This window comes from Impatiens glandulifera, chromosome 3 (genome assembly GCF_907164915.1).
Source record: "Impatiens glandulifera chromosome 3, dImpGla2.1, whole genome shotgun sequence".
Classification (NCBI taxonomy): domain Eukaryota; kingdom Viridiplantae; phylum Streptophyta; class Magnoliopsida; order Ericales; family Balsaminaceae; genus Impatiens; species Impatiens glandulifera.
In genome coordinates, this window is record NC_061864.1 from 62,801,857 (window position 1) to 62,873,945 (window position 72,089).

General features: G+C 27.5%; 3 protein-coding genes and 2 non-coding genes across 5 annotated transcripts; all 5 read left to right on the top strand.

Annotated features, from left to right (window-relative positions):
- The first annotated feature begins 21,089 nt into the window (after nucleotides 1-21,089).
- Nucleotides 21,090-22,488, top strand: LOC124932278 (zinc-finger homeodomain protein 5). The gene has a single exon (XM_047472892.1). The coding sequence runs from the start codon at nucleotides 21,438-21,440 to the stop codon at nucleotides 22,197-22,199; it is 762 nt and encodes a 253-aa protein (XP_047328848.1). The 5' UTR covers nucleotides 21,090-21,437; the 3' UTR covers nucleotides 22,200-22,488.
- A 3,221-nt stretch (nucleotides 22,489-25,709) lies between these two features.
- Nucleotides 25,710-25,782, top strand: TRNAA-AGC. Its single transcript has one exon. It is a non-coding gene; the product is annotated as a tRNA-Ala (tRNA).
- Nucleotides 25,783-35,530: 9,748 nt separating this feature from the next.
- Nucleotides 35,531-35,603, top strand: TRNAA-AGC. The gene has a single exon. It is a non-coding gene; the product is annotated as a tRNA-Ala (tRNA).
- A 6,772-nt stretch (nucleotides 35,604-42,375) lies between these two features.
- On the top strand, nucleotides 42,376-42,806 carry LOC124930594 (U-box domain-containing protein 5-like). Its single transcript, XM_047470926.1, has 2 exons — nucleotides 42,376-42,612; nucleotides 42,693-42,806. The coding sequence occupies exons 1-2, from the start codon at nucleotides 42,391-42,393 to the stop codon at nucleotides 42,804-42,806; spliced, it is 336 nt and encodes a 111-aa protein (XP_047326882.1). The 5' UTR covers nucleotides 42,376-42,390.
- A 26,064-nt stretch (nucleotides 42,807-68,870) lies between these two features.
- Nucleotides 68,871-71,633, top strand: LOC124929433 (uncharacterized sugar kinase slr0537). Its single transcript, XM_047469793.1, has 7 exons — nucleotides 68,871-69,115; nucleotides 69,247-69,588; nucleotides 69,676-69,714; nucleotides 69,796-69,903; nucleotides 70,288-70,385; nucleotides 70,507-70,618; nucleotides 71,234-71,633. The coding sequence occupies exons 1-7, from the start codon at nucleotides 68,933-68,935 to the stop codon at nucleotides 71,489-71,491; spliced, it is 1,140 nt and encodes a 379-aa protein (XP_047325749.1). The 5' UTR covers nucleotides 68,871-68,932; the 3' UTR covers nucleotides 71,492-71,633.
- Nucleotides 71,634-72,089: the final 456 nt, after the last annotated feature.

Consider the following 72,089-nt stretch of genomic DNA (forward strand, 5'->3'; position numbering starts at 1 on the left):
TTTGATCTATAAATTTATCTCTGTATTGATCCACAATTTATTCCTACTTAATTATGTTCACATAAATATTTGAATTGTTATGAACGCAAATCACAATGACCTTCGTTCACCATTAATAATATAAATTGACTTATATATTCGTATCAATTAATTTGTTATTTTCACTTTTTAATTTAAATCTATCGAGTTTATTTGTAAACAAAATACCAAACTTTTGAAAATAAATTGATATAATAACACCTCAAAGTTCACACCAATATGGATATGTAGGAACTACTTTTTTAGTATAAAAAATATTATTAATTGAATGTGGTCTCAATTTTGCATAATTTTTTTTATATAACGATTTAAAATAAAATGAACATTTTAACTATTAAATAAATTATGATTATTGAATTTCATTTATAATTTTGTAAATAAACTTTTGAATGCGAATTTATCTATATATTGACCCACAAATTTTCTCTACAACATATTTATATTTATAGCAATAACAACCACATTATTATTATTATTATTATTATTATTATTATTATTATTATTATTGCAAAACAGGACAAAATCTCCATTCATATATTATTCAGACCAGCTCCATGTGACAAGATCTGCCTCCACATATTTTATCATATATATTCATATATTCTCTCTATTCTCTCTCTATATATTTATATTAAGTTCTTATTTATCTTTTAACTATTTTTTCAAAAAATTATTTAAAAAGAAACCCTGTTTATATTAAAAAATATTATTTAGAGCTTGTTGGGTACCGGTTTATATTTCAACTTTTCAATTTATATCTATAAGTTGATAGGTAAATGGGTAAATAGTGAGGATCATCTGGACTTCAGTCCACCCTCAAAAACAAAAATAGGTAAAAATATGACATTAACTTCTATTCTTTTATTTTTTAAAATTTAATTAATTATTTGCTTTTCTATATTTTTGTAGAAAAACAAAACTCACATTAATACATTAGTTTTATCTATAATTTTCTTTTTATTTTATTAAATCGAACCTAATTTTTTTCAATCTTACTCCCATCCGTCCATGTTTTCAAATATATTATTTTTCTTTTGTATGGACTTTCATGGTTCTAACACGATTGTTAATCGGTTCCGGTTAAATCCGGTTTTACCCTTTTTTTTACAAATCGGTTAACCGACCAGTATTGATATCGATTTTATCGGTTTTGATTTTACTAGTTTCGGTCGGTTAACCGGTTTAATCGAGAATCGATAATTAATTTTTTTAAATTACGTATTAAATTAATTAAATAATTTTTGTAAATCCTTATTTGTGCCGTTCAATTATGTTATTCTCCATATTTTTTTTCTATGTTATGATATATTATATTATAATAATTATTATTATTATATATTATACCTAAAAAAAAACTAATATAAATTATAAAATATAAATATATAATTAAATTATTATCGGTTAAACCGGTAGAAAAATAATTTGACCGTAAACCAAACTGTTTAATCGCTAAAAATCGATTAATCCCTACCATTAGAACCAGTTAACCGATAAACCGTAAAATGAAACCGGTAAGTTATCTGTTTAGTTGAATTTTCGGTTTTACGATTTTTTTCACGTCCCTAGATGTATTTTAGAAATTGTGCATATATATATTTTGAATTCGAATTCATTGGTCCAATTGCATAAAGATTTTTTTTTCATTATTGTGCAATCTAGTTTGTTGTTTTCATTTGTTGAATTTTTGTTTTTCCCATTTATTTTGAATTCCATCAAAGTTCTTCTTGTCCAATACAACTTATTTAAGATAATCATTGCATGTGATTTCCAAAGTAATGCAAGTATTTTATTTCATCAACATGGATATTATTTATTTCTTTATACAAATACTTCATATATTTTATCTTTATTAACAAAAACAAAAACATTCATCTTATATTTATTATGGTCTACATAATAATGAACCGGGCGGTTGAACTTGGGACCCTCTTAAGAAGCAGATGAAGCACGTGAGACAACAAACAGTCAGTCAAAATGTATGTGAATTAATAATACAACAAAAGTACAAAAATAGAAATAGAATAATAAATAACTAGTTTTGGGTTTTAGTTAAATCACAAATAATTTATTAATTTCTAAACAAATAAAATAAAATATATACTCTCATTTATTTATTTATTTTTGGTGAGTCTAAGAATATGTTATGTATCTAGATTTGAATCTAGAATATTAATTTATCCTCTATTAAGTTTAATTTTTAAACGTTTTTATATCAAGACATAAATAATAAAATGTTTTCAAATCTAGAAGGCTTATTTATGCACTTGAATGGAAAATCTAATTTTTTTTTCAATGTGTAGTAAACCCAAATCAGATGTCGCACTTGCATACAAACTTGATGAGAGGAAATGAAAATATATCTAAATGCCGCCAACTATTAGGAACCAAATAATTCGTCAAAATTGACCGGTCATTATTAAACCGAAGCTAAACCGATTTCAAGTCGATCTACTCGTTGGGCGGACTCTTATATGAATGATTCCAAAACAATTATTTTATTTCATATTGTATTAAGGATGTGTTTGGTAACACTGCTAGGATTCAGGTGTCGAAATTCAACTTGCTTGAAAGTTGAAACTTAAAACGATGTGTAAAAACATAAAAAAAAAGAAAAAAGCATAAGAAGACACATATTTATAATGGTTAACTTAAAAGAGCTACGTTCGTTTCCGATGTCATCAAATTTCACCGTTAAAAAATAAGAATACATAATTTTTATCTCACACGGTTTATTTCTATCTTATCATATAAAATTCTTAACCAACAATATATCTATATTTATAGAGTAAATATTAAAATAATAAAATATAAATAACTCTTATTTCATGTCCAAACTCAATAACACAAACTCAATAAACTCTAATTAAATTCGGTAGAGTTTGTTATAATCGTAACTCTACAACTCAATAAACACTCTAACTTGAATCGGAAGATTTAATTTCAATTCATATTTGTGGGACCATCTAAAATTAAGAATTATAATTGAAATTACAATTTTTAATATTTATTCTTTCTTCAATTTTATCTAATTGAAACTTAGACAAAAAATAAAATAAAATAATTATTACTTGAATTACTCATTAGCAGAATATTTTAATAATATAAATAATATTTATTTAAATTGTTTTTATTATATATTTTTTTAAATAAAAATTATAATTAAATTACTAATTTATAAATTTTTTCAAATATAAAAATTGAATAGTAAACAATTTTATATAATAGAATTGGAATTTTGGATTACCAATAAAAGTACTGACACTTTCTACATTTTAATAAATTAAATCTCACATTTTTTAAAATTTCCTTAATAATATTTTTGAAAAAATTATACAAAATTTTAAATTAATCAACCAACCGAAGTTACCGAACAGTAATAGATAATCTTCTAATCAAGTATTTTCAGCCTTGTCATAGATAATGCTATTTTGGTGGGCCTTGTTCAACATGGGTTTGAGAGAAGGAGCTAAAGTTGGCCCAAGTTAAGGGAAGAATAAATTTTTATAATTAAACTTAAATCCACATGTATTATGTTATTTTATTTATTGAGCCCATTTAAAAATGTTTATTTTGTTGTACACAATCTCATTCAATTGAAAACTCACAAACTTAAAACTAAAGATATATTTTGGTTTGATATAAGATTTTTTTCTCAATTATTATCCCTATCATGAGAGATAAATTAGTCATAATCAAACATCTATATCCATTAGTGATAATGGTATTTATACTTATTAAATTATTTTGCCTTCAAATGCACTAATGTAAATGTCATAGCTGAAATTTAAGTCAATAAATAATGTTTAACAAAATTTTATTAAGAATATTTTATTTCAATTGGAAAAATTACAAATATGATTTATTCTTGAGATACACTCAATTATATTTATTTTTATATTCATATTTATGTACTCCAAATTTCAACCAAATATAAATATCATAAATAATAGGTTAATTTCAGTTAAATTATTATTATTTTTAATTAAAATGGGTTCATATATTAAAAATAATAAGAATCGTTTAAACACAACGACAAAACATGACATGTAATAAAAAATACAATCACGCAATTCAATAGGTTATCGAACTCGTATGTCCTCGAGGAGTACTATAACTCTCCGACCAATTCCATCGAATTTTCTAAATGAATCTTAGAAAGCGTCGTAACAATAACATTTCTGTCCAATCGCTACATAGACACAATACAATGTCTCACTCTCAGAGGTGCCCCTTGAGTTTATTTGCTTTTGGTTTAATATGGTATCGATAGCAATAACTGTTTTTCCTGTTTGTCGGTCCCCGATTATAAGTTCTCGTTGACCACGGCCTATAGGAACCAGGCTATCTACCGCTTTTAAACCTGTTTGCATAGGCTCGTGCACAGATTTACGTTCAATAATACCAGGGGCTTTCACTTTAACACGTCTTCGCTCGTGATCGCTTAGAGCCCCTTTTCCATCAATTGGTACTCCCAAGACCGATCGATTAAACCAATTCTTGTAGAGTTTCCCGGGCCGGGGAAGTATTGAATGAAAGTCATTCATGTGTGCTGATTCCTTTATGGTTGACTTAACAATTGGGATACTGCTTTCACCGTACTTTTAATACATCCTTCAAAAAACTATGCGTCTTAAGAGTAAATAGAAAGATTTGTATTCATAGGTCCTCAACCCTATGATCCAACGATTTTGAAGGAATGAGGGCCCCTCTTCTTCCCTCTCCCAGTCTGTCTCTTCCACTTTCTGAGAAAAGCCGGGATATTCGAGATCTACATTCTCTCCGGAAGAATCACCTCGCATGGACAGACAACCCCCTGGTTACATCAAATAATACACATCAGACGAGCATTATAATTAAAAATTTAACGACTTCTCTTCAACCAAATAGTGCACTAGAAAATAATTGGGATGATAACCCAAATATGTATGGTTGTCATATCAGCATCATCAATTCAAACTTCCTAACAACTATTTAAAGACTCAGACATCACCTAGTGAATCCATCATAATAATACTCCATAAAAGACTCTAGATACTAATCATCATTCGACAATGCACAAGTAATTGAGTGACCGATTCAACCTTCTCGTGACACTTACGACAATGAGTTATCATAATACAATATTTTTCATGCACATATCATTTGTAAGAATTTTATCGTGAATAACGCCACATCAAAAGAACGAGATATTGGAATGAATTTTAAACTCCCAAAACTTCTCTCAATAAAATCTATATGCAATTATCTTAACGAACAAATTGTAGTAATGTCCCACATGAAAAATTGCTTGATGTTTGTAAACCGAAGGAAGAAGGTGGAATTTGAATTAAAGATTGTGTTACTTAGAATAAAACTCTAACCTATTGTCATTTTTGGACACTGGAGAAAAAACAAGACTCGGTATGGGTCATATGGGTTCATTCGAGGTTCATTAGAAAGAAAATCAGTATCTGGACGTGTAAGATCAAGATGGAAATGACATGGTTCCTTAAAAAGATTCTGAAGCTCAAAGATAGTGCTGATAAGATGATCAAACTTCAGATTGGGAATGAGAACGGAACTTTATTTTTGCATAATCTCTGGTTTGAGGTTCACCCTATTATTCATAATAATTTCTTTTTTCTTATTCGAATAAGACGAAAATGTCAATTGACTACTGTCCAACAAGTCAAAAACGAGGAATGAAGGGAATTCCAGAAGGTACGAGGATACTCAATAATCTTTCTATCACTTTAATAATTGTGAGGATTCTCGAGTAGCCTTTTTTGTATGGGAAATGAGAAGACCATTGACCATCTTTGGGGACTACATTTGCTTCCTTGTTTAGAGGTAAGTTCTCCACATCAACGAGTCTCCTTAGCCTCCTAAAAGAATGGAATGATATCAAGGAAATGATAATCATCAATACAAATGATAATGACTTTAGTTCAAATGTATTTAAGTGCTTCTTTGCAAACAATGTTTATCATATTTGGATGAAGAGGAATGCAAGAGCATTTTTAAAGGTTCGAAATGAGCGAGTTTGTTTAGAATAAAATTATTTTTGATGAAATCTCACTCATTCGAACGTGGAAGCGAATTCCCACTTGTGAAAACAATTGGTTGATTTGTCAAAGATGAAATGACATATGAGAAAGTCAACCTTACTTCTAATTTTAAGGCGCTCTAAGCTTCATTATTCGTGTCATTCATTTTTGTTCTCATTCTAGTTGTTTTTATATTTTCTCTTTTTGGTTCATTCATTTTTAACAAAAGTTTGTTCTGCCTGAATCTTAAATTTTGTAATCATTTACTATTTTCGGGTCTTTGTATTTAATGAAAGAAAACTATTCATATTTTGTCAACGCATAACGTCTTGTTAAAAAAACTTTATTTCATTTAATATTTTTTTTCCTATCTTCTCAGCTTGTTTTGATTCAAATTTCCTAAATAATTTTGGTTAATTAAAAAGTAATGATCATGGATGATTTTAAGGAGAATCATGAATGATATTAATATATAATAATAAAATAAAATTAATATTTTAAAATTGATGTTATTTTCATATATTGATTAATGAATTAAGGAACGTGATAATAAGAGAACGAGTGAAATGATATTTAATTAGGTGATAATTATTTTTTTTTTTGGAAAATATAGGTGATAATTGTTTAAATAACCTAATTTATTTATATTTTTCATTTTTTTAAAACCCAATTTAGAATGAGATGACAATTTTGTTTCACACCATATAATATATTTTTTACATGAAAGGAAGATAATACATCAAGTAATGAACAAAATACCTACATGACATTAATAATTTTATAGGAAGAATTAACAAAATATCTGAAATTCAAAACTATATTTATCCAATTAAAAATTTTATTCCACTCAAATCCAAATACTAGCAAAAATAAAAATGAAATAAGTTAGTTATGAACAATTCTTTTATTTTTTTTTTATAAATAAATTCTAATTGAGTGATCTTTCAAAAACATATTTATATTCATGAGATATTTATTAAAAAATTAAAAAATATAAATATTTTTTTCTAGGACCGACAATTTTTGACCCGACACGAAAACACAATTCGAACACGAAAAAATCAGATTATGGTCATGTATTTTTGGGTTCGGTCGAAATTAAGTCGATTTGTTTAACTTGATTAATAAACGGTTCAAAATCGGACCAATCTTAAATGACTCAAAATAAAATCGTCAATCCACTTACAGTTTTGTTTTCTAAAGTTTTGTGTTTGTCTTTTCATATTCACTTACTCATTTTTGGTGTAAGAGATTGTGATTTAGCTTATTTTTACGTTCATATGTTATTTTAATATGAAATAAAGAGATTATAATTAATTAACCCAAACTCGACCAGTTGATACCCATAATTTTTTCGAAAAATTATAACTAAACTAAGTCTTAGATTCAAAAATAAAATAAAAAATAAAAAATATGTAAATTATCTGAAAGTTAACGTGTGGAATAGCAAGTGGAGCAGAGGGCTCTCACTATCACAAGGTGGCATGCTCAGGTTTAGACAAAAGACATACTGTGGAACTACTATTTTACTTTATGCAGGCATGCTTATTTTATCAATATATATCGTTTTAGGCTTTAGGTTATGATTTTATTTTTTTAATCTATATTAATTTTAGTACATATACTATAGAGTTCTAATTATTATTATTATTTTTACTTTGAGAATAAGATGTTGCTTAGTGGTTAATATACATAATTTTTATTTTTTAATTTTGAAAGATAACACAATTTTAATATTCTGTTAATAGACATAATTATATATTAATGTTAAGACAAATTTAAATTTTGTAAAATCAAAGTAAATCATCACTTAAATTACACCAATTGAACATCTTGAAGTTTAAAATTTTATTAATAGGTTGGAATATTTTGAATATCATTGAAATTGAACTTGATTGACTAATATATGATATATTTCTTGATTTAATGAGGCGTTTGATTCTAAAAAAATGTGGCCACAGGGGTTAAACACATATAACCCGCAAACACATTTAACTAGACGCATAACTTACCGTTTGACAGTTGACATGCTCGAACTCAGGACTTCTCAAAGAGACGGGGATATCCACATTTTTTGTTTTATTCTATAAGTTTTGAGTACGAGTAATTCAATGAGATTCGACTATTAATATATAACCATATATATTTCATATTTTAGAAAAACCAAACTGAATATAAGAAATAACATGAAATTGATACAATAACTATTTCAGAACATGCTGGACACATAAAAGGTCCATAATTAAAATGCAGCAATTGGAAGCTCTATAATTAATTGTTAATTATAGAAAACTGGTGTATAAGATTTCTAAAGGGTCACATTGAATTTAAAGTGTCACATGGGAAGGGCTTATATTTGAAGTATTGTTGAACACGTCTCCTACTATTTATTTTGTCGATATTCATGTTAACATAAATACAAGTTTTACAGGAATTTTTTGGTATGTTTGGCTTAAAGGATTACTCAATGGTGGGGAGTCCTCATTTATGAAATATGGGATTGGCATGTGAAGGCATATTGAGAAACAAAGTTTTGGAGGAATTGAATGAACACTTTATGCTCAAAATCAAGTTATTTGCTAATTAATAGTAATACTCTATAGATGAAATTCTTGGTGTTCTGATGGTTTTGGGTTTGATAAATAAGAATAATTCATTCGAAGAGTTGGGACGTGGTCCTCGATTATTTTTTCTTGTTCATTGACAAAGATTTGTGTGCCAGAAATTTGTACTTGAAGAATATTTTTCTTCTTATTGGTGACTTGTCCAAAGTTGTTTCTTTTAACTTTGGGTTGGATTTGAGTTTGTTTGACTTTTATCTTGCGAAGGTTTGGGATTTGATTGTATTTTGTGAAGGTTTTGTTTTGTGCTCTAAAATGGTTACACATGCATGGTTGCTTCATTACATATTTACATGGTTTGAAATTGGTTTATGATTCTTGATTATGATAAGAGTTGTGTTTTGAATTTGATGCTTCCCTTGTTTTGCTTAAATAAAATTCATTAAACAAACTCTACACTATCATAGAACTGTATAACAAATTGATTGGTTTTCTCTATTATATCTTAGATATTTTTTTTATCCATTTGGGTTTATATATATAAATGTATTTTGTTCTAAAAAAGATTTGTTTAGAACTGTTAAAATTATAATTTTAAATACTAAATGTTTGTTGGGTAATTATGAAAATAGAATTAAAATTGAAATTGAGATTGAGTGTTGTAATTTTAACTTTTAAGTATAGAATATTTAAGATTAATAATTGAAATTAAAATTAAAATTTTAATAGAATTCAAATTAATATATTTTTATATTTCTCAATACTACTCTTTTTAGTTTGGAACTATAATTCATATATTATTTTTTATATGTTTTCAAAATAAAATATCTTATTATTTTATCACTTACACCATTAATGTGTTAAACCGATATATATTTTTTAATTTAATAAATTAATGACGAACCAATATTTTATTTTTTTAAATCAAGGAAATTAATATTTCGAATTGATATTTTATTTTAATTTAGAAAAATAACATTTGGAATAAATATTTTTTTTTCTTAATGAAAATCGAACTCTAAAATAACTCTTACACTTAGTTATATTTTAATAAATTGTGTCAAATTAATATCTTATTAATATAGATAATATATATTTAAAGTTTACATTCTTTTTCAAACATAAAAATTAAATTATAATTTAATATCAATTATTAGAATTTAAATTACCATTCTAATACGAATTACAATAGTCCAAATACATACCTAACTAAATTTATGAATTCTAAACCAACTCTCCTTCAAATTTTAAAAAACATATCAATGATCAATAAGTTGTTAACTCTATAACTTTAAGAATTATTCCCCCACTAATGTTCATATTTACATTTACAAAACACATATTTTACATCAATAAGAGATTAAAGATTACTCCTTCAATTTTTATTTTAAACGTTTTAAGTTAGAGCAAAAATTATTCTAACTTTCAACCTTTAAAAAAAATTGAGTTGGACTTAAAAAATAAAAGATAAAAGATATAGATAAAATGAGTTAATAAATATGGGTTTTGCAGAAGTAAAAAATAAATTAAATTATTTTTTTTTTGTATGAAATTAGAAGATCATGTCAAACTTTTATTGAAAAAAATTAAAATTTGTGATGACTTAAAGCTATCTGAACCCTTAATAGATTTGTCCTGAATTTTATTTATTTATAAGAATAATTAAAAATAATAATTAATATTTTTAATTTTATAAGACTTAATTTTATTATAATTATATTACTCTCATTTTTATTATACACATGTCATTTATAATAAAAAAATGTTAAATATATTATTTATTTTTTAAAATGTCACTAAAATTAAAATATATAAAAATACAGTACAGTTAATTATTGGGTTAGATATTAAATATCAATGTTAATTTTTTTTTATCATTTCAAGTATCATGTACTTTCTATAAATTAAGTGGTGCTCTTCTTAACACTTTTTTTTTTTAATTTTAACACCTTTGAACTTTTAAATTTATGAAATCTCAAAATATATATATATATATATATATATATATATATATATATATAATAATAATAATAATAATAAAGCTTAAAGTTAACCGACACCATATTCATGAAATCGGATTTGCTGTCCCAAGATAATGTCCCATTAAATAAAATAAACAAGAGATTTTTTTGTATTTTATAATCATAAAATGGTTTAGCCTAGCTTTTAGGGTAAAAATTTAAGTATATCTTCTAGTCATGAATTCCAACCTCACCAAAACTTAATTTTTTATCATTTTTTTAGCGATCAAAATTCGCGTTTTTTTTAGGCTGGGGCAGTCCAAAAGTCAGGGCCGACTCTAGTTATCAGAATGCATAAATTATATAAGTTTTTAGTGTTTGATTGAAAATATAAAATATGTATAAATTATATAGGTTTTATTATTAGAAGGTATAAATTATATAAGTTTTTAGCGCTTGTTTTTTTTTTATTATTTTGCTTACATGAAAGATAAATACGTAAAAATGTTTTTACATAAATATGTTAAGTGGTTTTACATAAATATTTATATATATATATATATATAATATATATAATTATATAAAATATAAAATAATTTAAATATTTTTTAAAATATCTTACAAATAAATTTTAAAATATTTTATTTTACAAATTTATTTAAATATATTACATAAATTTTTGAACATGTTGTTATATATATATATATATATATATATATATATATATATATATATATATATAATATTTAATTATATAAAATATAAATAATTAAAATAAATTCATTTAAATATCTTACAAATAAATTTTAAAATATTTTGTTTTACAAATTTATTTAAATATCTTACACAATTATTTTTTTATTGTGCTTATATATATAATATTTAATATATAATTATATAAATTATAAAATAATTCTTATAAATTAATTTAAATATATCACAAATAACTTTATAAATATATTATTATATATATTTATATAATATACAATTATATACATAGTAAAATAATTAATATATTTTATTTTATATTGTTTTTGTAGGTTTTGGTTTTACATGAATGAGTAAGTTGATTTATATGCAAATTAAAGGCATTAGTGAGTAGTGGAGTGAAGTGAAGCAAAGTTCATCGAATAGCGCTTCCTGATATGAGATACTTCTTTCCTTCTTTTGTGATGTGCTTCTCAAACTTGATTTTACATGAATCAAGTGGACCCATAATTATATCCGGGTTCGGGTCTCTCTTCATTTCAACACAAAATTTAATTTTAATAAAATAACAATGTTGCATTATGATTGGTCTGAAATAGGGAATAGAGAATTCGGTAGCAAAAGATCTAATCTGATTTTTCTTAAGTGATTCAAAGTACAAAATATATATATATATATACATATATATATATTGTGTGAGTTATATATTTATTAACATGTATTAAGTAATTCATCTATTTAATTATGTTTATTCTTAATTTATTATTTGAGCTGCATATTGAAGTTATGGTAGGGAAGTGAATTGCAGATAAGAAATATATATTCTTCTTCTTGTTCAGTTGTATTTTTATTAACATGTGTTAAGTGAATTCATTTATGTTAATTTTTCCTTTACTTAAGTTATTTTTTTAATCACATCTTCAAACTATTCATATATTATGTTGTTAACAATATGACAATGTAATTCTATCAATTGAACATGGTAAAATATATGAAAACAACATTTAAAAAATTATATATATAATTAAATAATCACAAATAGTACAATTTTAAAATTATTTTAAAAAATTAAATGGTGGAGTGATAAATATATGGTGCAAATTTAGGGAATTATGTGTACATAAATTTGTAAGAATGTGAGAGACTTGTCAATAAAGATGAATTGAAACTATGGAGTCCAAATAATTGAAAAGATTCAAATATTAGAATACATATAAGTATTGAACTAATATTATGTTTTGTTTAAAAAGGAGCACTTTTTTCATTTAAACAATTTTAATTGAATGATAATTATATTTAAATAATTTTTCTATTGTATTAAAGATAATATTTAAAATCAATTATAAGTGATCGTGGAAATCTTTAGAAATATTATAAGAAAAAGATAATTTTTGTGTAGGTTTACATGAAAATTAACTTTATATTTATAGGAGTAATATTAATCGCAAAAAATACTTATAATCATTATCGTAGAAGAAGACAATAAACATAGGAATATGTGATTATTAATTTTGACGATACACATTCCAACACTTCCCCTCAAGCTTGATTGTAGATGATCAACAAGTCAAGCTTGTGACATAAGTCACAGAAGATAGGTCTAAAAATCAGTTTAGTTAAGATGCTAGTTACTTGACTTTGAGACGAAATGTATTGCATAAAGATAGTATGATCTTCCAGTTTTTCACTAATAAAGAGACGATCGATCTCAATATGTTTTGTTCTATCATGATGAACTAGGTCTCTTGACATTGTCAAAGTATAGTTTGATTGTCACAGAACATGCGGATGGGCCATGTGAGTTTAACTTGAGATTTTCGAATAATCTTTTAATCCACAACACTTCACACACTCTATGAGTTAATGAGCGCAATTCAACATCACCACTATTGCGATCCACAACAAGTTATAGATTGTTTCTTACTGCGCCAAGTAACAAAGTTGCCCCAAACGTAGGTACACATACCTGAAGTTGATCTCATGTCTGAAATCGATCCTACCCAATCAACATCGATGAATACTGTTATATCTTGACTAGAGTTTTTCTAGAAAAATAAACAAGTTCTTAGAGCAGTTTTGAGATAGAGAAAAATTCTCATGACTGCCTCCATGTAAGTGATTGATGGGTTGTTCATAAATTGACTTACTATGCTCACTATGAATCCTATGTTAGACCGCGTATGTGTAAGATATATGAGCTTCTTATCTAGACACTGATTTTCCATTTATCTACTAGTGCATCGGAGGTTCGAACACTCAATTTCACATTTTGATCAATTGGAACATCCGCTAGTTTGCAACCAAGTATTCTAATTTCTTTGAGTAAGTTTAGGGTATACTTCCTTGGGTTACTGAGATTCAGTGTTGGAGCGTTCCAGAACCCCTTGGTCATTGACCTCAAACTCAGATGATAAGGGTATCTTGAAATTCTGAATTTCATCAATTTCATTACCAGTGAACATTATGTCATCCACATAAACACTCAATATAATACATTTCCCGTCCTTAGAATATTTTGTGAATATAGTGTGATTTGTATAGTTTGGTAAGAAACCATGAAATGTAAAAAAAAATGCAAGAACTTTCCAATCCAGGTATGTGGGGATTGCTTAAATCAGTACAAAGACTTTTTAAGTTTAAAAACTTTATCGGTGTTGGTTTCTTAACCGAATCCATGTGGTACATCCATGTACACTTCTTTCTCAAGGTCTCCATTCAGAAATGCATTCTTTAAGTCTAGTTGATGTAGTGGATACTCGAGATTTGTTACAAGAGATAAGAGTATGCACAATATTAATTTTAGCAACATGTGCGGAAGTCTCTCCATAATCAACTCCATAGGCATGTGTATATCCTTTAGCCACTAAACATGCCTTGAATCTCTTCACTAACCCATCGATGTTATATTTAACACTAAACAACCATCTGCACCCCACTATTTTCTTCCTTTGAGGAAGTTTCACCATCTCCCATGTTTCATTTTCCTCGAGAGCTTGGATCTTATTACATGTAGCTACCTTCAAATCCGGGCTTGTAAGAGACTCACTAATACTTTGAAGAATTTATATATGGTATGTTTGGTAATGAAGGTTCAATAAGAGTTGAAGAGCTTTCCATAATACACATAATATTTCATGTGACACCGTCTGCAATATCTATATAACTTTCTCAACGCAGTAGGAACATTTAGGTTAGTAATTTTAGAAGCAGTATTGGGAGAGTGTAGGATGTTACCTACATCAATCGAGTTAGGACCAAAACTAGAGGGTTCTTCCTACATGTGTGAGCTAGAGGCGATGTTTTCTAATGGTGTAGGAGTTGGTGTCTAGGTGGTGAGACCGGGTGACTCTATATTGGGTTGGTTTTTCCGTGTAAATATCAACACCCATTGTTTGGTTCCATGGTTGGCATTCTTGTATTGGCTCCCCCTGAATGACAACTAAGTAGAATGAAGATGTCTCATAAAATTTTACATCCTTGAAAACGAAGACCATTTGAAGCTAGGGAGAGTAACATGTATATCCCTCTTATTAGTTGAGTACCCTAGTATATATTTTGGGTCTAGTTTACTTTGGTCATAGAGGTGGACAATATATGTACGACTAAAGATTCACATTTTTAAATTAGAGACGAGGTGTGTAGTAGGGAACTTGAGTTGTAAGACTTGACATGGGGTTTGGAATGAGAGAACTCGAGATGGAATTCGGTTGATGAGATATGTGATAGTGAGGACAGTTTACTCCTAAAACTGTTTAGGAACGTTGGAGGCGAATATTATGGACCTAGCAACCTCAAGTAAATGTCTATTTTCCTTTTAGCGATGTCATTTTGTTGAGGTGTTTTCACACAAGAACTAGTATGAATAATACCATGAGAGTTAAAATAATCACCAAGTTGGTTGTTAAAAAACTCTCATGCATCATCTAAATAAAATACTTGAATGCTGACTTGAAATTGATTATTTACATTGTGTGAAAACACTTACAAATTTGGTTAGTTTCTGATTTTTTCCTCATTAGGAAAACCCTACTTAAGCGTGGGTGGTCATCAACAAACAACAAGAATCATTTAACACCATTGATATTTGACACCCTAGATGCTCCCTATATTTCACTATGGATTATGGAAAAAAGATGAGATGTCTTGTAAGGTTTTGAAGAATAATGACTATGAGTATGTTTATATATTTAACAAATATCACACTTAAACGAGCTAACATTTTTATTCTCAAACAATTCGGTAAACATCTATCTAATATATAAAACGTTTGGATGACCTAATTAATAGTGTTGTTACATGATTTCACTATCATTATTTGAATGGAAACAATAAGTCTTGCTCGGAGAGGCAGTAGAGAACAAGGTGGGAAAGAGGGAGGTTATTTTTGGCTGAAAAAGGTAAAGACCCCTCGTGGATCTCAACACATCCAATTGTCCTCCTCGATCCTAGGTCCTGAAAACAACAAAATTTAGCATTGAACACAGTTAGGCAATTCATATCCGCATTAATTTTCCACACAGAAAATAGGTTACAAGAGAGTTATGGGATATACAAAACGAATGTGAGCTTTAAGTCCACTAAAAGAATAATAGTCCATGTGCCTATTATAGTCTCTTGTGAACCATCTGTTATGGTGACTGAGATTTTATGTGCATACAAAGCATATGTGGAGAAGAGGGTGTGATTACCAGTCATGTAGTTTGAGGCACATGAGTCGACAATCCATGAATGAGACAGATACGTATCGACATGAAGAATTTGTAAAATATTTATCATGGTCGAGGAGGTCTGAGATGAGAGTGAATTCTTTGTCTCTTGTTGAATAGGTTATAGAGGATGTACATCTATTCCTTGGTAAAGAGAGTAGGATCAAACATTGTGACAACATTCCCTTGATGATCTTAAGTGGATCAAGATTGGGCAGGATTTCAATCAGTAGGCTTACCATGAATCACCCAACATGTATATTTGGTTTGGCCAAGCTTTTTGCAGTAATCACAAAAGGGTCACTACTTCTTGTTTCTATTGTCCTTGGAGACTTTGAAAGCAGTTGTTGACGGATTCTCAATCATGGCAGAGGCAAGGGTTAAACCCTCAGTTGCTATTGCAAATGCATTGTCATTGAGCATAATCTTCCTTCAACTCTCTTCATGATGCACCATCGAGAAGGCTTCCTAGAGTTTGGAAAGTGGTTTAGTGATAAGAATCCAACCATGAATCTCATCTAGTTTTTGTTGAGTCCCGACAACAGTTTGAAGATCCATTTAGTCTCCACGATTTGAGTGTAAAAGGCTTGGTCTTCTACACACCTCTAGTTGTGCATATCATAAAGGTCAATTTTATGCCACATACGAGAAACAATGTTGTAATAGTGAGTATCCGAGGCACCCCTTGTTCGAGATCATGGATCAATCTTTCTATCTCAAATAACTCTGATTTATTACTAGAATTAGAGTATGTGAGATGTGCCTCTTCCCAAATATTGGCAGTAGTGTGGCATAACAGAAAGTTGGCACCAACTTATGTTATCATAGAGTTAATAAGCCATGACCGCACTATGTTGTCGTTGGTTTTCCAGGACCAGTATGAAGTGTCCTCCACTTCAAGCTCTTTGGCAGCTCCGATGAGGTGATCATCCTTCTCTTTCCCATAAACAAACATGAACACAGACTGAGACCATTGCATATAGTTGTGACCATCAATTTTGTAGTTCATGATCATTGAAAAGAATTGATCTGCATTGTTAGTTGTTAAAGGAGATGCCAGAGTGATGGCATTGGAGGAGTGTGAATGAGAGATTTCCATTGTTGAGTCAAGCTCTAATATGATTTTTTTAGAAATAGTATAAGAAAAAGAGAATTCATGTGTGCTTACATGAAAATCAACTCCATATTTATAGGAGTAATATTAAAAACAAAGGTGTACATCTTAGGAGAAGACAAAACAAACATATAAACATGTAATTATTAATTGTGACGATACATATTCCAACAATTCCCTCAAGCTAGAGCTACAAATGAGTCAAGCCGCTCGGTCAAAGCTCGACTTGAGCTTGACTTTTATCGAGTTCGAGCCGACTCGTTTAATATTCGAGCCGAGCTCGAGCTCATATAATGCTTGCTCGATGGTTTGTCGAGCTTTTTCGAGCCTTATAATATATAATATTTTATTTATTTATTTAATATTAAAACTCATAATTGAAATAATACTTTTATCTTCACTCTCTTTTTCTTCAAAGCCCATATGAAGGCCCATAATCCCTATAGTAAAACCATAATTCTTAAAGTAAAACCCTAATTCTTAATGTATCATCTCATCTAAATTGCTCTTCATCTCTTCATTTTCCCCATTTCTTTCGTTCTTCATCTATTTTTTATTCATTCTTCACAATTTCTTTGGCCTGTACAACTTTGAATGATTCTACCTCCATTTGTTTTCACATTCGTACATGACTATTCATGGCCTGTAGAAATTCGTTTCAGTTTCTGGTACTTGATGTTGGTGGCGTCGTTGGAGGTGGTGATGACGGTAGTGACGGCGGTGGTGGCGGTGGCGGAAGAGATAAATCGGCGGTGGGGAGTGGGGAATCCATGGATTTTATTAACGGTTTGGTTGATTTGACTCTACAACCGAATTTGGTTGCATGGGAAGAAGAGTCGACGACTATGGTTGATTGTCGTTGCTACTACCATTTGGAATCTGGGAGATGAACATTCTTGACTGACAATGTAGAATAGAGGACATCGCCCATGAGGAAGTGCAAGTGTCGAATCTTTAGAATCTTATATCATAATTGTTGGAGTATATGAAATATAATATTTATCTCTTAGGTGGTGCCATGCTAAAAGCTCAAGATATTTATTTTAATGAGTAGACATAAATGTCGTTCGATTGTTCGATTTGGGTCAGGCCGATGAATTTGCAGCGTGCAGTTCTTCTATTGTCTGTTCACACACTCTATTTTGTGTGTGACTGTGTAAGAGAGATAAAATGTGAGGATTTACAGTGTGCAGTTTTTTTTTAACAAAGAGAAAAGAGAGTTTAGTCTTTTACATGATAGAGATAAAAATAAAGTGTTTGTTTGATCTTTGATTATTTTATTTTTATAATATTGTTTCTCATATATTATTGTAAAGTAGTGAATTTAAGTAAAAAGAATATTAGAGATATAAATCGGGTTTAATTAAGGAATTTAAAGTTTTGTGGACTTGAATTTTTTTAGTGAATTTAAAAAATAACCGAAAAATATGGATGAAATGAGTAGATAAATATGTTTTTCCTAATTTCTATAAATTTTGAAAATAAATTTGATTTGTGTTCGAGTTTCGAGTCGAGCCAAACTTGTAGGTAAATAGTCGAGTCGAGTTCGAACTCAAATTTATAAACTCGTTCGAGTCGAACCAATAAATACTAAATCGAGTCGAGCTCAAACTTGAACTCGGTTCGACTCATTTACATCCCTACCTCAAGCTAACTATACACTTCAATCAATTATAATATATTATAAATATTTACGTGACATTGATATGTTTATAATATATTATATTTTTTTTATTGTGGAAATAGTTTAATTAGTTTAATATATTTTTATTTTAATCATAATATCATTATATTAAATTACTGAAATTATTAATTAAACTATTAGTTTGTTCCTATGTTTCTAAAATAAATGTTAGATTATTTAAAAAAAAAAATAATTGGTGTTGATTTTAAGTGGATTTTTTTAAAAAAAAAAATATTTAGAAAATATTAGCGTATAATGATAAAATAATTTTGTTAAAAGAAATAAAAAGTATCTTAATATTTTAATTAATAAATTTAATCATTTAATTGATGAGAGTGTGATGAAATAATATTTAATTATAATTGAATTAAAAAAAATAAATAAACCAAACAACTCTTATTATTCAATATATTTTTACATTAAACTAGTTATTTTATAAATAACCCTATACCACACAAATCCTATGTAGGGATGACAACCAAGTTAGTGTCCCCTACCTAGATGAATTCCCAATTTACAATCCCCATTAGTGGGATATTTGATCCTAGATAAGTACCATGGAATCTTATTTTTAAATGTTACATATATTAATAATATATTCTAGATTTAAATTATATAAAACATTAAAAATTATTTAATTAGACGGACAGTATTTGGCTCCAGAGGCGGATCTATATTAGGCTCGGTCCACTCTCAAAAAAAGTTTTTTCTCTTTTACGGTAAAAATGAAACACAATCCTCTAATTTATTAAATTATTTCAATTTAATTCCTTATTTTCTTTTCTATTTCATAAATAATTCACAAAAACTTAAGTTTATCATGTTTTATTCATTATTTTTCTGTTAATTTTTAAGTTTACTCCAATTTTTTTAAAACACACCCCAAACTCAAAATCATGAATCAGTCCATATTTGACTGTTTGATTATTATTATTTTAAAATAATTTATTCAGTTATTGTCATAGTTAAACTTGGATGGGAAGAAAGCTTGGTAGAGGTATTTTTATATAATATAATATAAATAAGAATTTTTAAATCTAATGACAAGAAATACAAACATTGAGGGTTTAAAATATAGGCAAACATATCGTAAACACATCAACGAGATCAATCATTTGAAAACATTAGTTAAAAATGATCACCAAGAAATAAACCTAAAAAACTAATGTTAGCGAGATCGAAAATCTTAAATAAGATCCATGAGTTTACTGATCATTTTCATCGATTTTCCCGAGAAGACCTCTTCTATCATCATAATAATGGTGTTGTGGAGTAAATTCATCGGTCGACCGCGATCATTGAACGTTTTATGGGTTCTTTCGATTTAAATGGTTCACAAGAAAATATCCAGGATAGAAACTCATCAACTCAATCCAACCGAATTCATGGTTTTTATCCAAACTTCTTAACAACTAACAATTGACTCAAGCATCACCCACTTAATACCAATCATGTTCCAAAGTATGTTTCAAATCACAGCAACTTTTTTACAATGTAAAAACATGTGATGTATTGTATTAACCTTTTCACAACACATTCTATAACAACTAATCATAATATATTATTTTTTCGTGCATCTATTATCCCATTAGATAACTTCATCTAAAAAAAATTAAAAAAAAAATTAAATTTTACAATTTCTTACAAAGAAAGCCGTCCATGATAATTTTCACAAATAAAGTGTAACAATAATCAATATTAAAATGATTCATATTTTGTCATTGTAAGATATCACACGAAAAAATATCACCATTTTACGCCCCACTAAAAACAATATTTTAATGTAAATTTAACTCTCTATTATTAAATCTTCTTCTCTATTTGAGTCTTTTTAGAATTAATAGAACTAGTATTATAATCCATCACTATGACCCTCCGTTTTCATTCACAGTCATTTATCTGTTATACTCGCAAAATTATTTGAACGTTAACTAAACATTTATTTGACCAAAATTTTTTACAAATCACGTTTGAAGCAAAGATCGAGATAACAAAGTAAGACTTTTGACACTACAACAAATATCGTCTCAAAAACTGTAGTGCCCACAAATAAAAGAGATGTCGCTCTTATCACAACCATCAATGCATTTAACTTAAATTTTAAAAACTTATCAATTACATAATATTTTTATATTCAATTCAACTCCAATATCAATTTTTTTTCCTCTAAACTCACATTATTTCAAAGAAGAATCTTTATAATTGAATAGTAAGTTTGGGAGATGAGAAAGGAATAGAGAGAAAGGTAATGGCAATTGTTATGATGGGACTTGTTAAGGGGTAGGGGTAAGGTAAGATGGCAGAGAGTGGGAGTGGGGGGGACTGAGGATAGGAACATGACGTTGTCGGTTGTTCATAACTCACAACTTCTTTCACTCTCTCTCTCTCCTCTTTACTTTTTTTTTCTTTCTTCTTTAACCCTTAACTTCTCTCTCATCATCATCAGCTTCTCCTCAAGCAACCAAATCCTCAGCTGTCTCTTTGCTGGATGCATAAACCCTTAACCACCCTCACCATTTCCCTTAACCCTATCCCTAATCTCTCTTTCACTATTTAAATCTAAAAATGAGATCTTGCTTTTTAATTTCTTCCTCATTTCCTTAACCATCTTGAGTTAAATCCCACTTCTTTCAAGAACATGGATTTGAAAAATTCAACTTCTCTTTTCGGATCCGATTCATCAACTGATCTACAAGATCAACTACCTGATTCAACTCAAAGGGTTCGTCTTAAACCTCCCGGATCCAGTTTCAAAGCACTGTCTCTCTCTAGCCCAACAACATCTACAGCTAGGTATAGAGAATGTCTCAAAAACCATGCCGCAACTTCCGGCGGAAACGTCCTCGACGGATGCGGCGAGTTCATGCCCGCCGGAGACGATGCCTTGAAATGCGCAGCCTGTACCTGTCACCGGAATTTCCACCGTAAAGAACCGGAAACAGTCGTCGACATAGGTGGTTTCGCTTCCATGGTTCACCCTCTACAACTTCCACTTTCTCTACCGTCTCCGTCGCCGGTGAAACATGGGAACCGTCACTGGATGGGGCCTCCGGTGAAGATCGCGTTCGCCGGTGGAGGAGGAAGTGGGGGTGCGGAATCATCAAGTGAGGACTTGAATTTCAATGTTTATCATTCGGGAGGTGGAACGCCGGCGGACCCACATCCGACGAGTTTTGTTTCTTCGAAAAAAAGATTCCGGACGAAATTTTCGCCGGAGCAGAAAGAAAAGATGCTGGATTTCGCGGAGAAAGTTGGGTGGAGAATCCCTAGAGAAGATGATCCAGATGCCCAACGGTTCTGTCTAGAAACTGGTGTGAAAAGGCATGTTCTTAAAGTTTGGATGCATAATAATAAGAGTGCAAAGAAGGTGATTGGTCAGCAGCCAGGAGAGAATGAATGAAATTGAAAATTTATGGAATCAAATCTGAGAATGTTTATTTTAGTAGTAAAACATGTTAATGAGATCATATGTAATAATAATGATAATGTATTATTGTTTGTGGGAACTAATTAAGGATGTTCTTATTTGTGTTTAATGTTTGTACTAGTAGAGAGGGAGAGAGAAGAGTAAGTAGGGGCAGTAAACAGCAGTAGCAAGAACAAAGCTTTAACAGTATTTGTTTCTACGAGGTGTGGTGTAGAGTTTGATTTTGATGCAATAGCATTGTTGTCTTTTTCAATATTTTTATTCAATACTATATCAAATTTAGTTAACCTAATGTCAAATTAAGGCTCATAAGGATTATTTGGACTTCATCTTTCAAATCTTATAATTTAGAGTTTTTAGGGTCAAAATTAAAAAAAAAATACAAGGTTTGTTGTAGTCAAACTATTGAATTAAATGAAATTAGGTAATAATGAAATTAATTATATTGATCTTAAATATATAATAAATTAACTGTGATATTCAATTAGTTATATTCATCTTACGTATATAATAAGTTAACAACGTTTAAAACTTTTAATAGTTTTATACAATAATTGGATATCCTATTCGTGTTCAAAAGAAAGACTGTACATCTCTTATTTACATAAATGTGTCAAAAGAATTTCAAATTTTGAAGAACCTCAGATTTTGAGGAATATCAAATTTTAAGGATTAATAGAAAATATTCAAAATCTTAATTGACCCCAATATAAAACAATTGTCAAATTTAATTGGTAACTAATGTTTTTAATTATTTGAAATGTTATAAAAAAAAATCAAAATATTTTACTTATTTTATAATAATTAATTTGAATAAGTAATGTTTGATGAAATGTTAAATTGTTTTAAAATGTCTTAAATGTTTAAGTGTGTTTCTAATGTAATTGCATCTAAAATAGTTAATAATGTAAACACATTCCTTTTGAAACTAAAATGTATTTGGATATATTTATTTAAATAAGTAATACATCATTAATTTTGCACTCTTAGCTATTAATCTCTACAATTAATTCAGAGTCTTACCTAATAGATAAGATATTTCACTCGATTAGCTAAAATCAGAATAAGTTAAACTAAAAATAATGTTACATTTATTAAATTAAAACAAATAAAAATTTAATTGCTAGTGCATTTCCAATATTTAATAATAGAGTGACTACTTGTGATAATATTGTCAAATATGAAACATTTAAGTTAGTTTGATAATAAATAAGAGAAAATAGAGACATAATTTATATTCATATGTATTCTAGTATACTATGAGTTAAAATAAGAATATGTTTCAATATAAAATCGATAAACAAAATTGAACTTACACAAAAATATATTAAGTTATTGTAATGAAATCTTCAGTTGAAATATTTCTTAGATATTACATTTTATAATATTCTTTGATATTTGAATTTGAATTTAAATGATTTGAACAGGGTAAAAGTTACATTCTTTCCTTGAACTATGAACTAATATTATATGTTGATAAAATATTCTTTTAAATTCACTACCCATGATTGAAAATGAGTTGTGAAAATAATCATTTTTAACTTAGATTAATATAATCTATGACGTCCTATCAGCTTAACTTGTGACGTTTTCATAAATTTATTGGGAATTCACTTAGGGCCGTTCAAAAAAATTGAAAAATAACCTAGCCGATCCGATAGTTTATCGGTTTTATTTTACCAGTTTATTGATTTAGCAGTTCTGACGGTTCTAGTTAACCGGTTTTTTATCGGTTAAACAGTTCGATTTTCGATAGAACTATTTTTCTAACGGTTTAACCGATAAACCGGTAATAATTTAATCACATATATTTATATTCATTATTTTTATAAATATTAGATATATTATAAATAATATTTAATAATATATATTAATTATTTTTAAATTTTAAATTATAATTAGTATAAAATTATTAAAAAAATTAATTTATATAGTTATTAATTTAAAAATATAGACTTTAAAATATATTATATTATTACAATAATATAATATATTTTTAAATAAATTTATAAAATATTATTATAATATATTATATTATAACACAGATAAAGAAATAGAAAATACCATAAAAGTAAGGCAGAAACAAGATTTTGATTTTTTTTTTAATAAATTTAATATTTAATTTAAAATTTTGTATTATCAGTTCACGGTTAAATCGTTTAATCGACCGGTACTCGGTTAAATCGGTTAATCGATCGGTACTGACCGAAACCAATAAAACAAAAACCGATAAAACCGATACTAATATTGGTCGGTTAACCGGTTTATAAAATAAGAGGTAAAACCGAACTTATTCGGAACCGATTAACCGGTTAACCGACCGGTTGAACACTCTATGAATTGTTGTTTCAATTTATTATGATTATTGTTAACATAAAATATTGAATTTTGCAAATGATGTGAAATTAAGATAATTAGAAATCAATATCGACCTAACAATTTTTGGAATTGGATATTTGTCATTAGTCAAGTTAGTCGGAGAGTAAACATAGAGTTAGAATTGCAGTTCCCATTACTTTCAAGCCCAGTTCTCGGATCTTAGTTCCACACTCATGTATAATTATGGGCATAAACGAAACTGACTGAATCATCTGAATGGAACCGAAAATCAATTGAATTGATCAAACCAAATAATCAAACAGTCAAACTGAACCAAACGAAATTTTAATTTAAGTCTTGAGTATTTTGTTCTATTTGAGGAGGTTTAAATTTTATAAAGTATATTTCAAATTATTTTATTTCTCAGGTTATTTTATAAAGCATACTTGAAATTGTTTTTGTGTGAAAGTATGAATCAGTTTAAAAGGTGCAAAGATTTTGTGAAGATTGAAAAAATTATAGAGAAAGACACAACAAAAATAGTACAAACAGTATGTTATGACTTCACTTGTCTTAAGTTGATCAAATAAACCAAAACAAGTATACTTTAAACAAATAATAATAATAAAACTCTTCAAGGTTGTCCAAAGAGGAATCAGTTTTGACAAATGTAGTCACCACTATGCAAATTTTACTAGAACTATGGATCAAGTTGAGATTTTACATCCTTTATTTAGTTTTTCATACTTTTTTTAAGATCTTTTTCATATTTTCCTTTTAATAAAAAATTGTCTCCAATTTTTCCATACCCGGACCTTTAAGATACTCTAAAATCTTATCCATCCAATCAAACTCGTGCTACACAGTGGTGTGCATACACTTTTTCTATTAGTAAAGCACGACTTAAGTGACCAAAAAAAATTACGGGTTCGATTTAATCTGAAAACATTTTAAGTTTAAGCGGAGACCATGGCGGTGGGAATATCATTCTAGTCTTCCTTAATTAAAAAAAAAACGCTGACGAGTTAGAAAAAGAATGTGCTAACGCTATACGGCTTTCGCAACACTACACTAGAGTAAGGGGTGTCCAACAAAATGTGGCACCAAATTGTTTATCACTTAAACTCTATGTTATGTATGTAAATAAAATAAAAATGTAACAAAGGGGATGTAGCTCAGATGGTAGAGCGCTCGCTTAGCATGCGAGAGGTACGGGGATCGATACCCCGCATCTCCATATCTTTTTTTCTACACTTATCGAGTTATATTTCAATTTTGACTGCCCTCAACTAGTTTGATTTGCTTTTAACTGTCTTTCCATTTATATTTTCTAATTTTTTTTGATTTTCAATTATTATGGAATTGAAGAAAGGGGATAAAGTTGAAATGAGCTCAAGTAGCCAAGGATTGAAAATGGAATTTGGGCTATGAGTTGATGATGCATAGGCCTTAAAGAAAATACCTTTGCTCCAAATGAGTGGTTTTTTGAGAGTCCTTAATAATTGTCTTAATACAAAAAAAAATGTCTTAACCTATCAATTATTCATTATCAAAGCCATGATTCTATAACTCATGGATAAACATATAATTATCAATATCAAATAATATAAATTTCATGGCATCAAAATTAAGATATAATAGTAATCATACAAAAATCATCTCAAATGAACATGCATATCCCATATTAAAATCAAATCTCAATTTCAAGCTCATCTTAGCCTATAACATTTTCCTTACATTTATCCGAGTTCATTCAATTCATCGTTATCACACATCTTTGGCATACAAATTTCTTTAACTTAAATCATCAACTTCAGAAACCATAGATCACCTATTCAGGAGCGGTTGTATTGTTTCGGAGCTTTGAGACAGATTCTATAAAAGCCTGGAGCTAATCAGTTTCCCGAGCGAATGAAATGAAATCAAAGAAACAATACTACTAAAAGCTAAGAGAAATAGATTTACAACAAGCGTGTTCAAGTGCGGCTTTGGAGCAGTGGTGTATAACATTTGGCAAGAACGGAATGCAAGGGTATATGGAAGAACCCGTAGGAGCGTTGAAGAGTTATGGAAAGATATTGTATCAGATTGCAACGCCCTCTCGGGAACGTGGAGAAAAATTCCAAACACGGAGCAGAACTGAAATATCTACAGGATCTAGAATTTACCGTTTTTTGAACTCACTAGAATTGAAAGCATTGTAATCAGATAATTCATTTACGTTTTTAGTTTTTTAGCTTTTATTCAGAATGTTACGACTTCAAAATTATTCTAGCACATCAATTCATTCGTTCAAATAAATCTTGATATCTTCACTCAAATCATTTTTTTCATTTGAATATCATCTTAAAGCTCAAATCAAATCAATTCCAAAAGAATAAAAAAAATGAAAACAAATGTTGTCTTATTAATCTTTATTTGATTTTGAAAATTTTGTTAAATTATAAAAACCATTTAAGTGATCCATTACTTCTATCGCTTGTTTTAAAAAGCTCAAACAATATGTTATAAATGATAATCGTTTAAGCATGACGATAAAATCAATACAAAAACATGAGTGTTCACTTTATCACAAAATATACCCGAAATACAACGAGATTAATCATTTGAGAGCAATAATGAAAATATAAACTAAAAATGTTCACCAACGAACAAACATAACATTAGAAATGAGTTCACCGACTGACTCTATCGATTTTTCAAAAGAGATTTTTTATATCGTTATAATAATATGGTTGTGAATTAAACGCACCGATCAATCGCGATTACTAAAATTACGATTTCTTTCTAGCCAAAAATAATCGGGATAGAGACCCATTGACTTAATCCATCAAAGATCGCGTTTCTATCTAAACTCAACAATCAATGATTGACTCGTGCATCGCCCACTTAATGTCAATTATGTTCCAAAGTAGGTTCTAAATTGCAACCACTCATTTGCAATGCAAAAACAAATGATGTGAAGCTCCCAAGAACGGATTTGGCCCATCATGAGCCCAGTCTCCACCATTTTGCAACACATTATGTAATAACTAACCATAATGCACTATTTTTGTCATGCATCTATCATCCGTCAAGATCCCTTCATGCATTACACTCCATCCTAAAACAAGATTTTTAAAGGGAATTTAGAATCTCACAACCTCTCATAGGAAGTTATATAGGGAAATCTCCATAAACTGTAACAATAACCAACCTTAAAGAAATTCATATTTTGTTAACGCAAGATATCACGCGAAGAAGGAATCACCACATTATTCCTTGCTAAGAGCATCATCCTTTCATGTAAGATTATCTCTCTATCAATAAGTCTTCTCTTGTAGTTGATTATACTAACGAAACTATTCAAACATTGATCGAACATGTCTTTGAATGTTGATCGCAGCTAAAGCGAGGGTTAAGAATGACAATGTAAGACTTCTGACAATACACCAAACATCATCCCAGAAGTTGATCGATCACTCATAGCCTATCGAGAATTATAGTACCCACGAAAAGACTTCCACATAGTAGAAATGTCTCTCCAAACGCTATAACCAATTGGTCAGAGGCTAGCTTTAGTAATCCGTCGAGACCAATCATTTCCATATTTGAATCTAATCATATTAGTCCATAAATAATTAGGCTCCGAAAAGAATCTGTTGTACCATTTTGACAAGAGAGCTTTATTAAATGAATCTAAATCTCAGATTCCCAAACCCCCTTGATATTTGAATCTTTTAACTTTAGCCCAACTCTCCAAATGACCAAATGAGGACTCAGAGGATCCTTAAAGAAATTTGCACATATTGTTTTCCATCTTCACGATCACACTCTTGGGAATAAGAAACAAATACATAATAAAATTGAGCATAATTATCAATGCACTCTTGATGAGGACTAAACGACCTATTTTCGAAATCATTTTGCTCTTTTAGATATGTAAATTTCTCTCCATTTTAGAGATAATTGCGGATCTCAATATGCTTTGGAGCGGGACTTTAACACCGGAAGACATACCAAGATAAGTAGACAAAAACGTTCTAATATTGAAGCCTAAGATATTTGTCAAATATGTTTTTCTCATAATATTAGACTTATCGATATTGACTCTTACAAAATTTTAAAAACAAAATGGTAAAAATTTATTAAAAAATCACTAAAATCACAAACGAACGTAAAACTATTATTTGGTAGATTTTCAGATCTAAATAACTTGATTAATTAGGTTTCAAATTTTACATGAAAAGATGTTTGATCTTGATGCACTGGTAAAAAAATGAGCTTTACCGACGGTTTTTCCCGAAGGTTTTGTAAACCTCTCCTAAATACTCCCGAGAGGAACAAATCCTTCGGGATTAAAAATATATTCCGAGTGGGGTTTAAAACCTTCGGGTTTATTAATTAATACCGAAAGTTCTACAAAGAACTTTCGGTTTTTACCTTCCCAAAAAACCCAAAAAAATTCTAAGTGTTCGGTGTGGGTTATTTGCGAAGGTTTTAGGAAGAACCTTCGGTTTTGAAATCCTTTGGTTTTTTAATTGCGAAGGTTTTACAAAGAACCTTCGGTTTTGCTCATTAAAAAAAAATTCAAATTTTTGAAATTGGTTTTTCCGAAGGTTTTATAATAAACCCTCGGTTTTGACTAATATCAAAACCGAAAGTTTTATGAAAACCTTCGGCCTAAACCTCTATAAATACAAACCCTAACCCTTCTCTTTTTCATTCCGCTTCTCTCCTTTCTCTCTCTTCCGCCTCCGCCGCCGCCTGCCTCCTCCAAGCCGCGGGTTCTTCTCCTCTTTTCAGGTAATTTGTTTGATTTGTTTTTTTGTTTTGTTTATTGTAAGATTTAGATTTTTCTTAAGTTTGTATATATATATATTATAGATCTAGATTTATGTTAGTTTACGTTATTTTGTTTGATGAATATATATATATATATATACATATATTTGAAATGTATTTAGGATATGGGTGATGATTGGACCTGGAAGAGACTTCGGCGTACACCGGAGAAACTGCATCCGTGTTACCAAAATCTGATAACACAATCAGAAATTGCGGCACGTGAGGAAGAGGTCAGAAAGATGACGCTGGAAATGGAACAAATCCGACTAAGGGATGCCGAAAGAGGTCGTTTGCTGAGTGAAATCAAAGCGGACCGGGCCGAAATGTCTCAGAGATTGGAGAATCTCGAACAAGAACTTGTCTTGTTGAGGAGTTGACTGAATCAACCACCCGGTCCTTCCACCCCATCTAATAATTAATTTGTAGATTTATTATGGATTTATTATGGGTTTATGACAGTTATGTTTTAATATTTATGAATTATTGTTATTATGTTTGTTTGGTTTGGTTTAATATGTTTTATTAATTAATTATGTGTTTTTTTGACTTTTCATTTTTTTTAAAGAAAAACTGCATCCCCAAAACCGAAAGTTTATTTGAAAACCTTCGGTTTTGACACATTTTTTAGGTAAAAACCGAAGGTTTTCAGATAAACCTTCGGTTTTGACCTTACATTAAAAAATTGGGGAAGGGTAAAAACCGAAGGTTTTCAAATAAACCTTCGGTTTTGACCCCTCTTTAAAAAAATCAGATTTTTTTCTAAGTATGGGGGAGGGTAAAAACCGAAGGTTTTCAAATAAACCTTCGGTTTTGACCCCTCTTTAAAAAAATCAGATTTTTTTCTAAGTATGGGGGAGGGTAAAAACCGAAGGTTTTCAAATAAACCTTCGGTTTTGACCCTAGTTTAAAAAAATCGGATTTTTTTCTAAGTATGGGGAAGGGTAAAAACCGAAGGTTTATTTGAAAACCTTCGGTTTTGACCCCTCTTTAAAAAAATCAGATTTTTTTCTAAGTATGGGGGAGGGTAAAAACCGAAGGTTTTCAAATAAACCTTCGGTTTTGACCCCTCTTTAAAAAAATCAGATTTTTTTCTAAGTATGGGGGAGGGTAAAAACCGAAGGTTTTCAAATAAACCTTCGGTTTTGACCCTAGTTTAAAAAAATCGGATTTTTTTCTAAGTATGGGGAAGGGGTAAAAACCGAAGGTTTATTTGAAAACCTTCGGTTTTGACCCCTCTTTAAAAAAATCAGATTTTTTTCTAAGTATGGGGGAGGGTAAAAACCGAAGATTTTCAAATAAACCTTCGGTTTTGACCCCTCTTTAAAAAAATCAGATTTTTTTCTAAGTATGGGGGAGGGTAAAAACCGAAGGTTTTCAAATAAACCTTCGGTTTTGACCCTAGTTTAAAAAAATCGGATTTTTTTCTAAGTATGGGGAAGGGGTAAAAACCGAAGGTTTTCAAATAAACCTTCGGTTTTGACCCCTCTTTAAAAAAATCAGATTTTTTTCTAAGTATGGGGGAGGGTAAAAACCGAAGGTTTTCAAATAAACCTTCGGTTTTGACCCTAGTTTAAATAAATCGGATTTTTTTATAAGTATGGGGAAGGGGTAAAAACCGAAGGTTTATTTGAAAACCTTCGGTTTTGACCCCTCTTTAAAAAAATCAGATTTTTTTCTAAGTATGGGGGAGGGTAAAAACCGAAGGTTTTCAAATAAACCTTCGGTTTTTACCCTAGTTTAAACCGTGAGGTTTCCTTAAAACTTTCGGTGACATGCAAAAAACCGAAAGTTTTACTATTAACTTTCGGTGTTACCAAATCATATTTTGGAAAAATTTTTGTTTGATACACTCCAATCTAGAATCTTAATTAATCTAATAAAGTGTGTGTTGTTTTTTAAAAAATAAGATTGTGTTTAATGTTAAAATGTTTATGATTGTGTTTGATTATATAAAGAAGTGTATTTATATGTTTGTGTTTATATAGACATGAATGTGTATAAAGTTTGATCATATGGGTGATGTGTTAAGGTATTAAATGTGTTAAATTAATAATGTTCAAATCCATTAGAAGATTAGGAACCAATTAATTTAACAATTTGTGACATAGAAATTCCGAGAGTTTTGGGTAAAACTTTCGGAAATACCCATAAAAACCGATAGTTTTATGATTAACTCTCGGAATTAATATGTCCCAAATTGTTAAATTAATTGGTTTTTTTGGTTATAATCTAGACTCCTAACTAATATTATCAAGTGTGTGTTTTATTCTAAAATTTTAGTTTGTGTTTAATGTTAAAATGTTCAAGAATGTGTTAGATCATAAAGAGAAGTGTACATGAATGTTTATGTAGGATTATTCTATGTATTTGTGTAATGTTTGATCATATGGATTGAGAAATGTTTTAAGGATATCAAATGTGTTAAATTCATGTTGTTCATCGTTATTAGAAAGTGAGAATCCAAATAATTTAACAATTTGTCATGTTCTAAAACCGAAAGTTAAATAAATAACTTTCGGAAATATGCATAAAATACGACAGATTTACTAAAACCTCTCGGTTTTGTGCATATAATTTTAATAGTAAAAATGTAAACAAATAATCAAAACCGAGAGTTTTATGAAAACTCTCGGAATTTAAATATCCAAAAACCGAGAGTTTTCTTATAACTCTCGGTTTTGATTATTTTCATAAAACCGAGAGTTATATGAAAACCCTCGGTTTTTGGATATTTAAATTCCGAGAGTTTTCATAAAACTCTCGGGAATCAACAATTTAATTAGAAAAAACCCCTTCTTTCTTTCTTCCCCGTTTTTTCTTCTTCGATCCGACTCTCTCTCTCTCCCGCCGCCTCTCTTCCCAGCGCCGCTCTCAGCCGCCAAGACGCCAAGACGACGCCCTTCAATCCTGAAGAAGACGACGCCGCCTTGAAGCCGCCAAGACGCCGCCATCTTGAAGCCGCCACCGGTCGAAGATCTGCCGCGGACCCGATTGAAGTTCTGCTGCCGCGCCTCCACCGCTCTCAGCCGCGCCTCAGCCAGCCTCCGCCGACGATTGAAGGTTAGTTCTTCGATTTCAGGTTTATTTGAAAACCTTAGTGTTATATATGTTAGGGTTTGAAGTTAATTTATATATATTAGTGTTATATATGTTAGATTTTAGGGTTAGTTTTTAGGAATTGTTAGAATTAGGAATTATTAATCTTATTAATGAATCTGATTGAATCTGTTTGAATGATTGATGTTATATATGCTAGATTGTTGACCCCGCAGCCGTCTCACACCGTCTTCTCAAGTGGAAGGCTTTAAGTGCAGACCAATTGGATTCACTGTGGACTGCTATCAAGGTTAATAATTATTACTTGATTATACATTACGTCATTAAATAATTATTTTTCACATTTGTATGTTATTTTTTTCAGGATCCGTTCGAAGCGACTAATGGTGACATTGACTCTTTTCGAACGAGGGGGTTGGGACACGCCAATCAGATATGGGATAGATGGCGGTCGGATTTGAACAAGAATTATATCCGCGTCCACAAAGGAGACGAGGCGGCGGTACTGGCTAATCCTCCACCGGACTACGATCGAGATGATTGGGAGTTTGTGTGTCGCAACCATTTCTTCACAGAAACGTTTAAGGTACGGTTTCATAATTCAAATAAGAGTTGATATTAATTAATCTAACTTCATTTGTTATTTCAAATACAGAGACACAGTACTACAAATATGAAGAATCGGAAGAATCTGAAATTCCCACATCGAACGGGAAGTAGACCGTTTGCACAAATTGAAGACGAGTTGGTAAGTACATTATTTGTAATAACTTCATATAAAGATTGTTATTAATTATATAAATCATTTATTTCAACAGGCGATTGAAATGGGACGGCCACCGTCTGTAATTGAAGTATTCAAGAGGACCCGTACACCAAAACCGACACAAGAAAACCCAACACCCGTCCCGGACGAACACGTGCAAGAGAAAATTGTAAGTGAATTGAATATGCCTAGTTTTTTTATTATAGAAATGATATTTTATTTTAATTGTGCAGGCTGAGATGGAGGAGGTTGTTAGTAACGAACCGGGAATATCTGATTTTGAATTGACGGAGAGGGTGTTCGGACAACAAAAACACGGGGTCGTCTTCGGAATGGGATCAGGCGTCCGACCCACACACTTTCGTGAGGATCGTCGTAGTGGAAACAGTTCACAGCGAAACAATGAGCGATTGTTAGAAGAGAATCAAATAATGAAGCTCAAGCTGGAGGAACTGGAGAAGAGAGATGAAGAAAGAAGGCGGAAAATGGATGAAATGCAATTGGAAAAGCAAGAAATTGTGGAAAGAATGGAGAGGGAGAAGTTAGAGATTACCGAAAAAATGGAGAGGGAGAAGTCAGAGATGAACGCGAGAATGGAGAGAATCGAATTATATATGAGGCAACAACCACCTCCTCCCCCCACAAGCTAAGGTTGTTTCGATTATGAACATGTTTTCATTATAGTAGTTGAACTTATAACAGATTGTTCGGAATATTTGTTTGGTTTCGAATTTTGTAATGTTCACGATCAATTAATGTGATCGTTTAATGTATGCTGCATTTCTTTTATCATTAATATATTGGTTTGGCTGAACAGGTTTTGGTTATGTTTTGGTTGCAAGCAAAATAATCCGCACATTTTTAAAAATTTAGGGGAAAAAACCGAAAGTAATATTGAAATCTCTCGGTTTTTCTCTTTTTGGAAAAAACGAGAGATATTAGAAACCTCTCGGTTTTAAGCCAATGAGAAAACCGAGAGTTATATGACAAACCCTCGGTTTTTATCCTTAAGAGGAAAACCGAGAGTTATTTACAAAACTTTCGGTTTTCCTATTCGGGTAAAAACCGAGAGTTTTCATATAACTTTCGGTTTTCTTGAAAAGGAGAAAACCGAGGGTTTTGCAAAGAACTCTCGGTTTTACAAGAAGAGGAAAACCGAGAGTTATTTACAAAACTTTCGGTTTTAACCGAAGAGGAAAACCGAAAGTTTTGTATATAACTCTCGGTTTTCCTCTTCGGGTAAAACCGAAAGTTCTTTGCAAAACCCTCGGTTTTTCCACACAGAGAAAAACCGAAAGTTATTTGTAAAAAGAAGAAAACCGAAAGGTCTATATACAACCCTCGGTTTTTCCACAAAAGAGAAAAACCGAAAGGTCTGTATAAAACCCTCGGTTTTTCCTAAAAGAGAAAAACCGAAAGTTCTTGTAAAACCCTCGGTTTTTTCAAAAAGAGAAAAATACGAAAGTTTTCATATAACTCTCGGTTTTTCTCTTTATGGAAGTCCCGAGAGTGTCAATACCGAGGGATGGCGAGGGTTACTAAAACCTTCGGTAAGGTGTCTTCACCGAAAGTTATAGGGTCAAAACCGAGAGTTTTAACTCTCGGTTTTGACCCTTTTTTCACCAGTGATGTAAGCAGTCATTATGTTATGATATATTTGTTATGAGCTAACAGATCAATTACCCTGTCAAACTCGTGTTACTGGTGGGTGGATGTTGAGTTTTTTTCTCCTAGTTTGAGATACCCAACTTGGTGTGGGCTTTATTTAGGCCTACATAATATAATGTGAAGTGATGTTATTTTTTAATTTAGATTTTTTCAGGATTTTGTACAATAACAAAAGAGTGAGAGAGTAGAGAAAAACAAATTAAGATTTTTTGGTAGCAACTAGAGAAGATTTATATTTGTCGGAGTTTGCATCGCTTGATTAACTTCAAACTTTGATAGCTTGTTGACTTTTTTCTGAGACTATGTTCTGACGGTGAAAATATATTTTTGAAACTTCTAAGTTAGTCTAACAGAAAACAAGAATGGTAGAAGTGATATGGTTGATTAATCTTGTTCTTTCTTGTTCTTTGTTGTTATTTGACAAGATTATTGTGTGATCTTAATACAATTGATTAGTGACTCTAGTTTGATTATATTTATAGTGAACATTTACATATAATTGTTGATGATAGTGAATTGTTAAGTGACATATTCAAGTCTCATGGTTTATTCTCATTTTGGAGAGGTTTTCACGTCAAACATTGTCTTGCACTTTCGCTTCAATTTCATTCTACTTTGATAATTAAATTTTCCCATGAGTGACTACCCAACATCCAAAATCTCTTGTGGGGATGTAGCTCAGATGGTAGAGCGCTCGCTTAGCATGCGAGAGGTACGGGGATCGATACCCCGCATCTCCAACTCCTTTATTTTTTTAATCAGGCTTCTTGCTTTGAACATCATGTTTCTTGTTGTTCTTGACCATTAAGATTTTGCAATCAAGTATATATCAAAAGCTTTGGAAAATACAAATTAGTTGAGAATTACTAACAAATTGACAACAATTACTTTTTTAAGCTTTGACTCGAAATAAAACAAAAAATTCCCTTATAATCATTTTTCTTCTGAATCTTAGTCTTCTTTACTTGATTGTTGTCTAGTCTAGTTTCTTCTAAACTGATTTATTCTTATTTTTTTATGTTATGATCTATCGGGATTGAATTCAGGAATTTGAGTTATGGCGAGTTTAAAATTATTTATGATTGATATATAAAAATAAAAGGGAAAACTAATTAAATATTTTATCGATGGATAGGATATTTTCAAAATCTAAGCAAAAGGGTTAATTATATACCTACCATGGTATTCTTTGTATCTATTATTTATTGAAAAACCTAATTATACATAATACACTTGTTAGAGTTAATAGGAGAAATGTAATTGGTGTATATAAATATTTGAGGGTGGAATGTATACTTTAATTTCTTGATGTTTTTCACATATCAAATGTTCTTGACAATAAAGGAAGACTGAAATATTCTTAGACTCCCTATTTCTCAAGATAATCTTATCTGAATTATATGTGGTCCAAAATGTATGTGTTTCCAAATCTATATAATATATAGTTTAAAATAAATTAAATACTGTTAAGTGTGGCATGTGCAGTTTTTTAATTTTTTAATTGAGTTTGGTTTTCAGGTCAAGACATAATTAGTGAACATCCCAGTCAATACATATTGATAATGATTCCAGCAAACCATTCATACCATGGAAAGTTACCTATAAAGATATTTACAATCGTTTTGACTCTTAATAGTCAGATTTTCCTCCCATTAGAACCTTAGAAATGTTACAGAGCATCAATTAAATCATACGGCAATAAACTAGTCTTAACGAGCCGCGTTCGAAACTTGAATATTTAAACGAGTTAAGTTATAATTTTTTAATATTCGACTCTTCAGCTTACGAACATATTCGTTTAGAGTCTCGTTAATGAGCTCGAAAGTATATTCCTTTAGAGACTCGTAAAAATGTTCGTTTAAAAGTTCGTTTATAAACTCGCGAACATATTCTTTTAAAAGCTTGTTTAATAGTTATTAATAAATTACTATTTAATATCCCAAAAAATTTGAAACTATTCACCTAACGCAAAGCCTTTTCTTCTCTATTCGAACTCGTAAACCCAACTAAATAATTAGAGTCAAACTTGAGTTTTAATGTAAAAGTTCGAACCGAACTCGAGCCAAATTGAAACTAAATATATATGTTAAATGACCCGAGTTTAAGTTTGAAATTGTTCAAGCTTCACTTGATTTGTTTACAATCCTAAACAACCATATTTTAAGTATCATTATACAGAGAGAGCGGTCAATCCAATGCAAATGGTTCTTTAAAAATAAAAGTAAAATAATTCTCTAATGAATATTTCTTTAAATAAATTTAATCTATCATAAATTTTAGTTTTCTTACTCATTTAAAAAGATTATTTAAATTTTAAAAATTAAAAATTGGTTTGATTTAAAAAGTTTTACCTTTATTTTTTTAAATATACTGGTAGAATGTTTGTAAATTTTCATGTTAAAGCACAAAATGTGTTATGTTGTTTAGTTCAATTTTTACAATTTACTTGGATATATAATCAATTCGTTTGCTTATACAAAATTAATATACCAATTTACAACTATGCAATTTGCTTAATCGGTTAATTGTTTGATTAATCGATTATATATCTATCATATATCATCTAGTTATAGTTATATAATCTTTATAAATTTAAAATTCTTAAACAAATAAATTCAAAATAGTAAGAGTGACTTTAGTTAATTAATTTAATTTAATTAGTTACATTGAAAATTGATTTAATTTGAATCATTTTGTTAATAAAGTTATTTTGTACCTTAAATTTATCTTAAAACGACTTAATTTGTGTTTTTAAGTTTGATTTGTTCATTTTTTTGAATTATTATATAATTCATCAAAAAAAAAAACAATAAACTAAATAGTAAATGATTAAATGAAATTATTTAAATAATATAATAATACATTAGTTAATCAAATTCAGAGAGTTGTGAGGTATTGTTTCACCATTAATAGAGTTATACTAAAATTTTAAAATATTTTTTGTTTAAATTAAAAATTTTATTAGTTATTATATATTTGATATGTATTTTAATAAATTTAATTTTTAATATAACAATTATATTTTTGAAAATTTTCATCTAATAACTTGTTATAAAGGCTTCAAGGATAGCATTAAATATGTGGAAATCATTTATTTGTCCCCACTTTCATTTAATATTTTATAAGATAAAAATCTTTAATATTAGATTTCATATATATTTTTATTACAAATTTCTGAATTTTTTATTGGTTCCGTTTCCTTTGGCTTTCCGTCAATATTGACTGATATTTTAGGCCCCACACAAGGTATGCTTTAATGCTTTATTATATTATATATAACATTTGAATCAGAGAAAATTAATATTTTTTTTTATTTAAAATATATAGTATAAAATTAAATTAGCTGTAATATTTTCAAATATTAATTGTATAGTCACAAAATCAATGTTTTATTTACTAAGAGAATACAAATATGATTAAAATTTAAAATTGGATTCTAGGCAATAACAACATAGGCAACACTCAACAGTGCTTTTGAATCATTAAAATCTAGTGTCTAAAATGATCTTTTTATCTCTCTAAATTAAAAATTTATGTAATTTAATTTTTATTTATTTATCTAGATCCATTTAGTAATTATAGAATTACTTCTAGATTATGTTTATTATAAGTTATGCAATAAATTATAATGGTTGTTTGGTAGATCAATTTATTAATTATAGAATTACTTCTAAACTATGTTTGTTATAAGTTATGCAATAAATTATAATGATTATTTGATTGATTAATATTTATATCTAAAATAATATTTAGGTATTACTTCTATTTTAAAAATACTATAATATAGTACCTATTATAATCGTTACAAAATGTATAAATTTTAAAATATAATAATAATAATAAAAATAATAAATTATAACTAGATATTTATTTATATTTAACTGGATTTAATTTTATAATTTAAATAATAATAATAAATACTTAATTACATATTTTTATTTGATTTTTATATTTTTTATCTCTATAAACAAAAATTATATTATAAAAAATTTTAAATGTGACAATTTTATATCTAATTAAATATAATTATTATTTTTAAAAACTAATAATGTTAATTTAAAAAAGAATATTCATATATACAGTTAATTTATAAAATAAATTTTTATTACATTATTAATAAATAATATTTATAACTAATTACATAAATTAGTGATATTATTATTATTAATTAATACAACTTATGTCTGTATAATTTATTTTTGAAATTAATTTATAATTATACCATTTAATTTCAAATCTTATTTTTTATAAAAATTATTATTATTTATATTATTTATACAAACAATTAATATTTTTTAATTATACAAATATTTATAATAATACATAAATTTTTAAAAATAATTATTAAATATTAATTAATATATAAATAAATTTTATTATTTATATAATTATATAAGTTAAATTATAAGAAATTATATATATATAATAATTTAAACCATATAAGTATTTTTGATTTTAAATAAACATTTATATAATAATTAGATGTTATTTTTTTTATTTTTAATATAAATAATAATATAAATTACATATGAGATAAATATTAAAAAAATAATTTATATAAATATAAAAGTAAAATAGTCTTTTACACCTCCTACTATTTTTTTTTTATATTATCTATAAAAACACGAAATAATAAACTTAAACTTAGATAATTTATTCTCCTAACCAAACACAAATAATTTTGAATAATTTATACATTTTTACTATTTATAATTTTTTACAACTTATAATTTTGTATGGAAAAAATTTTAGGGACCTAATTTTAATTTCTCATTATTTAAAGCTCTCAAAATTAATTTGGGTAGTATTAAGGTGACATTATTTTAATATACTACTATTTTGTTCTTTCAAATAATAGTAAATAAAAGTCGATGAAACTTAGGGCTTGTTTGATTAATGAATTTTTGGGATAAAACTCAATTTTTATATCAAAATTCAAATATCTTATCAACCATAAAATCAAATAATTTTATTATTTAAATATTAACTACCTCTAATTAAATTTAATATTATTTTTATTAATTACCTTAAATAAAAATTAAAACTTAATATAAATCCAACTTAACTCTCCATATAATTAAATATAATATTTAAATTTTAAATAATTTAAATAAATAAATAATTATACTAGAAAATAAATGTATATATTTGACTAACAAATATTAATTAATTTATAAATATATCTCATCTAAATTAAATATTTATAAAAAAAATATTTAACTTTTTATTATATAAACTAACCCTAAATCATCTATCTAAATAAATATATTAATTAATTTAAATTAAATATTTTTTATTAGTTTACAAATAAAATAAAAATATTATAATAAAAGAAGGGAAATGATTTGAACCGATGAAATAATAAATGAATAGATTCAGCTGATTAGATTAATAATGATAATAATTTGAATTGAAAGAAGGGAGAATGAAAAAATTTGAATGTGAAAAAATTTGAATGAAGAAAAATTAATGAAATGAAATTCTATAAATAAGTTAATGAAATGAAATTATGAGTTATTTGCTATTTTACTTGGGGTTGTAGAGAGAGAAAAGGTTAAAGAGTTAAGATTTTGGAGAGGAGAGGAGAGGAGAGGAGAGTAGAGTAGAGGAGATGTGAGGAAATGACCCTCCAGATGAATTAATTACGGATGGTGCGGACTATAATTTTAATAGCGCTAGTGACCTATTTTTTTAATGACAATTATACTCTTGCGTAACGCAACTCCAGTTGCGTGACGCAACCGATATATATATTTTTTTTTAATTTTTTTTTTCGTCTCGCGGTTGCGTGACGCACCTGGGGTTGCGTGACGCGGTTGCGTGACGCAATTGGAGTTGCGTGACGCAATTGGAGTTGCGTGACGCGATTGCGTAACGCAAAGGGGGTTGCGTGACGCAACTGGGGCATTTTCGTCCAAAAAATTTCATAACTAAAATTTTTTGGAAAATAAAAAAATAAAAAATTACGTCACGCAACCTGAGGATGCGTGACGCAATAGGGACATTTTCGTCAGAAAAAAAAAGGAGTCAACATCGCTATTAAAATTATGGGCCCGCACCATCCGTAATTAGGCCAATCTGGTGGGTCATTTCCTCAAATTTCCCGAGAGGAGAGGAGAGGAATAAAATTTGAAAAAAATAAATAAATATTCAGTTTTTAACTCATCTGGTCGAACAAGTTATGGTGAAGAGAGAAAAATTAAATACGTTGAAACGAGATTTTGAGAAAGTAATGATTACTTTTAGTAAGTATTAATTTATATAAATAAAATATAAAATAATAATTTAAATTAAAAGTTCTTTTTAGTATTTTTATTTTTTTTAATGAAAAGAGTAATTAATTGAAAAAATTAATTTGATGAAGATTAAAATAAAAATTTATTACTGAGAACCCGCCTAAAATTCTTCATATATACACTAATTATGGTGACCATGGATAGGATTGAGACAATTCTTTTTGATAAATTTAAATTCAGTCAAAATATGTGGGTTATACTCCAAACCCTATACGTCATATTAGATATTATGTCGATTTGACAATTATTTATCGAAACTTATATTGAATAATTCATATTATATGTGTTTGAAATTAATTTTAAAACACTGAATAAACAAATTTAAGTAAAAAAATAAATATAATAATAATTTCAAATAAGTTTGATTAGAAATAAAATAAAATCAAGTAGGTATAATTATAAAAGTTTTTAATTGAGTATAATTATAAAAGTTTTTAATTGATTATAGCATTCATTAATATATTATGAGTGCAGATAAGATTGATTCAGTTATTTAATAGGCCTTATACGTTTATACACAATTAAGATTACATCTGACTCTATAATGACAATCATTTTTTTTATTCAAATTGGGTTGGTATAATAGTTAGGTGGTTGAATTACAAATAATATTTCAATTAATAAAAAAATGTCACTCAAAACAATTTGTACATGCTTGAGAACATCAATTACTATTTTATTATTGAGTTAGGAGTTTTATCCTTTTCCTTTATGTCACGACTAAAGGTATACTTGACAACTCTATCAACCCCCTCCCACTTCTATCAGATTTGAGCCTCAAAATTCTTTTTTCTCGGAATTTGCGTTCAACCCACACATCCTTAAAGTTTTATATAAGTCGAGCTCAAACGAGTAGCGTCCCTATATCATGTAGTGTTCTTTAAGTTATTTGGTTCAAACATTCAGTCAATCCTAGAATGTTTTGTTTTGTCATTGAAACCAAACCAGATACATTGTCCTTATTAACATCTAAGGCCTACTAGCAATAGAGAGAAGACCTAATATTAATTTTCTAGGTTGACTTCCTTTTTACATCAAAAAAAACTTGTGTGAACATTATTTATCTTCAATATCCACCTATCACATCCCCATCAAAGTATTTCCTTATGAATTATTCTTCTTTAAATGACATTTGAAATGTTGTCATCACTCAAATGGTCTTTGGTTCTACCCATGGACAAGTTTCTTGAATAATCAAATTTCAAATAAACTCATATCTCCTAAGATCATTATGAAGTACCAATTTCAATATGAAATTACAGCAAAAGTGCACAATTCCATGTGCTTAAAGCTGAAATCTTTGATAGATGAAACTTTGAAGATTTTTGCAGATATGGAGTCTGCTAGGCCAGGGTGTAAATCAGGAATAGAAGCTCTTTGCTCTATACAAACTTCTATTGAGAAGGCTAAGTTGCTTATTCTTCATTGTTCTGAGTCCAGTAAACTTTACCTGGTCAATTTTCTTTATTTATTTCTATGTTTGTTTGGAGATTTTTCATTTGTAAAATTGATTGAATAAATATTAATTTTCAGGCTGTTATGGGGAATAAGATAAAGTTGAGATGCCAGAGAATAAGGGATTCTCTTCAATTTTGTTTAAGCCAGATTCAAAAAAAGGTCCCCTGCTTATTGGCTGAACAGGTTTGATCATTTAATAACTTTATACCTCAATCAATAATTTCAAATAGATTGGATTGCAATAATTTTATCTTCGAGAAAATATATAAATTCTTTTTTTTAAATATTTTTTTTCAAGTTTCTTGCCAAGGTGTTTATTTTAGGGGTGTTTGTGAGTTGGTTCGGATCTTTCATAAAAAAAAAAACATGTATATTCATTTATACTAAATCCAATATTAATAACTAGCCCTACATGGAAATAATTTGGTTGATTTAAATATAGATTGAGTTGGTCATTTATTGAGATACTCATATAAAATTTTCTTTATAAAAGAAAATTAAAATTATATAACAATAAATTTAATAACATTTATATATATTACATAATTTAATTTATTGTTTTTTAAACATATAACATTTTTTTTATAATATATTAGAAGAAAACTAGCATGACCCTAATAACATTCACTTTATTTAAGGTTAGAGTTTACAGATTAATCTAGAATAGAATTATACAAATTATTCAAATAACAATATATTTTTAATTATTTTTTACTAAATTGTATTTTATCCAAATAAATTTTGATGTTTTTTTTTTTTATTTTGTATCAAATAGGGCATAACCAGTTTTATTTATTAACAATCAAATCTTTTAAACTTAATCAATCAGAAAGTTTGAAATAAAAACATAATTAAATATGTTATTTTTAAAAATAAATAAATTTATAGCTAATAAATAGACTTAATTGACTACATCGGGCTTCTAATTATTATAGATAAAAAAAGTTTTTAATTATAAAAAAACATTTTAAATTTAACATTGGAATTAAGTGGTTAATATTATTTATATAAGTGTAAGGTAATGTAAGAATATATACTTATTGATCCAGAAATTTAAATTAGGGTGACCTTAAGTTTTTATAAATATTATGAATGAAAGGGTAACATATGTTTTTATGTTTTTCCATATATTTTTTTAAATTAGAGAAATAAATATTTAAATAAATTAAAAAAAAATAAAAAATTAGGTTATTGTTTCACATTTTTAGTATAATTCTTTTATTCTTTTTTTCTTTTTCGGGTGGTTTGAGAACATATTTTACAAATGAGTCAAACCAGTTCGAGCTCGACTTGGTTAAATATTTATTATTTCGACTCGAAAAACTTGAACTAAAATTAAATTTTTAAATATGTGTACAAAAAGTATTTATTTTAAATTTTAGATTGTAATAATAAAATAAATAAAAAAATACAATATTTATCATTAAGCTCAAAAAAGTTGACAAATTATAAACAAGTATTATATGAGCTCGAACTCGAATATTAAACGAGCGACTCGGCCTTGATTTAAACTTAGTTAAAGTCAAACTCAAGTTTTGACTGAACGGGCTCACGAGCAGCCGTCCTAATCTTAGCCCTAACCTAAATTCCTAATCTTAGCCCTAACCTAAATTCGTCTATGCATACTCACAAATTCATACCGATAAACACTAATTTGACCTTTTAGATATGTTTTGAAATTGAATGAATGCAGATACAAAGAATTGTTCATGAGCTTAGTATCTCAAATTTCACACTAGAATACTCAGAAGATGAAGCTGGAAAAGTTTTAATATCACTAATGAGAAAAGACATTACAGCATCAAAAGCCTTAAACATGATTGAGCTTCAATCTTATCAAATGGTGGTTACAAGTTTAAGAATCACATCTTCAGTTGCAGTCCTAACAGAGAGAAGATGTATCAGAATGTTATTAGACAAGATCAAAGACTCAGAATTACCCAAGAAGAAGATACTCAAATACTTCTTATATCTCATGAGAAAGTATGGCAAACTATTCATTGGAGAACTTCAAACAATAAATGAAGGAACAGAAACTTCAAATGGTCTCATTTCTCAAGTTCTATCTCACAATAACATTGATCCTCCCATTGAATTCAAATGCCCAACCTCGGCCAATTTATCGAATCATGGTTCTACAGCTAGCAATTTTACTTTTGTCGACGACTTACAACTCGATGTCAGCAATGTCTCGTTTCAATCTTCAGATACTGATCATTCTGGAATTCAAATCAACCCTGACTTTGAATCTTTCCATCAGTTTGAGTTAGGCAAGGAAATTACTCAAGAAGCTCTTCAAGTAATGGAAATTGTTTCATCCCAGAACTTTTCTCAACCTGGATTAATAGTAGCCTCTGGAATTCTTATTGTGCTTCTTGAAGCCCTTCATGAAGAAAATAAGCCTGATTGCAAACTTTATGCAATGAAAATCATCTGTCAGTTGTCATCAAACAATGATATTGGTCATCACATGGTACATTTGGATTACATAGCTAAAATTGCTCTGTTTTTGAATGATCATGATTTTGCTCTATATTCCATTGAAATTCTGAGAAATTTGTGTTTGATTGAAGAAGCTATACCTGTGATAGCTGAAAGCGATGATTGCATTTCTGGCATTGCCGAGGTTCTCGGTTTTGGGACTAAGGAACAAAAACTTGCCATTGAAGTTCTGTATTCATTGTGCTATAATTTCAATGAGCAGGTAATGAAAAGTGATATTATATTATCTTTGATGAATGTATATGTAAATGGGGATGATAGTTTGAAGTATGCTGCTCTGGATTTGCTTCAGCTCTCAAGCAAAGTCCCAAAGAGAGAGCCATAAGAGTTCAAATTAAGACTGGCTTTTGTCTGTGGAGTGATGTTTTGAATCATATGGCTTTTTTTGAAAAGGAAATTGTACATTTGTATAAGAGATATGAGTTCATTTCTATTAGTTGACTTGTCTTTAGTTAGTCTTGTATCTTGAGGTTTGAAATTGTTATATATATACCAAGGTAAGATCATTCATTTGCTCATGTTGTTTATTTTGCAATTTAGAGTTCATTGATGTTAGAATCAATCGAGATACTATCAAGTTTGCATTGTGATTTTCATTGTGTTTGATCTCGTTAGTCATTGGAGACCGTCTAAGAAGTTGTAACTTACATATGACTCCCACTAAAACTTAGACTCAAATGATCTTCATAACTTCTAAATGAATCACATGTGTAACTAGCAATGTCTACTTAACTGGATAATAACTTATTTGATATGTTAAAATATCGTTGTTTTAAATATTCAATATCGTGGTGTCTTGGGAGGTCGCATCCTTGGAACACTATGTGGTTAAGGAAACAAGAGATGAAGAGATTGAGGATGAATATGATAGTCCTCCATGTGTTCCGAGATTGATTGCATGATTAGAGAAGATAAACTATTTTCGAGAAAGGATGTGCTCAAGAATTTTGATGCTAGGGAGACTACTATATAAAAATAATAGAGAAAAGTAATTTTTTTTTTTTAAAGGAATGAGGATAAGATGAAGGCAAAGAAGCACATATTGGGAAAGGAAAAAGAAATATAGAAACTTCACAGTAATAAGAACTGTAAAGCTTGAAAAGAAGGTTCTATCTATTTTAATTAGTTCTTATGAAAATTTTGAATCAACTTTGTATTCATTTATGCTTTTGTGAACTTAATATTGTTTTCCCATTATCTTTTAGTTTATTTTGTTGAATTTATAATATCTAATGTCTCAACTTAATTTGCACTAGTAATATTTTTCCTTTGTAGGCTGATATTCAATTAAAAAAAATCTTACTTTTTGAAAAAATAGTTAATTTTTTTTTTTATTTCGTGACACAACACAAACACAGTTAATTTAAACCCGCTAATCAATAAGTCAAAATTTGATTACAATATATTAAAATATGCCTTATTAGCAATAGACATGTTAACTAAAATATTTGTCAAGTCATTTTAGTTTCATCAAATTATAATTAAACAGAAACAAATGCATATCATATATATTCAACATATTCGTATTCACATTGTATTGTATGATTGATTAATCTTAACTCTATTTATTGAACCCCCATCTAAAATATCATATTTTAATGGAGTATTATACATGAATAAATTTTTTACTTGTATTAAGTTAATAAGTTTTATAATTTTAAATTAAAACGTTAAAAACTCGTGACATTTGAATTTATATTTTTATCATTTCAACCACCATAAAGAGTTAGACCATAAAAAGTTAGAGCTGAATTAGTTGATGTAGACCGGGATGTTCAACTATTTGGTTGATCCGTAATACGGTTTCAGTTAAGTCCGATTTTGTTTTTTATTATATAAATCGGTTAATCGACGGATATTGATATCAGTTTTACCGGTTCTGGTTCTACCGGTTTCGATCGCTTAATCGGAACCAATATTTGAGTCTTTTTTTTAATTAAGTATTAAATTAATTAAATGAATTTTATCTTATTTTTATTATAATTATAATTTCTTTAAATTATCATGGAATTGTAATATTATAAAAATAATTTTACATATTTTAATAAAACTATTTTAATTATTTTTTAATTTTACATAGATTATATTTTATTTTTTAAAAATAATTTTATATAAATTATAATTTAAATTATAAAAATAACTAATATATAAATTATTATATATTATTTACAAAATAACTAATATAAATATATAATTAAATTATTACCGATTTATCAATTAAATCAATAGAAAACCGAACCGTTTAACCGGTAAAAAACGATTAATAGGTAAGATGAAACCGATAAGTTATCGGTTTGGTTCGATATCACCAAAATCGGTTTCATCACTAAAAATCGATTTGGTTAGATAACGAACTAAACCGATTTTTAGGTTGCACTCGTGGTGTTGGTTACCTATTTATAATATCGAGATTTAGGTTTTTTTTTGTACAACCCTAATTGTAAGTAGATATCTTTGAACAATAAATGAATTTCACTTTCAATTATATTTTGATGGACTGTCAAGTTAAAAATAATAATAATAATTCTTAGTTTAGGCAAACAACATTTGATTTGATACTCATTAGGAGTGAATTCAATTATTTATATTGAAAGTATCATGGAATTTGATATGGCATGTTCCCTCGTATACTAATACTAGGATGGTTCTATGACTTAAACCCACTTTGAAAAAAAAAACTAATATATATTTCCTTTTTTACACGATAAGAAGATAAAAATGAGACACGAGCCTTTCATTTTTTTATATTTTCAATTTATTTCATTATTTGTTTCTCTAATCCTTAAAATAAACAATGCAAAATTTTTGTTTTGTCGATTTTTCAAACTCAAATTCCTGGATCCATTACTATTACATATGTTATGTTTCTTTAATTGTTTTCTTTTTGCTTACCTTTCATTTTTCTTTCTTCTGTCTAATAAGTAATAAATGATAATTTTGTAGTTTAACTACTAAACCCTTAAGTTGAAAAAAAAGATATCCAAAGTCTCTTGACAAACAAAATCAAAATCGCATAATTATCCAACTATAAAATAACCAAACAAGGCAAAGGAAACCCCAAAAAATCGATATTAAGATGATCGACACAACAAAAACAAAAAAAAAATAAAAAATAACTTTAGGATGCGACATTTATTAGCAAGAACAAAATGAAACTAAAACCACATAGGTTAAAAATTAACTACATTATTAAAGGAACTTAAGCATATTGCAAAGGCTTGAAAAGCAGATAGAGGACAACAATAATCCATTCTGAAAATATCATCCCCCACCTTCCGAAATTGTAGAATAATTTTATCTTCCTTATGATCTTTTGTAATAATATTTTTAGAATCCTTAGAAGATTCAATTAACTGAAAATTTTTAATTGATGCCACTGTATGATCTGGTCCTTTGAAATTAAGACACCAACAATTAACACGTTCATTCCATTGTGGAATTTTTGTTCTAAAAAACATCGAGGCATCGTCTTTCTTTAGATCCGAAACATTATTTGTTAGGGTTTTGTGAAGAACACATTTCATAAATCTTGGACATGGACTTGTTCGAGATAATATAGGATAAAATATTTCACCCACTTTGTTATTTGAGGAGTACTCTTTCTCATTTGATGATTGTGTTTCAAAGATAGTAACTTTTGTGCAAAAGAAATTTGATCTGCACATATAGAAATATATAGTCATTAAAGAAAGAATAATAGAAAAATTACTTCTAGTAATATTTTTTTTTACCATCTAACCTCATTGTTCCAACTGGTTGAGATGAAATATCGGTTGATGAGAATATCATGAATTCACTTCTGGTAAATCTTCTTACCCTTTTTGCTATAAACAAAGGTTTACTTGCCTTTGATGACAATTTTTCTGCAAGAAAAAACTAGATTACAAAAATACCCTTGTTCATTCTAATTTTTTAAAGGATAAAACTAATTTCATTCGATATAAAAAAAATTACAGCAAAACATAGTTACATGAAGTAAAACCAGGAAATGACTCAAAGAAGAAAACAAAGACAAACTAACTTTTCATTCGTGCACGGAATGTAGGTGTGAACAAACTCGACAAAATTGAATCGCACCCGAATAGTATATCAACTAATTTAATCTAAAAAAATCGAGACTAGATAGAAGGATGAATTTAAAACTGAACATAACTAAGACTATTTTTTTTAATCTAACTAATTATTCAATTATATACATTTATAGTTAATTAAGAGAGTAAGAGTGTACAAAATTAATTGAATTCTTCCAAGTGTAAATGGTGGAGCATATTTTGTCTACCTCAAAAAATAAAATAAAAAATAGCAGATGTACATAATTTTTATAATTGTTAACTAAGTAGTTCTATAAATTTCTTATGATTGATTAATAATATTATACTTAATTGTTTTATATACTTGAAAAAAAATAGATTAGTGTATAAACTTGAGAAATGTTACTAAACTTATACAAGTATTCGATTCATTTGAATGTATGGACGGTTATGAAAATTGAATTTAGTTTCTTTTTTAATTAAGGAGAACTAGTATGACACCCCATATACATAATCACCCAACTCAAAACGCTTTCAGTTGGAATCGAACACGTGACTTTTGATCTCTTAATTCGACTCTTACCACCGAACTACCTTAGTGCCTTAGTGGGTAGGTTATGAATATTGAATTTAGTATAACTGAATTACTTTTTTAATACATTTTTAGTTGAAAAACCTCGAACATCGATGCCCTAACGTAATTAAGGGAACCACACTTTGCCTAATAAAAATATATAGCACAGGTTAATTATGAGATAAGTTTCCACAAATTAAATGAATGAAAACATATCTAATTATGGTCCAAGTTAATTGGGATATAAGTTTCCACAAATTAAAAAGATTGACAAAATCATATTCAAAAAACCCATATAATTAAACTATCAGTTGTGAATAATTCTTTAATTACCAGGATTGATGCCAAGGTATAAATGGTATGTGGATGTTGCCTTGTCTCTTCTAATAAAACATTGGATTGGTAAGCCTTTGGGTGCCGACTAATTAAAAGAATCAAAGGGTTGAAGATGAATGAAATCAGAATTTTAGAACTTTAAATAAGATCCATAGAGGGATATAAGAGAAAACAAGAATTAATAGAACAAAAAAAACCTGCTTGAGTGGTGATATGCCAGGTAAGATGACCAATGGACACTTCTCAGGTGTTTCGACCGATCCCATAGTGCAAACTGAGGAAAAACAATTGTTGTTTTTCTTTTATTTATAGGATAGATTATTTATAGTATAATTAGATAAGGTTGTAACCAAGTCATTGTTGACCAAATCAACCTTCAACATAGGTTAATTAATTGATTTTCATTTGATAAATACTTGTTCAAATGAAGTTATAGGTCCTAATTTTGTGTTGGATATATGTGGAATATTTTCCTACAACATTAAATCATTTTGATCAATTATAGAACACAAATTTCTCTAATTAATTATGTACATGGTGATCAACTTTGGTTAATATGCAAGGGACGGACGTTTGAAGAGCCATATAAGTATCGTAAAACCAAAATTTGTTCTTATTTTTTATTTAACTTGTTATATTTTATGTTATATTTAAACATTATTAATTTTGTATTATATTTAACCTAAATAATTTAATTTAATTAGTTAAATGTTATAATAATTTATATGAGGTATTAGGTTCAAACATTGATAAGTTATTTTTTAAAACAAATTTTTTTTAGGGACCGGAAATGAGAAACTTTTCGTGTGATTGCGAAAAGCATGAAAGTCAAGAAACAAGGTTTGACAAAAACAAATACAAGCTCTAGTTGTGATATTGAAAACAAAAGCAGAAAAAACGTATATAGTTAACATTAGTGAAGAAATAATGTTAAGATGTTAATTAAGGTAGATCGGCGTGAATTTGGATATCTTTGTAACGTTTGAGTTTTAAAATGTTCCGCTCTACTATTTTTTAAATTGGTTCATTCATGAAGGGTTGAACTCATATTTTTCAGACATTAACTCTTATGCTCTACAATTGAACTTAATTTAATTGAAGAGTCTTCAAACTTTTCACTCTATTCAATTTAATTGACAGATTATTTAATTAGGTTAACCCAAATATTTAATTTTTAGATTAAAATTTAAGGAGTTAAACAAATTGGTTATAAACTTAAATTAGAATGAGAAACATGCATTATGTGACAACTCATAAAAAGAAAATATATAGACAAAATGGATATAGCAAACAATTTAAGGAAATCATGAGTATAATAAGACAGATAGGATACTCTGTTACAATCCTCTTTTCTCCCTCAAAATAATAATCATATTTAATAAGAGGAGTTGTATAGAATGGAAATTGGATTCTAGATCTTTGTAAAGAAATTAGTATGTAAATATTATGATAAATGACTAATTAACAAATTAAGGGGAAGAAGAAAATTAAATTGAATGATAGAGTAAGAGCAAAAGTGAATTTCATATTGAGGCAAAACATAAGTTATCAACAAATGTCTTAGGACACATATATTTGAAATTTTAAGAACATATAATATTAATAGTTTAAATGATTATAAATTAGATTAGATTTCTAAGTTTTTCAAGTTGGAAAATTCGTATGAACTTTTGTTATTGTTAATATTATTATTTAAATTAACAAACTTAGTACAACTCACATATCAAACTTCTTTATGAACTAATATTATATGTCTAAAATTGTTTTAGACAATATGAAATATAAATATTGTGAGATTGTTTATATTTTTAACAAATTCATTTCAATGAAAGAATAAAGAATAACATTTTCTCATCTTGCATACAAAATCAAAGTAGTCAATCTTGATAATACCAAAAATAAAAATCCCAAGGGGACAAGCCCAAAGCTCAAAACCCAAACCCCACCCATCCATGATCGTCTGTCATACCAAAAAACAATCCCAAGTCATTGAATGAATCGAAACAAATCAGCTAGAAAATAAAACAACAAAAATCAAAAATCATATTGTGAGATTGTTGACTACTTAATAGAGTATAAAATTACCTTACAATAATATTTTTTTTTACTCGAGTTTAGTACCGAGGTGATTAACCTAACCCCCTCCATAGTCATAACATTGAGAATGGAAATTATTTGTTCATTTTTCTCTCAAATAAGCAATTTACTTAGTTTTATTTGTTAATCATTTTTATCTCATGATTTGATTGTTTCATATTAATAAATAGAACTTAATTAGTCAGAGTCCATGTATCAAAGAATCAATTTAGCCCATAACAAACATTTATTCAACTAGTCGTTAAGGACATTAAACTTATTTCACACACTACTCTTCATATACGTACACCTTAGAGCTTGTTTGATGTGGGATTATTTGGATTAATTTCAAATAATTTCTTATCAAATTATCCACCAAATCATAATAAAATTTTCATCTAGACAAAATATAAAGTGAAATTATTCAACTTATTAATTAAAATATTAAATTACTTAAAAAACATATTTTTATAAAATTGAAATATTAAATACCAAAAATTATTTTAATAATTTAACCTCAAATACTTGTTTATTTATCTAGCAAGATTTTGAATTTATAATCTGATCAATTTTATTCAAATAATCACAAACCAAACTTAAAAAGGATGTATCAATGAATAGACAAGAAGACAAACTTTTGTGAAAAAGATTTATTCTTATGATCATCATTTAACAAAAGTACTTTTTTTAATGATAATCAAAAATAAAATCTGTTAGTTGAGCCGTTTTGGATTTGGACAAACTTTGATGGTTCTTTTATGGTGAATGAAAATAGTTTTCTTTTCTGTTAAAAAAGAAAATAATTTGAAACACTTTAGCCATTGAAATATGATTGGTTTTAATTTGCAAATTTTATAATCAAACAAGACCAACTTGTGTGCCCATTTTGGTGCTTTTTACATGGTCCCCGGGGGGGTGGAATCTATAATAATAATGAAAACGAATTTGTTTGGGCCAAAGTAATTAGGTCATCCTTTTTAGACGGCGCTATGTTCCTTCAAAAGTTTCAACAGATACTTTTTCTTTTTCTTTTTTTACTTTTTTTGTTTTTTTTTGCTAAAAAACAATTAATACTTTCTTAATCAAGGGGCATTGATCATTATACATCATGATTGTCATTAAAATATCTAACATATCACATAGGCAATGGAGATTAAATTCCCCAAATGTTTTTGAAAGAATAATTGAATCTTTATATTGGTTCATATTTCAATGAACAAATCAATTGTTTGTTCTTGGCGGGTACTAGGATGCGTGGAATGATTAGGTGCCAAGATTATCGCGTATTAAATATTGGTCTTTCACTTTAGTTATCTTATAGTGAATCATTTGGTTAGGTAGAAACCACGTCATGTTCAATAATTATAGTCGACTAATGCGAAATTGACCATCTTGCAAGGCTAAATACTCATGTGTGACCGATAACGAATTAGTACAGCGAGTCTATGTTTGGTTGGAGGTACAGTACTATAGATATAGGATAAAGATATCTATAGTAAAACTAAATTAATGTTTAGTTAAAATAAATTATATCTACAGTGTTATTAAGGGTATAATTTATACCTAAAATGAGGTATAAAATTGTAACAGATATCACTAGGTATAAATTTTATACTTTTTTATCTTTTCGTTTCTAATCTTTACTAATTTCTAATTTTTCTTTTAAACTCATTATTATGAATAACCTCAATTATTGTCTTTTTCATCCTAGGGATGTGAAAGTGGACCTAGTTACTCCATTGATGAAAGCTTATCCAATTTAAAATGTAAACAAATTTTTTGAATTTTTCATTCTCTTGACCAATAATCTCTAAAGTGAAAATAGAGATAAAAAAATAAAATAATTATTTATTTAGGAAATATTTAACAAAAAAAAATATACAAATAAGTTAAAACAATAAGTTTCTTTTTATTTTATTAGGTTAGAATATATTAATAATTAAGTCATATTTGTTTTAGTCAGTTTTGTTTTTAGTTAGTCTTATTTTCAAGTGATGAACAAACTTTTATTTTTATCTTGATAAGTACCTAAATTCTTATTAAACCTCCAACATAGAACAATCTATTGAAGTTCATTTATTTGTGATTTTGTTATTATATATATTTAATGGTATTAATTATTAATAAATATTTATTTAATTATAGGAAATAAAATATATATATATATAAAGAAAATATTTTATCACATAGCATTATTAAATATTCTTAAAAATATTTATAATAAATATTTTTTATTAGTTTAAATATAATTAATAATAAATATTAAAATAATTTATATAAATACAAGGATATATAAAATAGTCTTTAATTATTTTTATTATTTTTTTATATTACCCACCAAACACAAAATTATAAAATTTATATAATTTATACAATTTTTATCATTTCAACCAAACACTAATAATCTATATAATTTATACAAGTTATACCCCGTATAACTTATATAGATATAACTAGTACCACAAACCAAACGTCACCCTCTGAGGGAATGAAATAGAATATGAAACTGTAAATTCCCAAACAGTAGAAGAAGAGCACTTTTTAAAAAAGAAATATAGAATTGTTGAAAATGAAAAAAAAATTAAAAAAAAAGCTAACATCTCCTTTTATTATTCTTCATAATTTTGATAAAAACAATGTCTATTTTTATCCATCAAGTTTTGGACTCAATCGAAGGATCTTGTAATTAATAACAATTTCTTCTTATTCAATGATGATAAACAAACTCATTATGCATATGATTAACTTGCGAACTATTAAAAAACTTATTAGAAATGTTACGAATTCTCTCCTCTAAAGAATGTCCTAAGCGTTTGATTAGTCTGTCTTAACTCATTACTTGTATGGAGTATTAATATGCTCATTAGTTTTTGTTCTTTTTCAATTTTTTGTTTTTGTTACTTTTTGGCATGGTTGATTTGTTACTTTTAATTTTTATTTTCAGATAAGTTGTTGGAAAAATTGAATAATAACACATGTTTAACAATTCATAAATAGACAAGCTACAATAAAGGCCTAATAATTCTTTTTCCCTTTTTGTATAATCAAATAGGCAGCCAATTCAATTGAGCATCAAACAATCAAATAATCAAAGAAACAGAGAGCAAAACACCAAGATTTTACGTGAAAACCCCAAATTAGGTAAAAACTACGGGACACTTCGGCTACTTAATTCATCCATTATATCAAATGGGTATACAATGTTGTTCAATACAAGCCTAGAGGTATAATCTAATCAAAATTATCAATTAACTTCATCCTAACTTGTCATTCACATACATTATCATCAAAAAGAGATAAAGGAAATTAGAAGAAGAACCTGTTGCATCAATGGAGAAATTGTTGTTTCAATGGAGGAAGAACTGCTGGAAGAGGGAGAAAGAAAAACAAATAAAATTGTTATGTTTTGTTTTTCCTTAATTAAATATGTCATAATGGGCTTTATTAATTTGTTAGGCCCAACTGCCAAATGAGCTGACCCAACCTAAGTTTGTATCATTATGCTTTAACGACCCTTTTTTTTTTTTTATCAAATTCACCTTATTTAATAAAAACAAAAACAAATTATATATTTCTATCAAATATAGGTATCTTCTTGAAGATCTTAGAATACATTTACAATTTTATTTTGTTAGTTTATTAAAGGCTACCAATGGAATTTTTTACTAAACAATAAACAAATCAAGTGTATGATAAATGTTTTTAATAGTTGTTAATATGTCATTATATTTTTTTACTCATAATTTATTCCCGAGATGGTTAGTATATAAATTAAAGTAAAATAAAAAAATAGAAATTATAATTTATTCTTAAGTATATATATATTTTTTTATGATTTGATTTTATTAGTATAAAATTAAAATAATAATAACATAATGCTAATATATATATATTTAAAGAAAATAAATCTATTTAAATTTTAGTTTAACAGCAACAAAAATACCATTAAATGAGCACATGAGTGACATATATATTACTTTACTTTTTCTTTTGAAACAATCATGTTACTAGGTACTAAAATATATAATAATGTTGCCTTACCTAACTTCTATGGCCTCAAAACAAATATATATATATATATATAATCACAACTTTAGTATCACAAAATCAACTAATCCAATTTAGTAACTAATACTATTCTTTTTATAATATAAGAAACTTTATTAAATTACAAAATAAAATGTTAGGCCGCAGTAAAAGAGAAGAGAAACGATAAAAATAAAATAGTAAGACTCTTTTTAATTTAAAACATTTTTGAATAATATTGATAGTTGAGTTACCTTAATTAAGAGATATATAAGATAATTTATACCATATATATAAATAATTATTAACTATTTCTAAATATTGGTCCCAAATATATTTCTATTATCCAAGCAATTAGTTTCGAAAATGTTTAAACGATTTCTATAGAATAAAATGAAAACATCTATTTTAGAAAAAAAACAATTGTGAGGACATTATAGTTTAATAAGTGAAAATGGTTTTTTTTATCAGGGAGTATAAATGTCTTAAATTTAACTAGCATGTATCCCGTGCATTTAGTAACACGAGTAATAATATAAAAAATCGTGAAAAAAATATTACGGTAAAAATTTGGGCGGGTCAACCCACAATTCGACCCAAGTATCCATTTACTCTCACATATATCCAAATTAACCACAGCTCTCGACCCGGTAATCTGGACACTTTAAAAATTAAGCATCATTATATATATATAGATTAGTTAGTTAAAAAGTTGAACTTATATTGTTAAAATGTCACGCGTTTATCAAATTTTGGGTTAAATTTAAAATATAAAGTATTATTAGTCTAGTTGGTTAAAATGTTATACTTGTTTAGTTAGGTTGTAAGTTTGAACCATACCTATAACATTTTTAATTTTATTTTTAACCGTTTTAAGTTTATGGGCGGGTCAACCCACAATCCGACCCAAGTATCCATTTACTCTCACATATATCCAAATTAACCACAGCTCTCGACCCGGCAATCCGGACACTTTAAAAATTAAGCATCATTATAGCATTTTTAATTTTATTTTTAACCGTTTTAAGTTTATGGGCGGGTCAACCCACAATCCGACCCAAGTATCCATTTACTCTCACATATATATTCAAATTAACCACAGCTCTCAACCCGGCAATCCAGACACTTTAAAAATTAAGCATCATAATATATATATAGATTTCAACTAAAAAAATTTAAATTAGAGATAGATTACTAAGAAAATGTATTATTCTTAAATTAAATTAAAAGGAAAAACCGTCTGCCATAAACATAATGTGTGTTTCTAATTCAAGAAAATATTTAACATGGAATTTTTATAGTTTGATAATACAAAATATAGTATTTATATATTTTCCTTAGATTTATGAATAATATAAATTTCAAGATATCTGGCAATATGTGAGAAAAAAAACTAGCTCAATAATAACAGGGACATCACAGGAGCTCTTTTGATGTGGGATTGATTTAGATTTTTAATTAATTAAATTATTTTAATGTTATTTTGTATTTAAATTTTATAAAAATAAAATAAAGGTATTTTAATATTTTTATTGATAAAATGAAAAATTCCGAGTTTTTTTATATGAAAATTAAAAAAAAAACATGAATCAAATAAACTCTAATAAATGTTGAATGAACAAGTAACCAAGACATACCAAATAAATTAATCAAACCTAGCTTAATTAAATATATAATATATATATTTAAACATGACTAAAAAAATATGCTGATGCTACTGTCCACATGCCAACAAATAGAGAATCCAAAATAAATTATTTTTTCTAATAACCCTAGAAAATAAAATTTTATAATAGGGAAAAAAAGCAGAGCCATTATTGGATGATTCGTATCCAAAGACTATAAAGGATAAGAAAGCTCCCCAGACTATAATTAAGCTGTCAAATTATTTTTATATGGTTAAAAAATTCAATACTTTTGGTAGGCCCAAAATCATTGTAATTGATTCTTTGACAATTTGTTTGTATATATGTTGTTCATGACGCATGCAATAACATGTATTCGTCCTATTATTCAAATTGAAATATTATTAAAAAAACAATTTAATATACTCGTATAGGTGAGGGTGCGATCATATCCGTACTAATGCACGCTGAATCTCATCGAAGTCCACAGTTAAGCGTGATTGACGATCTAATATTATAATAGATAACCCACTCAGAAGTTTTCTTGTCGCAATTCATTTGAAACTGTTCGAACATACTTAAGGTCACAAAGTTGATTCTCTATATTTACACATTTCTCATGTTTTTATATTTCAAGGACAATGTTTTTAAAAACAAGTATACTCGTACAATGAAAGAAGAAAGTAATTCTATATAATTGGTCGAACATGCACATATTTATTTTTAAAACTTAACGGTTATATTCCAAATCTAATAATACACTAGATAATAATAGATTTAAATCAATTTATTTGCAACTTTACATCAATTGGTCAAAATCTTATAGAATTTCAGAATGAATTATGACATTATCCGATAGATACAAAAAATAAGATAATTAATTATCGAGTAAGTTTGAACCAAAAATATGGAAGAACCACTTTTCCATACATATGGTGGCAATGTGTGTCACTTAAAAGAATCCATATTGTGTCATTTGATAAGAATATAGTGGATAAAACAAAATTTCACATTTAATTTATGTTAATTTTATTCCATGGATTAAGTAACACAATTTTATCATATTGTATACATTAGTAATTTTTGATCAATTATTTTATTAAAAATATTTTACTATATTTAATTAAAATAATTTTGACTTGTTTGTTTTACTATCCACTTTTAAGTTCAAGTTGTATTTTTTTTTAAATAAATTTGTTCACGTTTTTTTTAAATGATTAAATTATAAAATATTATTATATTTTAATTTTATCTTTATTAATTTAAGTGGACTAAAAACATTAGTTTAAGTAATTATAAATGTTTAAAAATATTGAATTTGTATAAATTAATAAGTTACATGTGTAAATTAAAATAGAATTTAAAGAACAATTTTTATTACCAAAATAAATTGAATTCAAAAATGTATTACATAATTCAAAATTTTCGATCACATGACCTAAGATTATTAAGACACTCTAAACAACTTATAGTTTAGTTGGTTAGATCAAGTTTTCTAAATCAAATTAAAACTAATTAAAAAATAATACATAAACTATTAATATTAAGTTTGAATTCCTAAAAACCCAAATTTTGCTTGGTATTGATATGATATCCCTTGAAACTTATAAATTTATGTTAAGTAACGAAAAAAATAATGGAATAATTTTAAAGGTTAAATGGTTAAGAATTATCATTTCGGAGGAATACAATTAAGTACTTAATTAAGTTATGAGTTGAATTAAAATTTAAATTATTATAAGATTGAATTCCATATATGTTATCATTGATTTATAAAGTTATTTTATATAATAAGTACCTTTAACATTTTAAATAAAATATAAAAAGCATTATTGTCGCATTTACCTTAAACAAAACTAAAATCCTACTTTATATTAATTTATCAGAATTACTCCAAATTCCAATCAAGCACTAGAATTCAATCATAAAAAACCAAAATGGATCTAACATTGATTTCAACTTATATTCTCTCCCTTCAACTTGCCATTGAACCTAGGCTAGCTAGTCTAAAACTAAAAAGAAAAAAAAAAAAAGTACCTAGCTAGTCTTAGAGTTTGGTTGATAACTTTGATTGAATTTTTTTTATATATAAAAAAGTGTAATATAAATAGTAGGATAAACCAATGAAGGTAACTTAGTGGTAAAAGTCATTTAAGAGACTAAAATGTCACAAGTTTAATTTTATCAGAAAACGATTTGAGTTTAAACGGTGGGCCATGACTATGGGTGTCATGTTACTTCAGGTTATTTGAGTTTTTAATTTTTTTTAATTATATTATATTCTTCTTTTGTATGTTACATATTTTTTTAGAAAAATAATTAATTTAAAATTAATAAATTTAATGTTTAAAAAAATATAAGATTGGTGATAATAGATTTTATAAAATTCTACCATAACCAACTTGCTCCTGGATTTAATTTAAAATAAAAATTGCCTTGACATTATTTTTTTGTGTGCCTAATTTATTTCAACAATATTTATAGTTAAATTTAAAACTTTTTCTTGATGTTTTGTATCAAGCCGATTGTTTCATCATCATTATCAACATTATTCTAATAACTATGAAGATTTTCGTGCGATGCATACGGATAAAAATATATTGTTACAACGTCCCGCGTTTATCAAATTTTGTGTTGAATTTAAAATATAAAGTGTCATTAGCTTAGTTGGTTAAAGAGTTGTACTTGTTTTGTTAGGTTGCGAGATCGAAACATATCTATGGTATTTTTAATTTTATTTTTAACCGTTTTAAGTTTATGGGCGGGTCAACCCAGAATCCGACCCAAGTATCCATTTACTCTCACATATATATCCAAATCAATCACAGCTCTCGACAATTTAAATATAATTTTTTTTTAATAACTCATTATATAAATCTAACCTACATTTTTATTTAACAATATTATGCAATGTTTGGTAAAAGATACAAGAAGTATAACACTATTGGGATAGTATAAATTATACCAATAATGTTTTTATATGTTATTTTTTAGGATTTACTATTGGTACAAATTTAAACCCCTATATAATTTATACCTCATATTTAGTATAAAATAGTAACTAGTCCCCCTTTAGGTACAACACTATTCTTATATCCCTTATTTTTTTATTTTTCATTATACTCTTTATTAATGTTATATATAACTTATTATTATATAATATATTAAATATATTTTATTTAGTTTTAATATTAATATTATATATAATCATTTTTAATATATATATATATATTTTAAAATAATTCAATATTTTAATTAAAATATATTTATTTATTTTTATAACCATAATTTTATTAATGATTTTCTGTATTTACTTATATTATAAATACTATTTTTTATTTTAGTTTATTTTATTACAATTATTAATAATATTTAAAATAAATAAACATAATTTACGGTTTATATTATAATTATTTTTTATATTTTAATTAAAATTAAATTAATTATTAAATAATAACAATACAATAATTTATAATAATAAACAATATTATTTAAAATATAAGTAAATATAATAAATAATAATAATAATAATAATTTTAAATTCATATTTATACAACTTATACTACATTCTTATACTGAATGTCAAACATAAAATTATAAACCATATACAACTTATACTATTTCTTATAAGAGGAATGATAAACTCAACGAAATATTAGCGAAAGCAAGGTCACGAATCATACGTGGCCTTGCCACGTGGGTAGGAGAGAGACAGAAAAAATAAAATAAATTGAAACGTTTTATTTCCCCCAAAACCAAAATCTTTTTTCTCTCTCTTTCTCTTTCGTTTCATTTCCCCTAAACCCACCGGCGATTCTCTTCTTTCATTTTTATCGACTTCACTTTCGATCGATCAAAATGGTAAGTCTTCTTCCGTTTATCTATCGTTCGTTATCTTCGGTTTATCTTCAGTTTTATACTTCTTTTTGTCTTCAGGCTGGTGTAGGTGCAGGTGCAAGTTCATCATTTGGTAAAACAACACCAACTCCAAGATAAAAACACCATGTATTCATCTTTTTATAATTGAATCTATTTAGCATTGATGCTTTAGTGCATGGGATTAGGGTTAAGATGATTAGGGTTTAGATGATTGGTTTATGGTTTAGAATTTAGCGATTAAGGTTTAACTGTATTTTGGGTTAGTTGCAGAAACAATTTCAATTAGGGTTGTAAAAAATAGCCATTTCTGGTCCCGAAACTAGCATTTCTAGTCCCGAAACCAGCATTTCTGGTTCCGAAACAGGCTTTCTGGTCCCGAGACCGGCATTTTTGGTCCCGAGACCGGCATTTTTGGTCCCCAAACCGACATTTCTAGTCCCAAAACAGGCATTTCTGGTCTCGAAACAGGCATTTCTAATCCCGAAACATGCATTTTTGGTCCCAAAACAAACATTTCTGGTCCCGAAATCGGCATTTCTGGTCTCAAAACCTGTATTTCTGGTCCAAAACAGGCATTTCTGGTCCCGAAACAAGCATTTCTAGTCTTAAAACAGGCATTTCTAGTACCGAAACAGACATTTTTGGTCCTAAAACAGGCATTTCTTGTCCCGAAACCAGCATTTCAGGGTCATTTTTGGTTTTAAAATCACCATTTATGGTGATTTCGGGCCCAAAAATTGTTATTTCGGACCCCAAAATAGTTATTTCAGACTCCGAAATGGTTTCTATACGATCTTTTATGCATATTTTATTTCTTTTTTAAACCAATAATCTTATTGTAATGTTAATTTGATTTGTAGGTCATGTATGAAAATCCAGATCTTATTATTGATCAAGTTAATGAAGAAATGAGATTATTTGAGATCTCTCGAAATGTATAATAGATTGTATTTTAAATGTGCTATAAAGGACAAATTGTAATATTGTAAATAAAGTTTTTAATTATATAAATTTCTAGTATAACAACATTGTTTTCAATTATTTTTGATTTTTTTAGTATTCATTATAATGTTTCAGATTAAAAAATATCAAGAAAAGTGTTTCTACAATCTACATAGCATAAATCAAACAAATATATTTTTTTAAAACAATTCTAAATAATCCTACATCAAACAAGTCTTTATAAAAAAACTGATGAGTTTTCAATTAATATGCATTGAAGCTAAATTAAAGTGTTTTCAAGGGAGTACGCGTTGACGCTTCTTCATATCACCTTCTTTTTCATAAAGATCATTTTTTTTCTTTACTCTCCATTATTGAACTTCTTATGATCTCTATAACCAACAATGATATTTTTGTCCATATGATTCATTATTAATTCATTTGTATTATAGATTTTGTATAGAAAAAAAAAAAGCAATGAATAGACAATAAAGTTTACTGAAATTCTTTGAGCAAAAATTATATATATATATATATATTTGTTCTTTACAATAAATCAACAACACAACTCAAATGTAATCTATTTTTCAGACCTCTCCAATAGATCATTGTTATTCTTCACTGTCTACGCCGGGGAAATGACAATTAACTACAAAGAAATGAAACAGCCATAAAAGTTCTTATAGAAACCATTTCGGGGCCCGAAATCACCCACAAAATTTGGGACTAAAAATCACCCCGAAATGCTAGTTTCAGGATTAAAAATAATAGTTTCGAGACTAGAAATGCTGGTTTCGGGACCAAAAATAGTAGTTTCGGGACTCTTTTTTACAACCCTAATCCAAATCGATTCAGCAACTAAAATAGAATATTGATATTCAAATCTTTTACAACCCCAATCTAAATCGATTCAGCAGCTAAAGTATAAATGTTAAACATAAATATTGATATGACAATCATTTGGACGGAAGATAAACGAAGGAAAGAAAAAAGACTTACCATTTTGATCGATCGGAAGAGAAGAAGTCGATGAAACGTTTCAGTAAGATCGACAGTGGGTTGAGTTTTGGGAAAATGAAACGAAAGATAAAGAGAGAGATGTCGTGAGGGTTTTAGTTTTGGAGAAAAATGAAACGTTTCATAAACGGAAGAAGTCTTACCATTTCGATTTATCGGAAGAGAAGTCGATGAAAATAAAAGAAGATAATCGCCGGTGGATTTAAGAAAAATGAAACAAAAGAGAAAGAGAGAGAATGAAACAAAAGAGAGAAAAAGAATAGAGTTTTAGTTTTGGGGGAAAATGGAAAGTTTCAATTTAATTATTTTTTTACTCTCTCTTCTACCCACTGCCACTTAGGATTCGTGGTTTAGCTTTCGTGGGATTTCGTTGAAAATATCATTTCTCTTATTATAATTCATACCAAACATCAATAACTTATATAACTTATACTACCATATACTATTTATACATCGTTATAAATTATAACCCTATATAACTTATACCTTATATAATTTATACCACATACCAAAAGTTACCTTAAAATTATACTAATAAAGTTTTTTTTTAAACTTAAATTAAAGTAAAAAAAATAATAAAAAATAAATAAAAAATAAAGAAAGGTATATTTAAACAATTTAATTATTTATATATTTTATACGTGAGTCAGACAATAATAGATGGCAAGTGGTAGAATCATGCAGGCCGCCGAGTCCCACTTGATTTTGTCGTACAATAACAGCAATAATTGGTCCCATTATATATATAATATATATTTTTATTTTTAAATAAATTTTAAAAAAGTTATAACATTTTAATTTATTTTTTCATTAATTTCACCAATTAATTTATCAAGTAAAATATTTAAATATTTTATTTATTAAAAATTAATATTTTTATTATTATTAATTATTTTTTAAATATAAAAATTTAGTATTATATCATAAATCATTACTTTCGCCCTTTAAAAATTAAAATTTAACCAGTATTTATTAGTCTATTAGAAATCATTAAAATTTATCCACTCAAAAAAGTCAGTTCGTATAAACTTTTTCAATTATTTAAAAAATAAAATTAGTATTTATTTTGAGAAAATAATATATTTTTTTATAAATAAATTAACATGATATTAATATATAATAATATAATATTATTTTTAAAAAGAAAATAAAATATATTTTAATATTTTAGTTAAAGAGAATAAAATAATATTTATTTATATTAAAAAAATTATAAAACAAAATTCAACCCAATACAGTCTAGGATGATTTTAGATTATTCTTTTGAATCATTTGAATCATGTTATTTTTTAAAATTATTATTATAGTATAATTTTTTTGTTTTAGTTAATATAAATTATTTTATTAATTGGGATATATGTTTTTGTGATTTTTTATTTGGTATCTTTTTAAAATTATTATTTAAAGAATGAATCTCAAAACCCTAATTTTGATTTTATTTAGTATATCTTTTATTTCCCTCTTTGTTGTCTTAGACACCTTTATTTAAACAACTATCTTAATGGTAATTGACATTTTCTAACTTGCCTTAATATATAAATGTCAAAATTATCACATCATTAAAGGAATGTTATTTTCAATATATAAAAATCTAAAATTTATGTTACATAAAGAAAGTGAATCACAATAATTATTTTAAATTACATAAAATAATATAATTCCATTAATAGTGAAGGAAAGCTTTAACCTCTCAAATCCAATACTCAAACAAACTGACTCACATTATTCAAAATTTTGAAAAACTGTCCCCATTGTTTTAGTTTTTTTAAGTAAATATATTAACTATAATCCAACTAATTAAACTCATAATTTTACAAATTCAAGATGATTTGATCTCATATTTAATGCTTTAATCACAATTAAACTCATTTCTTTGAATTATTTCTGATTTATTATTCAATCATTAAAATTACCAAATTGATATTTGATAGAAAATGCCTAGGACTTGTTCGATAAATGTTATTCTTTTATAATAACCATACTCAAACATAATTTCATGGACCACATTACACAACTAATTAAATAAAATATTAAAAAAAATTATATTTAAAATAAATAAATATTTATTTTATTATTATATTTTAATATGTCTAATTTTTTAACTAAAAAAATTAACCTTTTCAAAATAATCATCAATATTTTTTTTTATTTCTTTTAAATCTAATTATAATCAAATATTGTTTCATCAACTCTTTAATCAATCACATCTTCAATTCATTAATTTATACCTTATTTTTTTCATTTACAAATAAATAAATTATTTTATTATTATACATCAATATCCTTTATAAACTTATTCAGTAAGTATTTATTTAAAAAATGTTGATGGGTGATAATTTTAAAGATACTTATATTTTTTAAAATTTATATGTTATTAATATATATTTTTTTTTAATTAGAGGATATTTAAAATATAATTAAAAGAGTTAAATAAATAATATTTAATTATGTTTGTCTTTTTTTAAACCCAACCTGACAAGGTCTAAGACTATCCACAACATGGTGTCAAATAAGGTATCAAATGGGTGTTAAAATAATATCAAATGGTGCAGCAGAGTATCAAAATTAAGGGGGCGCTTGATTCAAATAAGGAAATCGGAATAGGAATGGGATTGATAGATGTGTGGAATGAGAATGGGTATGATTGATAGAAGTGTAGTGTTTGGTTATGAGTATTAATCATTCTCAATACCATTGATAGTGTTTGAATATTTTCATTCCGATATTTCTATTTCATTGATAATGTTTAGATTTATTAGAGAAAAATTATTAATATTATTTTGTAATTGAATTAGATTAATATTTTTATTTTTTTTATTATATTTTATTTAATTAAAAATACAAAATATTATTATTTTTATATTATAATGGTTTAAAATATATAAAATATTGAAGTGGGTTCTAATTTAATAAAATATAAACATCTAATATTTTATTATATTAATTATATATATATATATTTTAAATACATATAAAAAAATAATTGAATGATTCAATTTTTTTTATTTATAAATAAAAATTATCTATTAATAAATATAAATTTTTTAAAATATTATATATTAATAATTAATCAAATAAAATATAATATTTTATTTAATAATATATACTATAACATTGCATAATATTTTTAATAAAAAATTTATTAAAATATTTTATATCTAACTTTTCTAATATTTTTTCAATATTTATTTTATATAAAATTGTTATTTTATTTTTAAGTTTTTATATTTTAATTAATTTATTATAATTTTATTATTAATATATAATATATAAATTGATTATATAAAAATAATTTTTTTATTATTAATTATTATAATTATTTTATTTTATTAATTTTATATTATTTAAAATAATTTTTCAATATTATATAAATAATTGAAATAATTTATTTCAATAAATAAATTAAAATAAATAATTATTTTAATTATAAAAGAACGTCTAATATAATTATAAAAGAAAAAATATATATAATATTATAATTATAATTATGAGAGAATGTGGGAGAGTGGACATCATGGGAGAGAAAATATATTACAAGGAAATGAGATTTATTCCTCCCAATTTAGAGAGAAATGGATGATTACTGAGTATACGGGAATCAAATCAATGTTCAGGAATAAAACCCATCAACCAAACACTTCATTTTATTCTCTTTCTCATTCCTGAGTACAAAAACCACGTACCAAGCATCCCTTGAGTGTTAAAATATGGATATCAAATTTTGATACAGGACCAAATTTGATGTGGCCCAATCACAGCGTGCCCAGCGCTGGTGGTTACTTTTTTATTTTTGTTTTCTTTTTTAAATACATTTTTGCATAATAATTGATCAAATATATATATATATATATATATCATTATTTTTTATTTTTCGAGATCTATAAATAGAGACTTGATTTGTGTCATTTGGACACCAAAACATTTTTGGTTTGTGTCATTTCGACACCAAAACATTTCTGAAATTTTCCACCATATTATCATCTTTGTTTGTATCACATTTCTTTTGAAATCTTCAAACTCTTTCATGGATCATCACAAAACTACAACTTCTTTCCAAATTACTTCCCAAATCAAGCTCAAAACCCAAATATACAACCTTCGAACCAAAACATGATGAATTATTTATGGTTAAAAAAAATGAAATTATGTATAAATGATGTAGAAGTGAGAGAAAATGAAAAAGTAATTTTGATACCTTGAATAACACTCTGTTGTTGGAATTTTTAGGGTCACTTGTATAATAAATAATTGTACATATGTCATATTTAATATAAGCCAAAATAATGTGATCTAATGTGAAATTAAGTTTATGGCTTATGAGTGTATTTATCATGAATATAAAGTGAGGATACCTAAGTGGCATTTCTAATTTTATGAAGGGGCTAAATTAGAAATTGTCAAACTATAATAACTAACTTATTGTTGGTTATATATAACGGTAATGGTCCCCATTTGAAGTAACGTCAATTCCTCTTTGCGTTCCCATCAACAGAGAGAAACTTATTGACTTACTCATCAATTGGAAATCAATTGGAAGAACCATTCCACATCAAGAAAGTATAAAAATAGAGAGATTAAAGACTTTTTCTATTCAAGAAAAGTGAAGATTCATGCCATTAATTAAGGTACGCTTCCGCCGCATTCAGATTTTAATTTCTCACATATTAAATTAGGATCTAATTAGGATAATTCATGGTTAAAAAAAATGAAATTATGTATAAATGATGTGGAAGTGAGAGAAAGTGAAAAAGTAATTTTGATACTTTGAATAACACTCTGTATGATATACTAAAAAAATGAGTGTTAAAATAGGTGTTAAGCTGTGTGGATAGTCTAATGACTCATTTGATGTAGTGATTATTGGGTTTTTTTTCTTCTAAAAAACGTTTTTTATGGTTAAAAGTTAAAAATATTATTTATTTTTTATAGATAAATTAATTTTATATAATTAAATAAATGGTAATTTTAATATTTAAATATATATAAAAAAATAATTAAATAATTAAAAAGATAATTGAGTTTTGAGATAAAACCATAAAAAAAAAACTCCTGTTCCATCAAATGAGCTCTAAATCTTTTTATATAAAATAAATTAAACTTTATTTAAATAAAATCCAAACTTTATAAAAAAGTAAAAATCATAAAATAAATATATATAATATAAAATAAAATAAAGTTAGAACAATCATGTGCACATATCTCAAGGGGTTTCAATATATAATACAACCCATCAACTAACCTTAAGGAGGCAGAGTAGAGCCAGAAACAGAGAAACAAGAGGAGACCTGCCGGCCCCCCCGACTCAATATGGGTATAGAAATCCACCATACCGACGACCACAAGTCCGGTGGGGATGAGAAAAAACAACTTTTCTCATCACTTCCTCCTCTAGTTCTCGGTCTTCAACCCTCTGCCCTCATTGATCATGTCGCCAAAGTCGATTCCTATCTTCTCTCCAAAATTCCCGGCGAAACTGGTGGTTCTTTCCCGGTACATCTCTTTTCATTTCTTTTCATTCATATACTTATTGTTTAAGGTTGACTTTAGTATACCCAATTTTGTTTTCTTGATTATTAGATCTAGAATCTTGCTATAATTGATTTGAATTGGACATGCATTAGGTTGAAGTTGAAGAGCTTGAGCAGATATTAACAGAAGTTAACATTCATGGGTTATCATCCTCCTCTCCAAATGAACAATCTTTATGGAAGACAATGGCTGGGGGAAGTGTTGCAAATTCTATTAGAGGTTTATCTGCTGGATTTGGAATCTCAACAGGTATAATTGGGACTTGTGGGGATGATGAATTGGGTAAACTTTTTCAAAGTAATATGAATTCTTATGGAGTAAACATATCGAGATTGAGAAAACAAAATGAGAAAACTGCTCAGTGTGTTTGTTTGGTGGATGAATTGGGCAATCGCACAATGAGACCTTGTCTTTCAAATGCTGCTAAGATTCAGGTTTATATTGTTTGTTTGTTATTCAAAGTTATCGGAATTTAACATATGTATGATGGGTTTTTGATTGCTTACATTGTGTTCTATCAGGCTGATGAACTATCAAGAGATGATTTTAAAGGCTCTAGGGTAATGTTTTTTTTAACTGTACCAAGAGTTTCATCAAATTTTCGATTATTTTTTTCATATATTCGATTTTTGTTGTTGCAGTGGTTGGTAATCAGATATGCAATAGCAAATTTGGACATTATTCATTCAGCTATTAGAATTGCTAAACAAGAGGGTCTTTTTATTTCTCTTGATTTGGCCAGTTTTGAGGTAAGAGATATATAACTAGGAAGACCTCTAAAGAATGAAAATATTACCTTTTTAGTTTCATTTGGAAACACAAAATCAAATCTTTGAATAGTAAATTTAATTTTCAAACATGTATTGTAGATACAAAAATAATAATTGCTTTTAAATAAATCTTGTTTTTTTTGTTAAAAAAATGATAATTTCATTAAAGTCACAACAGTTATGAAATATGGCTAAAATAAGCACAAGTTATTAGATGAGTTCATACTATTTAGGTTCTTATGCATATGACAAATTGAGTTTTCTTCTACTGTTTCATATTATTTAGGTATAGGGATTGATGTGTTTTCTTTGTAAGATACATAAATATGAACTTCCTTTTTATGTTTTTTTGTAATTGGGCAGATGGTTCGAAAATTTAGAGAACCTCTTCTAGAGTTATTAGAATCGAGGAACATTGATCTATGTTTTGCCAATGAGGATGAAGCTATGGAGCTCCTAAGGTAACCAAACCAACTATTAATTTTATTTAAAGGCTAAGTGAGAATCGAACTCGTAACTTTTGATCTCGTAGGAATCACCCTTACCAAAAAATTGTTGGTTATCTAACCTGTTTGATAACAGGGGTGAAGAAAATTCAAATCCGGAAGCTGCCCTCGAGTTTTTGTCAAAATATTGCAAGTGGGCTGTGGTTACGCTAGGGGCCAATGGATGCACTGCTAAAAATGGAAAAGAGGTGAGTTTTTCTATCTATAGAATATGAATTTGATTGATTCATTTAATTTGTTCTTTTAATCTCAAATGTTGTCTCGATCATAACAAGTGGAAATTATATATCGGTTCCAATTTCGTAAGGCTGAGATTATATTTAGATGCGTAGAAATGAAAAATCTTGAAATTAAAATCAGCAAAAGTGTTTATAAGAGATGAAAATAAAACTATTTTTACCTGTTACATTCATAAAATTTATGGTTTACCATTTTCTTTCGGTATTAATATCTCATTTTGGAACACGATCCCACTTTGAATAATAGTAACTTTTTATATTTTTTTTTTCATTACTTTTATTTCTGCTGATAAAATGTTCTTGGATTCCTTTCCTTTGGGATCTTACATTTTGAAGAACTTAAAAAATTATATACCAACACAAATTCTAATTTTAAAACATTAGGATAATTTAACTGTCAAGAGTCTTATATAAGATTCACGAAGAAACACTTTGATTTACGAGGGTTATGCTAGTTATTTCGGTGATTTGGAATTGAAAACCTATACATGATCAATTTATTACCGGATTAACTTCGTATCATTTTTGAAGTGGAATTGAGGATTATGTTATAAAATTATTCAGATTGTTAAGGTTCCTGCAATTGGAGAAACAATAGCTAAAGATGCAACTGGAGCTGGAGACTTGTTTGCTTGTGGGTTCTTATATGGAATGGTGAAGGGTTTGTCTATGGAGGAATGTTGTCGTATTGGGACATGTAGTGGTGCTGCAGTTATTCGTTCTTTAGGAGGAGAAGTCACGACTGAGAATTGGCAGTGGATGCATAAACAATTGGAAACCGAAGGCTTGAATTTATCGAGTAATAATAATAATAGCATTTGAAACCGGGCAATAGAGGTTCAAACATGTAGGATGGATTGATTATTAATGTTGTTTTTCTGTTTGTTTTGGGGATGAGTAATTTATCCAACATTCCTTTGAACTCTTTGTTATGGTTGTAAGTGTATTTATATTTTGACTCTAACTACTTTCTAAATAAACTCTTTCACAAGGAAAAAGGAAAAAAATGTTTGAATTTTAAGACAATGTTCAAAAAGTTCATTTAGTAGAGATTGTTTTGATCTTTTAGAGATATTTGTGTGAATCATAATTTTATATGCCAAAAATTTGGGTATCTATTTGATCTTAGTACTGAAAAATAAATTATTCGATTAATGTTTTTTATTCACTTAATTTTGACATGTTTAAACTGTTAATTTAATTATGATATATTTTAAAAAAATTAATCAATTTAACATTTTTTTATCCAATTAAAAAATTCAAGTATTTAATTTAAAAAGGTTATACTAATTTGAATTGTAATAATAATTATAAAAAAAAATTATATGAGATTGTAATTAGAGGATCGATAAACTCAACGAAAGTAGGTCCACGAATCCGACGTGGCCTGTCAGGTGTTCCCACGTCCCGAAAAACTCAT

What these genes read in the sequence shown, in the direction of transcription:
- LOC124932278 (XM_047472892.1), top strand. Translation starts at nt 21,438, where the DNA reads ATGGATTTGAAAAATTCAACTTCTCTTTTCGGATCCGATTCATCAACT.
- LOC124930594 (XM_047470926.1), top strand. Translation starts at nt 42,391, where the DNA reads ATGAAGTACCAATTTCAATATGAAATTACAGCAAAAGTGCACAATTCC. An exon ending in AGTCCAGTAAACTTTACCTG is followed by an intron (nt 42,613 to 42,692) that starts GTCAATTTTCTT and finishes ATTAATTTTCAG; the next exon opens with GCTGTTATGGGGAATAAGAT.
- LOC124929433 (XM_047469793.1), top strand. Translation starts at nt 68,933, where the DNA reads ATGGGTATAGAAATCCACCATACCGACGACCACAAGTCCGGTGGGGAT. An exon ending in AAACTGGTGGTTCTTTCCCG is followed by an intron (nt 69,116 to 69,246) that starts GTACATCTCTTT and finishes GACATGCATTAG; the next exon opens with GTTGAAGTTGAAGAGCTTGA. An exon ending in GAAGCTATGGAGCTCCTAAG is followed by an intron (nt 70,386 to 70,506) that starts GTAACCAAACCA and finishes GTTTGATAACAG; the next exon opens with GGGTGAAGAAAATTCAAATC.